A 58,849-nucleotide genomic window follows, 5' to 3' on the forward strand; every position below is an offset into this window, starting at 1 on the left:
CTTATAATACAGTGCTGCATGTCAATTATCTCTCAATAAAACTGGAAGAAATAAATTGCGACTTGGGAGACACAGATTTGGGTAAAATGAGTGTTTCAAGGACGGGAGTCAGGGGCTTATAAAGACAAAAAGCCAAGAGGCTGTCAAAAGTTGCCTGATGAGAATTGTGACTGACACTGACGTGAGCCAGTCAGGAAACACATGTCCTTAAGGAATCACAACTTATTTCAGGGTGGGGGCTTAGTAAGTAGCTGAAGTTTCTGGCAGGTGTTCCGGATGACTTCATTAGGGCAATAAATGCTCACAGGGCCGGGTTCTCTGTGGGCTGAGACATGCGTAAGTCTCACCTCCTTCATGAGCCCTCTCGAGCAATGCAGACTCCATTCTTGTTTTTCTTTCACAAAGGCAGTCTTCTGCTGCCGGGAGCAGTGACCCCAGGTCAGCCTGGAGGACATTCAGGTGAGCTTCAGCTCACTGGCTAGTGCTGTAGGAATAGCAGAGTTTGCCATCGACCTCTTCCCTGCAGGCGCGGCAGCGCCCACACCAGCTGAGAATGAGCACAGCCACCTGTGCTCAGGCTTGAGCTGGGGTGGGAGCGGGGGAGCGGTCCTCCACCCTTCTATACTCATCTGGCTGGTCTAAGAATTAACCTGACATGAGGCAGACTAACAGGAGAAAAATAAAAATTGAATAACACGTATAGTTCCTGTGTATACCCATGGGAGACAGCCAGGGTAAACTGAGTGAACTCACCAAGAAGGCTGCAGCCCTCACCTTCAACATCCTCTTCAGCTAAAGACTAAAGAGGAAGCTGCAGGCAGCGGTCAGTTACAGAGGTCAGCTACATGGGATGCCCGGAGGAATGAGAAGTTCAGTTAGACAAGGGCTGGAAAGGTGTCACTTTGGTTTAGACGTGGGAGTCATCAGTGACTCGCTGCGTGGGAATGGAGGAAGGGAAGACACACCAGAGTGGGTGGGGACAGACTGCTGGTGGGGAAGCAGGCAAATCCTTCAGGAAGTTTGTCGTCAGAAGTAAGACTGTCTGGTTCATCTGAGAGGGAAGAAACAGAGGGAGATGTTTACAGAGAGGGAAATTTGAAATCGTCACTGAGAAGGAAGAAGGTGCAAGTTAACTACATAAAAGTAGTAGGATCGCTGGGCAGTGCGTGACTTTCTTCAGCAGCACTTAGATGCCTGGGGGGATGTAAGGGGGAAGAGTGACAATCAGTCTGTTGTGCAGTTGGGAGTTTTGCCAAGTAAGCACACTGAAAAGACAGAAAAGGGGATAAAGGATCTAAGTAGGAGTTATTAAAAAATTTAGCTCCTGGAAATTGTTGAGAAGGAGAGTATTTCCTTTATCATCTTACATTCAGTGATTGGGAACCTGCAAATTAAATTGACTAAAGCTGATTACTGTGAGAAAAAAATTATGTATGAATACATGCAGGAGTTCACAAAGCAATGGGATTTGAAGAGGTAGCTAAAAGTGGGGGCTTATATGCAATTTAATAAGTGACAGGAAAAGGAGAAAGGCATTTTCTGAAAAACAAATGACTTCTTGGTGAGAGGGGAGAGAAAGGGCACTTATGGTAGAACAAGTGACATTTAGGGAAGATAAATAATGCCCTAGGAGAATGTATGGGAGAGATGGCATGTTTGTGACAATGTCCGTTTGAGTCTGGTGCTCAGAACTTGCCTCTAATTTTAAGACTGTTTCCAAAAATTAAATAAATAGAGAAAATGAAAAGCCTGAGGCAGATTTCGTTTCTCCATGAGGAAACATCTGTGAATCAGTGTTTAAGGTAACATATAGAAAGCTTGATGGCACTGTAACGATTGTTGTGATCCATCAGAACACTGCAACAGCCACAGCAGATCCAAGCCCTGTCCGTCTAAATCTTTAGGTCTATAGACATTGATTAACGCTGGAAAATTCAAAAAAGCTATCAATCAACACGGCTCAATATCGACAAGTTTGGTGGGTGGCTGGGTGCTGTTTAAACAGCTGGCATCTGGGCTCAGTTTGAGTATATAATACTCCAGAGTGCTGGGTTTTATTCCCAAAATCTGCTTAAAAGTCAAAGAGATGCAGAGAAACGTGATTTAAAATACTACATCAATTTTAATCATGCCCATAGAACGCAAGAGTATTTTCCCTTAATAAACAGGGTCAGTATCTTACATAATGGAAAGTAAATAAAATGTTAAGCAAACAGCCCAGCAGGTAAATGTTTACTATTTATCTTGCACATCATATAATTATTCTTCAAAATCTCCACATATTCTTCACGTGCTTTCGAAACCAGATCTGGACTTAGACTTGATTCGTCCATCAAGGCTGTGAGAGAGTCTCTAGGACTTAGATCCGAGTTCAGTAGTAGCTGGAAAGAAAATGAAAGAATTAGATTCTTTACTTAAAATACTTCATAGGTAACTAAATGTCAGTTTATTTTTTAAGAAAAGCTGAGACTCTTCTAAGTTTTAAGAAGAACGAAAAATACCTACAAACGATTACAACACAAAATACAAGATTACTACTCTAGACTTTGCCCAGGGCTGCATGTTGAATTAACTGCTCCTGTGGCTAAGGATCAGAGCCCCCGGTTTTCTCATTCTTCATTCATTTACTCGGCAACCATGTACTAAGTCACTGTGACAAGCACTGGAATCACAAGATGAAGATGACAGAGCCCACCCTGAAAAATCATGTACCGTAAACTGGAAAACTAGATAAACCGGCAATTTCGGTACAGAGACATAAATGCCATGACAGGTATAAAAGAGGGCACAGTTGGAACACTCAGAAGGGACGTCCAGCTTTGTGTCAATAGTGTCCCCTCTTTGGTGGCCATGACGTGTAAGCAGATACCCGAAGGAGGAGGAGAAAGTGTGGGAGGGAGAGGCAAGAAGCAAACACACAGAGCAGAGGCAGAAGGGGCGCCCACTGGGCCGGACGCAGTCTGACCAGCCGCTGGAGCACAGGGGCAGAGCAGGGGAGTAAAGAGATACGGCTGAAGCCTTTGGCAAGAGCCAGATCGATGTGGGTGTTTTTCTTCCAAGCTAAGGAATTTGGAATTTTTCCTGAGGGCAAAATGTTAACCCCTGACAAAGTGAATGACAGGAAATTAATTGTCATCCACCGGGGGACAGGTACATGAACTGTGATTGCTTGAGTCTGGGATTTTGGCCTCAGTCACTACCAAACTCGAGAAGCTGATGACCTCCATGCTTTCTGAGAACAGGTCCGTGTGCAGGTGACAGGCCCACGGGGACAGCGGGAGAGGAAGGGCACAGCCAGAAATAGAGAGAGAACACAGACTTCCTGAGATTTTTTTTAAAGCTATGGATCATGATGAATAAATGAGGAATAAGTACACTTATCATTATGAATGAAATTATGCTTTCACATTTTTCATTAGATATGTGTACGAAAAAAATTTAACATAGTATCTGTTATTCAAACAATAGAAAGAGGTGCCATTTACTGTTTACAGTGTATTTTGGAAACCAATGTCTAAATTTAATTCAGAAATGTTGGCAACATACCTCCTTTTAATTCTCTATCTGTATTATTCTCCAACTACTTCCGCATCTGAAATAAGTCAAATATTATTTTTAATGTGTAAGTTAAACAAGAAACACTATCATAGGAATGACAGCTAGCTTATGAAATGTGGCCTTTAAATAAATAATTTTAGGGACTTGACCTAACTTGAGGATTGCTTAAATAGAAAAAATAATCACAGGACTAAAATCAAATAAATTCCTACTTACTTTGATTTTAGATAATACAGAACATATATATGTAAGGCTATTTAGATTCCCCTGATGGAAGGTACAATAAACACTGCCCTGTCAGATACACAAAATCTCAGAGGGCGATGCCCGATCTCATTAGCACAAAGAGTTTAAACAATTCAAGTCATGTTCTACACTGAATGCATTACTCTGCAGTTCTCAGAAAAACTGCCCTTTATAAAAGTTTAGTTTTTTTTTTTTTAACGTTAATGGATTTTTCCTTAAAATGAGATTTCCATTCCTGCACTTTTAATTTTAAGGTCTGTTCTTGCTAATGTTTTTAGCACAGAATTGCAGATGCATAAAATGAAGAAAAGTGTTCTGTTATAATGTCAAGTGAAAATTCTACTGGCAAACAAGTTAAGCAAATATATTTTGCTCTCTGTATATGACTAAAATATTTATATCAAAAAATCTGCTTGAAGAAAAGAAAAGGAGAAACTAGCGAAAGTTTGAAAAGTTGGATTCTGATTCACAACTTCCTAGAGTTAGAAATACGGAAAACAATACGTAATTCTTTAAATGTAACTTTGTTTCCATTCTAGAAATTAGGGCCAACTTTTTGAAACTTGACTTAATTAGTTAAGTATTTAATTATGAAATGTGTGGGGACATTTCAAAATACAAATGTCCCCACCTAGAGTGTTCTTTTAAAAACCTTTCTTATAAAAGTCACCCGCTCACAAAACAGGGTCTAAACTAGTCCACCAGACATAATAAACACTGCGGTGGTAACAGCGACACGAGAGCCGAGGTCTTTGTAAATGTTAGGTGCAAAGACAAAATTTGGGGCTACTATTTGCCAGTATTTTCAGAGACTGTTTTCCGTAACACTGTCTGACAAGAGCATTCTACAGAGGCCTTCTGCCATCAACAACGTGACAACAGTGCCAGGTGGGTCCTGTGAAGTGAAAAACGCCTAACAGATGAAGGGAGAAGACTTTACTGAAATAAATTCAAATAACCGTTAATAAGCACTATGCAAAATGTAGATCACACTTTCACATGAGCTGAATGTAAGATTACTATCTTTTCCTCTGCAAAGCTATTTTCCTAAATAGGTATTTCTGGGACCTTTATGTTTATTTCTAGGTGAGGACACCCATGTCCAGATGGTGGAAGTGGTCTGAAGTCCAACATTAATAAGGAGAAGGCACCTGCAGTTTTCCTTAAACTTTTCCATTTAACAAAAACACAGAAAGGTGAGAAAATTATACACAGGAAGACAATGTATCAGCAAGTTTTAATTCTAATGGTTTTTAATTAGGAGCATTCTTTCCTAACTGGCAGTTTGCAGACTATGTCCCATAGAAATGGAAGGTCCCACTGGGGACACTGCAGGATTGAGGTCAAAACTGAGGTCACAGGCTGGAAGATAATGCTGCCCTCTCTTTCCGAGATCAATTTGATAAAAACACACTTGCCACACACGTATACACACACGTTCATTTCCAAAGTGAATATGTTCTCAGATTATTGATACTTTGCAGTTAAAATTTGGTACCATTCTTATTTTAAATGTTATAAACATAAGTACAATTCCAGAAATGAAATAAAATCAAGTCATTTAACTGCTTTGATTCATTATCCTGTTGTAAATAGGTTAATGTATGAAGGAAATGACACTTGTCAGTTTGTAACTATTAAATGCATGTATTTTGCTGCAGAGGAAGGAAATGAGAAAGTATTTGTTGATCAAGGAGCTAAAAAATTAAGTACAGAGAAAAAAGTGAATGAAAGAAAAAGAACTGGAAGAAGTTGAGTGATTGTCTTTCAAAAGATAGCACGCTTCCTCATTTGTCCATTCAGACAAAATGAAATGAGGGCAGGAGGGAGTCCACAGGGCAGAGAGCTGATAGCAGAAACAAGGTTACTGAACTCTGCCTCTGTCTTATGACAAGTGAGCTTAACTACTGTGATAGTTTGATTAGAATTAAAATTCACAGTGGATGTGCCCTGCCTTGGAAGCCTACTTTTGAAAGAAACGTGACCAGATTCTGCTGAGACGCAGTGCTGTGTCATGTCAAAAGTTAAAGTCTTAGGAATGTTAGTCGTTTTAGCTCTGGTGCACTGCTATAATCCCATTTAGAAAAAGGGCTGCTAAACTGAATGGACATTTGAGAAATTTAAGTTACATAAATAAATCATTAGAAAATATTTGAAAGTGTCAGTAATACACCAAAAGTCCAAAATCAATGAGTGTAAAATTTAGTCTTCCTATTTAAAATAGATCTGAAGGACATTTATTAACTATTGTGGCCATGCTTCACGTTAGGCATACCAATACTAAAACACTCTTGAACACAAAATAATCTTTAAAACAGAGAAATTTTGTCTGTTATAATACTGTCTGGAATCCATTTTTAAGTTTTCAGTTCTCAGAAAAAAAATTCTATGTGCAAGAAAATCTAACAGTGATGTATCTGCTCAGGATAATTTTAACTTTTTGTATTTTATAGTAATATAATTAAATAACACAATTGAGTAAAATTGTAAAATTGCTTCTGACATGTAGGACAAAACACCCCAGAAATAAACTAGAATGTGAAATCTGAGGGTAAAAATCGGCAAAACAGATACGGGGTCCATCTGTCACCGCTACAACGATGTCACGTGACAAGGCTATACTTCATTCAGTGGTAAGAGAGGCAATAAACCCAAGTGTTACGAACTGGAAAAAACTTGCTTCGACAACCAGCACGACTGAACTCACAGACTTAGAGCAACACTTCTGTCAAGTTAGAAAAAAAATGCTGAGTAAGCTGGAACTTCACAGTAGGAACAGTCCAAAATGTTAAAACCTTGCACATAAAGGAGAATGTTAAATTCAACCCCAATGCCATTTTTAACATTTTGCTTTCTAGAACCATAGCTGAAAAGCTGTGGAAGTCTGTTGTTTTGTTAAGCCCCATGCAAAAACCCATCCCTTCCTGTCATTTTAAACAGGATGTTCACACCTCTCATAGCATTACTTTATGTTTTCCCAGCAGAAATAATTACATCCCTAGCAATTCCACAAGTCACCTTCTTTCTCTAAGTCTGACTAAGAAATCTGTAAGCAGTAAATGTACAGTAAGTCCTGTGAGGCGCCCGGCAGTGCTGAGGGAGACGTTCCTCTGCACCCGGACAGAGCGGGGCTTGTTAACCTCCCTGCTAAACCTAGCATGATTCGGCCCCACGGCCCCACAGGAATACGTGTACCTCGGAACTACAACACTGAGGTTAAAATAAATCATTTTCCAATGTATCTAGAAGTACTAAAACATAGACACCTCTTTCCCCAAAAACATTAAAGGAGAAAACTGTCCTCAGGAGCTTTCTCTTGCATTGCTTTTGCACTCACACTCTTCCACCATCATCCTGCAAAGTGACACACTGTCGATTTTTTGGTGACAACTAATGAAAACATTTCGAGTTTGCATCATGCTTAGCCACTGGCGGAAGTGTTAGCCATGCATTTTTTTTTTTTAACACCACGCAGTCCGGTTTCATGACTCTGAAGCACTTAGACTCAATTTACCCACAACACTGTCTACGAAACTTGAGCTTTTTTCTTCTTTGATTTATTATGACACGAAGCCAAGTGAGAAGAAATGGGTTGAGACCTCACATAACAAGGGCCCGTGTTACCCTTCTCTGCATCAAGAAGATAATGAAAACTCCATCAAACCATAAACCAACGCGTACCGCTTTAAATGGCTATTTTAACAACGATACACAATGAAAACTGGTTGTAATTTAAAGACTCCCTATCGTTACCACCTCGGCATTCCTGCAGGTGAGGGCAAGACAGAGATATAAGTGAACTTCTTGTTAAAAATTGAAGTATTTGCTTTCCTTGACTACGTATTTAGAAATGTTCTACAACTGCTCAGTAAGACATTTTATAACAATTAAAATAACAATGCTAGAAGTAAAATACCAATTAAGGATGTACTCTTACAGAAGAAAATGATAAAAATTTTAAACTTAAAAACGGAACTTAATATTTTTAGTGTTACAAGTTTATTGAATTCATAAAAAGAATTTATCTTGGATTCCTTTAAATAAAAAGCATCCTCATGTGGTTAAGTAGCTCAATGCCAATCATTTACTTGTGTTTAGGGGTAGAAAAACTGGGCTGCAGCAAAACTTGAAAATTACTATCAACCAATGCCAAAACGAAATCAATCAGAAAATAAGCCAATCGATGGAAAGTGTATCTCTAGTTATTTGGCACTAATACTTAACTTCTAAAATAGAATTTAAAATGGAGCTTTTTAAGAAATTTAACATTTGTCAGTTTAGTTGCATCTATTGAATAAAGTTAATGACAGGTATCTCTTGAAAACTACAAGTCCAGGGACTTTAAAAAATTATAAAATTTGTCTCCTTTCTTTATTAGCACAATTAACTATGGCTTCTACTTAGTGTGCATAAGTCAAAGAAACAACTCAGAATTTCATCAAATTAAAAACAAGAATTGTATCAGAAATCTGAAACCCAAGGAAAAAAAGATAATATAACTAACCCGGAACAAGGGAACGCTCAAGTTAGTTGAAGGGTCGGAAAAAATCCTGAAGCGCCTTCTTCGAGTAGGACTCCTTTTGGCCTCCACGCTAGTACCAGCAGCAGAAGGCGGTGCGTCAACAGGCCTTGCAGGAACAAAGCCAGGGAAAGAGCTCTTGTGCTGTCTCTCCAGCAGAAGCTTAGTGCTCACCTCGGCCAGCCTCTCATTAACCCTGCGAGGATCGCAAAACACAGATTTCATTCATTTCATTTTCTTCCTAAGTGATGTGTATATTTACAGTTGCTATAATAGTAAACAGATTGTCCCATTAAACTGCGTTTTAACACCAAAAATACGTCAGCGAAGACCTACTGTAAACAATTACAGTTTAAAACTGTCCTAAAGAAGGACGTACGTGCCTGGGGGGGGGCGCTTAACTAACAAGTACTTCAAAGTGGGGACAGTCAGAGATGGAGACGCCCCCACAGAGGACCCCCACTGCCTTCTGCACCGGCTGCATCTAGACATACTCACCCTCAGTAAACCAGTTTAGAAATAAAAGATAAACCATTCCTCAAAGCCATTTTCAAGCATTTGCTTTCACCCCCCTTATATACACATTTCACTCATTACCTGGGAGAAAGGAAGCATGCGGCACTGAGCAACAGTTTAGAGCCACCACCTCTGGGGGGCACCAGGCGGCACAGTCGATGGTGGGAAAGAACTCCGACAGCGCCAGGGGCAATTTCAAGTGTCCCCCAATTTCCCAAATCTCACTTTGTTACTTCGCTTTTACCAGAAGCCTACATCAGCACCTGTTTTCCATAATCAAACAAACTCTCAAGCGGATTTTCACTTTTATGGGAAAAAAGCAAAAAGCCAGAATAGCGCTGGGTGTTTGTTTTAGCCCGACCCATCAGAGGGGCAACGAGCGCCCCGAGCAGCGAGAGGGGCCCCACCGAGCTCCTTCCGCAGAACCACACTCAGTGTCCCGGCATCACGCCGCCACGGCTTAGGACTGTGTCCGTGAGCGCCTGTGCTTTATGCATATTTATTTCATGCATCCACCAGCAAGATGTGTCCTAAGGTAACTGCCTCTTTGCTTTACATCGACAACTTTCATAGGAACGCTCTACTTTTGGATAGCGGGGAGACCTGTAGCTTGTAACACTGCTACTCAGGCACCGGAGGTGGGACCCGCCCTTTCTGTCTCCCACACACCCCCTCAGGCAGGCCACCACATTCTTCTTAGCCACTTTGTGAACCACTATGCTGCCCTTCACCCCTATGTGAAGTTCCCCCTATTCCCCAAGCATGCCTTTATGTAGCGGAGACAAACTTAGAAGGGTACAGTACTTCGTCTCAGGGTGCCCACGAGCGGTGACACCAAATATCACAATCAACAAAGTAAATTCACCAAACACCAGCATGGGGCCCCTTGGGTTTACATTGTGCTCTTCCAAAACACAGTCAATTTTAAACTCATTAACATTTCTATTTATGGGAATTCCAGCTAGAAATTTGTGATAATATGGCTGTCTAAATTACAAAGTTTGCAAAACCCCTAGCTTAAAGACTAGATCAGGTTAAATATATGCAAATATAAAAAATAAAGTCGTGTAAAAGCAACAAAAGGCAGGGAGATGCAAAGTGCCCTGGACTGACATTTTAAAGGGGAGTTCATTTGCTAACATCATTTCCCCAAATTACACTATCTAGTTAGTTTTCACTTGCTGCTCACCTCATGAACCTGGCTCAGTAAGAATTATGCCTTAGAGGCAAATTAATGACCTGAGTTATTTTCTATAATTCTACGTTTTGACTTACGAGGTAAGTTCACTTGCCAAAGACTTTCTATTTTCTAGCTCTTGCAGGTATAGTTGTTTGTATTTTTCCAATCTGTTTTCATTACAATCACTTTTAAGTTCAGGCTCCAGATCTTTAACTCTGGGTTCCGTTTGACTAACTGAAGCACGCTTATACTCTTTCAACACGTTTTCTTGAAATCCTGCTTGTGCCTAAAGCAAATTAAAAGGATACAACTTTAAAAATAATTATAACCTGAGTAATTACAGTCTATTTGTTCCCTTTAGTTTTGAGTCAATGACTCAGAGAGCAATTTTAAGTGTGAGAAAAAAGCTGAATGTTAAACTACTTATCATCAATGTCAAGTGAATTAAATCTGAATTACAAAATTAAAGTTGAATCACTCTTATATTAGTACTCATGTAATGTGATAGTTCAAAGAATAAAAGGATCAATTTAAAATTTTAAAAGTTGAACAATACAACTTAAGAGCAATCCCCGAGTGTGGCACAGTATTTACATCACAATATATTCTTCTCCTCCTAGTAGTCTTGACTTACACCAATTGGTCTTAAAAATGATTCTCTAGTGAGAATTGTTCTGAAAGATCCATTTAGTGATAGTGATGATGGAAACTGAATTATTTAAAGGGAGTAACAAATGCGGCCTTCCTTCCAGAAATCTACAAAACCAACTGCCATATGGGAAGTAGAGGAAACACATAAAATGTACACATCAGAACTGTCATTCTCAGCAAAGTGAGTTAGAGCACGTTACAGATCAGTGTCTCACCTGTAAAAACTGGCTGATTTCTTTTAGTTTCTCTACTACATCATGTCTTGCTTGTTCTTCAGTTTCCTGTCTGTGCTGCACAGCTCGCCTGAGTTCTTTCAGTGCTTCTACTGCATCCCGTCTTGCTTGCTCTCCAGGCTCCCGCTTGTAATGCTCCACTTGGCTGCGTTCCACTGGGTTCATTTCGAGGTGACGCCTCAGATTTACTGCTTCTTCCTCCAACTTCTTCTTCTCCTCCTCTAGTGCTTCACATTTCCTTTGCATCTCTTTCACAGGTAACAACTCCTTTAGAAGAAGCTGAGTTTCTGCACTCAGATGGAGAACTACTGAAGATGTAGACTCCTCTTTTGCTGGCAGATCAGCATTCTGCATGAAAAAGATAAAATTGTTTGGTAATGAGGTTAGCAGACTGAGAACAGCCTAACTCTAATCCAGCATCAAAGGTTGAAATAAATTCAGTTACAATAAAGTGGCATATCTACCTTGTGGAATGGAGAAACTCAAATTACTCAGAAAATCAAGAAAAAAATTCAAACCACCAAGAGTCACAAAAATATACTGTTTATTTTCATCATTTTGTTATACATTTGTACTTGATTTTACAATCTTATTTTCTGTAGTTGTTTCATGTCTTTCCTACATAAAATGACTACAAGTCACCTCTTAGTAGAAAGTCTCTTAGCCCTTCCTTCCCCAAGTCTCAACTCTTCATGATTTTTAAAGTTTAGGGAGATCATATTGAGTTACTTAGGGCTGAATTAATAAATGCCTCCCAAAACAAGACTTTGAAAAAAAAGACTGCAATTAATACATCTTACAAATATGGATTCTAAGGCCATAAGCCTTTCTCTGAACTACAAATATTTTATGCTAGTTTGAATTGCATGCCAAGGAGCAATGAATGATTCACAGAGTTAAGGAGAAATCCATCTCCTAGTGTAGTGGTTTAGTAAGATGACCGATACATTTTTCTAAACACACAAAAAAGCCTTAATTCTTGTAATCCTTTGTGGCTCTCCACAAAACAAGAGAACATACTTAACAAAAACAAACAAAAAAACTTGCTGGAATTTCAGTGACACTGACTTGGGAAGAACTGCTTTCCTTCAGAGAGAAGGATTATTTGCTGACACAAGGCAGGCGGACGTGGTGGTTGTAAAACATCTCTACAAATTCCTTGGCACTTCCCCTGCGAAATTCCCTCCCCTGAAGTATGTACTTGCCTCAGTTAACTGGTTTCCAGGGGACAGAATGCAGGGGCACCGCTGTGTGGTTTCTAAGGCTAAATGGCCTCTGACTTTCACTCCATAGGGATGCTCACCCTTAGAACCCAGCCACCACGTTGTGAAGCCCAGGCCACCTACTGAGTCTTTGTACACACAGCTGTCCCAGCTGATGACCCCAGGGAATGTCCTCAACCAAAGCCAGCTCCAACTTCCAGACATGTGCATGAACAAGCCTTTAGATTATTCTAGTGCCCGCTTCATGCCAAGTGGAGAAGAAATGAGCTGGCTCCACTGAGCCTTGTCTAAACACAGATTTGGGAACCAAGTAAGTGCTGTTTGGAGTCACCAGGTTTTGAGGCAGTTTATTATATAAATTATTAGCAATAAATCACTGGCACAGATATTGATATTAAAAATGGGGCACAACCATTAGAAAAGAACCCAAACTGTGGGGATGCCTTTGCACCTGGAGGTAGGTGAAACCTGAACAGATGTAGAGACGAGTAAGAGTGAAAGCCCAAAGTGTCCACGAGACTGTTAGTGGAAGCCTGAGGGCCCTTGAAGGGCTGAGAGTGAAGGCTTCTAGGCCAGGGAAGAAAATGACACTGAAACCGGAGGGAACGGGACTCTTGCTACCGAACAGCTGAAAGTAAAATTGATGAGAGGGATAAGCTAAAACAAGCAAAAAGATTATTAAATAGAAAGGAACCAGGACTCACTGGGTTCAAATAGCTGTATCCCATTTAAAGCATCTCCACACGCCCAATTGTCACATAATGGGTAAGCAGAGAAATGGCTTCCGGGCGAAGATCAGATCTAGGGTGCTGCCAGGGAAACAGTCTAAAGATGAAGCCAAGACTTTGTTGAGACCTTGGAAAGGTTTAACGTGCTGCCTCAAATTCCTTTAAAGATCTTAAAAGCGTAAGAATTTCAAAGGCACGGTCCCACAACAGCTTCACAGGAAGCCCAAGGTGAAGAGTTTATCTCAAAAAGACATGAGGATAGCTTTTCCAATGGCAGGAACCCCAATAAAATTCACAGGAAACTCAAAGTTTTAAAGAGTACTGTGGTAGCAAAACTACTGCTTGCTAGCTTGGACTGAAAGAGACAAGACAGTGCAAAACGGGAAGAGGCCTTTGGGTTTTTCTTAGAAGGTCTACGAGGAGGAAGCTGGCTTCAGAGAACCACTCAGCTGCAAACGCAGGTCACTGCTCATGAAAAGGACAGAACCAAGAGCTCAGAGAGGGCGGCGAAGGAGAACCCCTCCCAGGGTTAGGACTAAGTCCTAATCAAAGAGCCGGCAGCATCGGGCTGCACTTCAGAACTGCTACGGGCCAGTGTGCCTCCCACCTTCCAGCTGTGAGTGAGGGAGTCCTTAGCAGTTCAGCAGAATGTCGGGTGTGTGGCGGCGAATAACCCGTGTCTCCTTATCCTCAAGCCTCAGCACTGAGGGGAGTGTTCCCAAGGGCTGTACTCCAGAATCACCACGCCCAGGAACCTCAGCCCCACCTGGACCTTGGGAAGGTGGGAAAGTAAGGCCCTGCACTGGAGCCTGAGCCTAACACCACAGCGACCGAGACCTGCTTGGGGACTGAGTGGGGATAAGTGGATTTCTCGTGTGGAAGCAGTAAGAAAACGTTGTGGCTAGTGAGTAGATTATGCTGGTTTTTGAGTGTCTCCATAAATATTCAAAATTAAATTCCATAAAAAAGGTAGAATATGGGCCAACCTTAAGTGACTTGCTCCTAATGAACAGAAAACAGTGAAAGTCACACCGAGTGAACTGCAGGGCTTGGTTTGAAAAGGCAATTCAGCTTCTGCCTCGCTCTTAACCCTGGAACCCAGTCTCAGGTGGGCAAGCTCAGGCCACAGAGACAGCTTACGTGTTCCAGGGGAGGGGGTACACCTTCCCGCCCCAAATAAGCCACAGCCCACCGCCAACATCAACCATCAGACATCAATGGGTGAATCTTCACGTGATTCCAGCCCCCCGCCTTCGAGCTGCCCCACCTGAAGCTGAGAGGAATACAGGCCAGCTGTCTTGGCCACACTTTTCCTAAGTGCATGTTGTGAACAAAATAAATGCTTATTTAAGCCACTGAACTTTGAGGAGTTTGTTAGGCAAAAACAGATAAGCAGAAAAGTGGATGAAAAAAGACAGTAAGAAATGTAACTTAAATATAGTAGAAATTGGTCTTCTATAAACTGGAATGTAACAAACGTTGAGATTAACTTATTAATGACAAAGTGCTGATGAGAAGCAGCAGATAACTGAAAGAAAGACCTCAGAACTAGCGAGAGGGAAGATACTTTAGAGCTCCATCCCATTACAGCTCCTTACAAACAGGCATGTATTTCACAGTTTCCCCTCAACTTTGAGGTTAAGGAAGACTGGTGAGCAAGGAGACACAGGATTTGAAGTCTAATAATTGAAAAACAAATAGAAAGAGTCAGTTTACCAAAATCAGCCTTTTTACCTCATTTCAATTAACTGAAATTCTAAGAGACAGGCAGCTTTGAGAACATATTAATCTAGCACTCACTCATCATTTTCCTTTCCTCAGAGACAAAATAAAATATTATGGAACCATAAATGTAATGTCCTTTCACAGTATTTAAATTAAATACAATTTTTCCTTTACCTTACTTAAAAGCTTGTTGGTAAGGGAAGGTAAGATTGTCTCAGCTTCATGTTGTAGCACAATTCTTCTCCATATCAGAGATTGGCTTTGAACTTTTGAAATTCAAATTACTAATCTGTTATCTGTTTCTGATAAACTGATTGAATATTATCTAATTTTTAACAGCTGTACTCTTGGAAAATTTTCCTTGGATGGGATGAAATATTTATTTCATTAATTATGCATTAAGCTATAGAATACAGCTAGGTGCCTCTCCTTTTAAGTAAAAGGAGGTAGACACAGGGAGCTGAGGATGCAGGATGTACACCAAGAACAAGATCGGCACCAGTGTTACACACAAGAACCAAGCCAAAAGAGGACTTCATCGTGAACAGCAACATGATGGATTAGAGAGGTTTCCAAAGAGGAAGGTTGATTTAATCTTTTCCAGGCTTAACCTTTTGCCTTTAGATACTGAAATCTATGGATGAGTCTATGAATTATAATCAATGCAACATAAAGAAGTATATTGCAGACTGAGTCAGCAGATCCCGTGACCATGATTTGATGGAAACTGGAGTGAAGTGGGAGGCACTGGGTGAGAAACTAAAGGTCTGAATGGGGGGGAAGGGATGGACTTTACCTTTGCAAGCCTACTTTCTGTCATGTCACAGAGTCAGCAAGGCATAAGCTGGCCACAGGCCCCTTCACGAAGCAGCAAATCTCCACAGAAGTAGATTTACAGACATTCCGTGACACTGACTTTTTATTATTATGTAAAACAACTGGAAATATGCAAGAAGACTCGGAAAGAGTTCTCATAACATCTGAATTGGTACTGGCATAGGACAGACATAGATCAATGCATCACCACTGAGAATCTAAAAGAAACCCTCACATTTTCGGTCAATTGATTTTCAATACGAGTGTCAAATAACTGAATGAGACAATAATAGTCTTTTTAACAAATGGTACTGGGACAACTGGATATCCACATGCAAAAGAACAAAATTCGACCTCTACCTCATACAATATATAAAAAATTAACTCAAAATGAAAAAGCTAAAACTACAAAATTCTTAGAAGAAAACACAGGGGTGTGTCTTCATGACTGGATCTGGCACTTGTTTCTTAGGAAAGTAAAAGACAGAAATAGATTAACTGAACTTCATCAATATTAAAAACTTCTACTCTTCAAAAGACACCGTCAAGAAGGTAAGAAGGCAAGCTCCTGAACTGGAGGAAATACTTGAAAATCTTACATCTGATCAAAGACTTGCACTCAGGATACAAAAACAACTCTGACAATTCAATCATAAAAAGACAACCCAATTTGAAAATGGGCAAAAACCTAAACAGACAGGTCTTCAAAGAAGATACACAAATGGATAAGCACATGAAAAGATCCCCAACATTCTTAGTCATCAGAAAAATGCAAATCAAAGCCACAATGAGATGCCAGTTCACACCTGCCAGGAGAGCTGGTGGCCAGTGGTGACAGGAATGCATAGAAATTGGGAGAATTATACACTTTGGATAAAAATGTTAGATGGTGCAGCCACTTTGGAAAACAGCATGGCAGGTCCTCAAGAGGTTAAACAGACTTACCATATGACCCATATGACAGCATTTCCATCCTTAAGTCTGTTCCCCAAAGAAATGGAAACATGTTTTCACCCAAACTTGGACAGAAATGTTCACAGCAGCATTATTAGAAATAGCCAAAAAGCAGAGGCAACCCAAAGGTCCATCAACTGATGGATGGGTAAATGGTTTAGCCCCACAACCGAGTACTGTTCGACAATAAACAGAAATGGAAACACTGAAAAGCGCTGTAACATGGATGAACCTTGAAGACGTTTTGTCAAATGAAAAAAGCTAATCATGAAGGACCACACAGCATGTGATTCCATTCCTGGGAAACACCCAGAGCAGGCACATCTATAGAGACAGAAGTCAGACTGGTGATTGCCAGGGGATGGGGGGGCTGTGGTGCCGGGGGTGATAGACAAGGGATGCAGGATTTCTTTTTGGGGTGATGGGAATGTTCTAAAATTGATTGTGGTGACAGCTGCACATCTCTGAATATACTAGGAGATAATAACTATGCATCCTAAATGGGCGAATTATATGATACGTGAATTTTTTTCTTTTTTGGTGGAGGGAAGTAATTAAGTTTTACTTATTTATTTTTAGAGGAGGTACAGGGGATCGAACCCAGGACATTGTGTATGCTAAGTATGCACTCTACAACTTGAGTTATGCAATCCCCTTATAATATGTGAATTATATTTGAACAAAGTTAAAAAAAAAAAATCCAAAGGCAGGATCTAGACAATTTTCTTAATTCTCTATTTTGGGTGTACAGATGTGATCTGAATTTCTCCGTGCATTGACAACATGTCTAAAATGAAGAGAAAATGAAGGCAATGCCTAACTTCAACTGGTTTGTATAATGACCTTTCTGCACAAGGCATTCTGAAATCCATGAAATAAATACACACAGATTCGATATCCATTCACAAAAGTGAAGATGAGACATGACAATTTTCTGGAACATTCCATGAAACATTATCCTCTGATTTGATCTAGCTTGCCTCATTGTGGTGAGAGATCACTAAAAAATACTGTTTAATAGGGAAAAAAGTTCACTTCTGTGAGGAAAGAGGTATAAATCTCAACTTCTCTAAGGGTAAATATTATAAGAAAAAAATAAAGAATGGCAGAATGAAAGTCAAAGTTTAAGAAACAAGTGCATTATAAAGATAATAAAAGTGTAATTATAATGAAGATGCAAAAGAAAGCTGTCCCTGAAAAGCTAGTGTCCTGCAACACTCTGTGCTGCACACTCACGGCCGACGTGCTGAATTTCATACGTACTGGATTCGCAGTTTGATGTGACTTCCTCTCTCCATCCCGTCTCTTGTTTTCTGAATTAGTCTTATGATGTGCTGTCACCTCCAGGGACGCTTCCAACATGGACACTCTCTTTCGGGTGTCAGTCAGTTCTTGTTCAAGCTGTCTGATATGGGCCTAAAGAGATAACTCTGTTACTGAATTTTAAGTCACCTTATCATTAAGTTACATTAATAATATATAACTCCAACAAATGGACATTGAGAACTATCCCCACAGACATCAATTCGCCTTCTTTTCCTCATAGGCACACATTCCTGTTTACTGAGTTCCATTAAAGACACAGAAAGCATGACCCTCCTGCCTTACCGACAGTAAGTTAACTTAGACGATGGATGCAGCCCCACCAGCCATTCCCTGCCCCTCCCAGGAAGTGGCCAAGCTTTACCCCCACTGAAGTCTCAAACAGAAAGGGGTGTGTGGGTGGGATGAGTGGTGGTAAATTCCACACTGTGGAACATTCTCCCTCTTTCTCATTAGAGGCTTAAGTTCAGAGTTCTTCACATATTCAATCTGGTGTTTAAAGCTTTCCAATAGACTCCTATCTCACAATAAAAACGAGGTTATTCCAATGGCCTTTGGGGACCCGAGACAACCTGGCCTCCCCTGCCTCCTGGACTGCAGCTCCTACGGCTCCCCCCACCCCTCCCACTCACTCCCTTCCTGCCACTCAGGACTCTGGCTGCTCCTCCTCAGTCTGAAAATGGGACCCCAGTGCCAAACTCGAACATCACAGAGCGCTCCAGTTCCTCTGTACTGGACAAACTTAGATCCAAATGACAGTAACTCAGCCTTGCAATGAGAACTGTGAGCACATTATTTGAAAAAATGTTCAAAGTAAATTATAACTAGAACAGGGGAGACTAAGTCAAACACAATTTTGCTAAAATTTACATTTGTCCCAAATTATGACTGAATGAAAAGTAGATGTCTTTAAGGAGTGGAGAGGTCATAACAATACATGATTTGAGATGGAAGTATTTCTAAATTTAATTCCAATTGACATGAATAAAAATAAAGTTATATCAACGAACAATGTATGAAAAGGTACTGAAGGAAAAGTACTGCAAGATACACCATTTACACATCAGTTCATCTGGGAAATCTGGATTTAACTGTCAAGGTAATCCACACAATTGAATCTTTTCTCTCTTTCTCTCTCTCTCTCTCTCTCTCTTTTTTTTTTTTTTTTTGTTGTTGTTGTTTACTCATTTGTTCACACAACTGAATCTTAATTTCAAAATACTCATTTTAGTTCTGAGCATTTCATTTATCTGCTTCATGATACTAAAATGTGGTGACAGAAAGATTAAAATGATTTGGGCAGTATAAATTACTAAGACCTGCCTGTATCTGTCAACAACTTATAGCATAATCTCTTAGAATTTCAGGTGACACGGCATCTTTACTCAAAGTAAAGCACCTCTCAGGTCTAATTTTTGTTTGCTGGATACAAGAAATGCCTTTAGGCTGCTTTACAGTGTATATATTTATAGACCGCACATTTCTCATATTCAACTAGTTTCAACGTTCAGCTTTCATCAGATACTACTTTGAATTTTCTTTGAGGAAGTCTGAAAATTGGTTCCCTTTCTGGGTACTTACTTCCATTTCTGCTCTGTCTGTTTCATACTGACACAGTCTGTGCTTTAAACATCTGCATTCATCGATTAACTCCTTGTTTCCTTCCTCCAGCATCAGAACTCGTCTGCTCATGGCTTCAAGTTTTCCCATGTGATCCAGAAACAGCTGTGGGGCATTAAGTATTGTCTCTTCGCTTCTGCCTTCATTTTGAGCAACTTCCAGTTGCTGTCGAAGCAACGTGTTTTCACTTTGTAGTTTACATATTGTCTCCTTCAAGAACATCTGCTTTCCAATGTATTTGCTGAATTCCCCTTGTTTGCTCTGAGACAAGGGTTCAGTTTCCTTGTTTGAACGCTGGGCTTGGCCTCGGTCTCTATGCACGCATTCTAATAACAACGTCGTTGGTCTAAGAGCATCTTTCCTGGGATGGAGCTCAATTTCTGGGCCACGGAATTGACGTTCAGCTTCAGGAACTTGCTGAGGAAGCACCTCGCTGCTATCTTTTGGGTCAGACAGCTTAAAATCCATCGTGTCCTGTAAGTGAAACCCCTCATCTCTTACTCTTTGAACTGTACGCAATAAACTGACATATCATAGTTTCCTTTGAAGTGAAAGACTAATCTCTAAGTTTATACAACAAAAAGTTTGCAGTAACTGGGTATCCAACTGGAAAAACTTAAGGTGGATACAAATCTCAAACTTTAAACAACCAGAAATCCCCAAAGTTCAAAAATTTAATGAAAGACAGTGAATCCATGAAAGTAAAAAAGAAACCACAAAAGGATGTTTAAGAAGCTCAGAATCGGAAAGGCCTTTCTTTCTCTGAAATACAACAAACCCAAAAGGCTTAAAAAAAATGAATAAATCTGACTACACTTAAAAATTATATCTGACATCTTACCTTTACAGCTACCCCCAAAGTAAGAGCCTTAGCTCTGTATAAATTGGGACAGGTTAGATTTCCTAAAAATTTCTTTCCTGAGAATATTCCATAAATATTCTCCCTTTCTATCATTTTTAGAGCGAGTTATAAGAATTACATCTACGGATAAATGATAAATCTAAGCACTGTTCTAAGCACATCTACAAACATCAGTTAACTCATTTAACTGTGACAATTCTGGAATAAAGGGTTGAAAACACAAGCAAGCTGCAGGGTTTCCCCCAGGGCTTCTGACTCTCTGACACTTACACCAAACCAAAGCTACTTCTCTAGGATAAATACATAAACACAACAGAAGCCTTCTACTTCCCTAATGGTGAACACACTAAAGGTCAACAAGGTCAAATTTACAGAGCTCTTCGTAGAAAATCAGGAGACTATTTGCTTCTGCAATAATTTTGATTTCTTCTTCATGGTGTTTATAACAGTAATGGATGTGAAATAGCAGGGAAATACAGTGAACCGCTTTATTAAAAATAAAATACTGATCAATAAATTATCACTCAGTACAGAGTACGGCATATCTATCACTATACTCGAAATCTCCTTGTACTGAAATCGGATACCACATGGAGCAGAGCGTTCCTTTTCATCACACGTAGGAGAATGAAACCCAAACTACGGTTTCTGAACTGGCTGCGCTTTTCCCTCCTTACCATCAGTGGAAATGATAAACTTACCTCTCCATTCGTCTATCAAAGGAGTGAGATCACTGCCAGAAACTAGAATGCCTGCCGTTAGGAGCAACAGTTTTGAGATAATGGAAAGTTCATCGATTCCTATGGGCAATATTAACAGCCTCTCCTTGGATGAGGCCATTGTGAATGTCACTACGTCACTGTTGCCGGCAAGTGGACTTGAATTCAAAATATTGCTTTATCCAATGGACCGGAAATGAAACCTCCAGAAAATATATTTACATATATAGGCTTTTAAAACCCTCTATACTTTCTGTACCTACAGTATTGGTTTTTAAACTATGTAAGTATACAAATTCATACACACACGTTTGAAGATGACTAAAGAAAATACCTCAGCATTCATTTCCTTATTAGCCTTTTCTGCCTCCTTTTGTTGGGAAAGATGATGGGCCAGGATGTCATCTTGTATTACTCTGGCATTCTGCAGTCGAGAACGTTGTCTCTCAGCGTCATTTCGCTCTTCTAAAACCTGGAGACATATTACATTAGGTTTTGGGTTTTATACCATGAAAAAAAGTCAAAAAAAGCTTAGGAGGGGAATCTTTAAAAATTTTTTTAAACCTGTTAAAAAGAAGTAGCCTTTTTAAGCACAGGGACCTTTAATGCATATAAATAACTCAAATTCTAATATACATGACAGCTAAATTTATCACAGAGCAAAAACACAAGGGATGTAGTATCATGAAAGAAAAACTTTTTTAACACTTTTGAAATTGAGTTATAGTCATTTAACAATGTTGTGTCAAATTCCAGTGTAGAGCACAAGTTTTCAGTTGTACATGAACATATATATATTCATTGTGACAGTTTTTTGTTGTGAGCTACCACAAGATCTTGCATATATTTCCCTGTGCTATACAGTATAATCTGGCTCATCTATTCTGCATATGCCTGTCAGTATCTACAAATTTTGAAATCCCAGTGAAAGAAAATTTCTTTATAAGGCATTTAACCAGTTCCATCATAGTCTCAAGGCGATTTAACCTGGATTTTAACTTCAAAAAGCCAAAATTAACACATGGATTTGAATTAGACTTGTTATTTTGTTGAACGGACCAAAACTGTCAAACCTTATGTTAATGATTAAGCTCAATTTAACTTCCATTCCTTCATTCAGAAAAGACACAGAGCATCTGTTAGATGCCAAGAACACCAAGAAATTAGTAAATTAAGCTCTAAATGTCATAGTTCATATCTAGGATGAGATAACTTTTATTTGTTTTAAATGAAAATATAGATTCATTCAGAAGAATATTATAAATAATATTGATGAAACAGTGTTAGAGATATGAAACTTTCACGTTAAGATTAATTTACCTGATTTGGTTTATTCCTTACGCCCTTCGGTTTGCATTCTAGTGCTCGGGCAGTGCTTTCAATCTGTTGCTTCAGGAAAACTTGCTCATTGTCTTGTTTCTCTTTTCTTTTTAAATCATCCTCAGGTTTTTCATATAATGTATAAGCATTTTTCTTCTTCTTTGTTTCTTGTTCTAATGTGAATCTGCAGTGAAATATGCTTACCTTAAAATTTATTTTGTTAGAAAATAAAAAGTTCATTTTATGATCTGGTTTTTCACATGCTGATTTATTACCCTAATGGAATTTCTATGTTCTCAATTTTTTTTCATTTCTAAGTCTCACATTTTAAATTCCTCACTTCAATCTCTTCATAAAGATACACACACACACACACACACACACACACACACACACACACACACACACACACGTTTGAAAAGTAGCAATGAAAAGACAATGCTACTGAGTTTCAATCAAGAGTAACTCTGGTCAATAGTGTAGGAAAGAAATTTTGCAATTATTCACTAAGGTTTGAATTGAAAATTACCCTCTTTTCCCCCACATAGTCATAAGTTACTTCTTCATTGGGACAGAGAAATTAGTTACTAGTTAAAAGAGAATTTGCTATTTAGAAACAAGATTATAAGTTCATGAGAGATAAAATTTCAACTTCCTGAAGTATTACAGGGACTCCTACATGATCTCCAGGGGAAGATAACAACCACAGGTGCCTTTTCCAGAACACAGACCCGCTAATTAGCATAATCCAAGGCGAGGCTGGGGACTCTACTCCCTGATGCCCTACACTTTGTTTCTTCTTTCGCAACACTTTGAACTTACCTTGTTGAATATTATTTATTTAGTAAATCATTTTTAAATCCCTTATGGTACAAGGCAGGATCCATAGTAAGTAATTAAAAAATAAAGAGTAATCCACGCTTTCAGCATAGACCTTTGAACTAATCTTATCTCTGTATGAGAGCGATGCTGAATAAACTAACCAGTAATCACTTTCCACTTTACTCTTCAGTCCACCCATTCATATGTTAACAATCAAACAGCATAAATTTTTTGAAAGTTTCTGCCTTGAGAAAAATGATCATTTCATAATTCTGCAAGTGAGAATGTAAAGTAATATAAACTTTCTGGAGAACACTTGAGAGATAAAGATCAAAGAATTTTTTTAAAGAAATATAGAATGAGGAGATATATATATATATATTGCTGTGTTATTCCCAAGAGTCTCACATTCCACAATATTAATGAAATTTTCTCCCCTGTAAAATCCCAAAAGGGAAGTTAGCAATTATGACTTCTCCTACATACCTACAGTATTAAAGTAAATATAAAGAGTTCAAATATTTCTTTAAAACCAAGAAATTCAGTACCTCATGTGGCGGAGCTCTCGTTCCCACTCCATATTTTGAAGTTTTAACTGTGATTTTGCTTCTCTTGTTTTCAGCAGCTCTGTGTGTAGCCAGTTCACATTCTTTTCCATTTCTTTAAGTTTTCCTCTAAGTTGTGTGCAGTAAGATTCTTTAAGTTCTATTGATCGGAATGAATCAACTGGATCCTGAATTTTCAATAACCTATCAGAATCTGCATTAGGAAGAAAACAAAAATAGAAACAAAATATATGAATAATTTTTGTGTATAAAGGACTGTGCATTTTCACATTCATTCATCCATACATTGAACAAATGGATATTGAGCATCTATAACGTGGAAGACATTCTTCTAAGCTCTGCAGATGTTGAAAGAATCACAAAGTAATATTATGAACATTATGCAAATAAATTTGACAATTCAGATGAAGTGGGTAAAATTCCTTGAAAGAGAGGAATTACAAAAGCTCACTTAAGAAAGAACAAATAAGCTAAAAAGCCCTACATCTTAAAAACCAAAACAAAAGTCCTATTTAAAGACCTTACGTCAAAGAAAATTCCAGTCATAATGGTTACACTGGTGAATTCTTCCAAATATTTTAGGAAAATTTAATACCAATTCTACACAAATTCTCCTCAAAAAATGAAGAGAAAGAAATATGTCCTCATTCTATGAAACTCACATTACCCTGAATCCAAAACCAAAGATATTACAAGAAAGAAAACTAATGTCGTGAAAATGGAGGTAAAATTTCTGAACAAAACATTAGCGAATTAAATCCAACAATACAGGATAATTCATCGTGACCAAGTCGGGTGTATCCCAGGAATGCAGGGCTGTTTTAACACGTAAAAATCAATGTTATTCATCATATTAACAAACTAAAAAACAAACCATATGATCGTGTCAGTGGATAAAAAGAGGCACTTGCCAAACCTCAACATCTATTCCTGATAAAAACTTCCAGCAAACTGGGAACCAAGGGAACGTCTTCACTATGACAAAGACCCGTGCTAAGCCGACAGCTGGCACCATACGCAACGGTGAAAAACGGAATGCTTTTCCCAGAAGGTGAGGAACCGGACAGGAGTGGCTTCTCTTACTCCTTCTAATCAGCACTGTACTGGAGCCAGTGCAATCAGGCAAAATAAAGAACCAAAAGGCATCTGGATGGGAAATGAAGAGGTAAAACTATCTGCTAATCAGCGGGGAATATGACTACATGGTGCGAGTCAGCTAACTCCAACCTGTGGGCTGGGTTGCTTGCTTTGGTAAATAAACTTTTACTGAAATACAGCCACGTCCATTAACTTGTGTATTGTCTATGGCTACTCTTGTTGCAACGGTGACAGAGCTGATTAGCTGTGACAGAGAATGTATTTATTGGCTGCAAGTCTTAAATGTGAACTATCCTTAGTAACACAGTAGTTTAAAGAAGAAAAAGCTGGACCACCTCTGGTTATTTAGAAAATCGGAGAGAATCCATAAAAACACTACTAGAACTAACAAATGGGTTCAGCCAGGTTGGAGGGCAGAGAGTCACTATACAGATATCAACTGTATTTCTATCATCAGAAACTAAAATTTAAAATATATTATTTTAAAACAAATAAATAAAAATATACTACTTATAATCTCTCTGAAAAATAAGAAATACAGGTAAACTCATAAAAGATGGAAACACCCAGACACTAAAAACTCTAAAATATTGCTGAGAAAATCAAGGAAGACCTATATAAATGGAGAAATAAACTTTGTTCGGGATTAAAAATTTCATTTTGTTAAGAAGTCAATTCTCCCCAAATTAATCTACAGATTCAACATAATCTACATCTCATTTCCAGGACACTAGCAGACTTTTTTTTTTAGCATTGACAAGCTGATTCTAAAATTCACGTGGAAAGAAGGGTAATAAAAGGAAACAAGACGAAGCCAGAGGACGGTGGCCTTTAACCATGGAGCTACGAGTGGCAGGAGCTACGAGTGGCAGGAGCTGGATTTTAGGCAAGGAGGTAACAAAGACCTGAATTTTAAAAACTGTCTAGTAATCATGGTTGCGGTGTAGACCAAGGTCCCAGGAGGTGGAACGGCGGAGAAGAAAGTCCTGAGGTGATTTCAGCGTTCTAGGAGGGAAGTAGTGATAGCCTGACCTTGGGTGAAGGCGTAGGAGCAGCAGAGTCAACAGAAAGCACAGGGAGAGGGAACGGCCACAGCCCCTGGCTGGCAGCGCACAACACGTCTGCTTCTGCTTTAACACAGAGCAGGTTCCTGAGACGCAGCGGACTGTAACGGAGCCGCGCTCCCTGGGCGGCACTAGGTGTGCACACGTTGCCGCGAGACACTTAGAAAGGCTGTGTAGTCACACGGGGGTCCTACCTTTACTCTCCGGGCCAAGTCGCTCGATTAGCCTCAGGGTGTTCTTATAATTAGGGGAAAGCGACTCGCAATCCTCGGAAGCTGTCCCCGGGGACCGAGGTAAGTCATCGAGGCCATCCAGAGAATTCATCTGCTCTTTGACCTACAAATAAATAATGCTATTTCACAGTGTCTCCAACATTGTTATCAAATATGCTCAGTGTACAGAGGTGATCGATATCCATCTTTTTATGAGAGCAAAAACACAGACACTTCTCGAAAGAACTGATTTCTGTCAAAAGGCTAACTTTATCAGTAGTGTTTCTAAATGATTTTGAAGTAAACGTTTCTACAACAAAGGAGGATTTTCTGTTTTTCCACTCTACCTTTTATAATTTTGTTTACTACAGGAAAACAATATTCAGGAAGGTTTTTTGCCTCAATTCCAAGGATAAAATTTAACTATAAATTATTACAGATCCTAACAATACTTTAAGTTTTGGGACTAGATAAAATGCTATTAAAAACTAGATATTAAATAATTATTTATTGACTCTAAAAGTCTAGTTTGAAAGGCAATTTCTTTTGAACTGTGTTATCAAAGCACAAAAAACAGTATTAAACAAGAAATTTAAATTTACATTTTTACATACCTGTGAGTGGTTATTTTCACTTCCATCAAGTCTTTCTTGTTCTTCCTCAGATGTGCTTTCTAAGTCTAGGTCTGCTGAAAAATGAATATGCTTAGTTAAAATTCACTACTTAGAACAGCTAGATAAAAGGCATCATCTTTATAAAAACATAAAACACATTTCATCAATTGACAGTTTAAATTAAGCTTAATCTTTAGCTGGATATTTACTTCTTTAAGAAATACTTCTAATTATTTAAAATTTCAACAAACTATTTGGGAAATACTAGATGTTACCAGATTAAAGGCATACAAACATCTCAAAGTTTCACTCACAAATTGATTCACCAGACATGAACAAAACAAAGAAATAAAACAAAATTTAAAAATACAGTAGAAATATACAAAATCACCTTCTCTACCTCCTAACAGTACCTTTTTAACAACATACCAAGCTTCAAGAGCAATGTTATTCATGCTTTCCAAAATTACTGTTACTTTTTATGCATTTATCTTTCCTTTATCTGAACGTTTCCCTCTATTGTTCTGACAAGTGCCTTTTCCTCTTTGAAGACTCAGCCTGCTCTGTGAAGTCCTCCTTGATTGCAGCTCTCTTTCTGCAGAGACACAGGGATCTCTTTCCTTGGAGTTACCTTGGTACTTCACAGATTTTTCTAGTGTGTCTTCACCAGCTGAACTCTAAACTATTTCTTTACATGTCTATCCTCTTTGCTCCTCTGCTGCAGAGGACAAACTCTTAAAAGTATCTTTGTATAAACAGTATTTATTAGAAAAACTTTGAGTTTATAGCTTGTAGTCACTACTATAGGAGATAACTGAGAATCTTTTGTAAATACGACATTAATTCTACAGGTAAGGAAAGAAAAGATAAAACTATCAGGAGCAGAAAAAAATATTGTATGACTTATTACTACAGCTCTGATTATATCACTGGTTTCACATCCATGAACCCTGTTTAAAACAGCAGTTCTCACGTGCCATCCGAGAAGCCCTGAAGCCCCAAGTTCCCTCCATCTAGGAAGTCCAGGAGGTCAAAACTAATTTCACAATAATACTGAACGCTATTTTCATTCTCATTCTCCGTTAAGTGTGCAGTGGAGGTTTCCAGATACATGACATGTGATAACATTATAGCTCTAATGGCTAATGCAATGTTTCTCTGTGCTTGTTTTTTAAATCTTTCAGTTTCATTTTCTAATATACTAAACATCAATAGATACAACCCACTTAAAACTTCTTCAGAATTCTCAATAATTTTTCATAGTATAAAAAATATCCTAAACCCCAAAACTTTTAGGATTATTTTTGAAAAGATCATGTCTACCAAATACTAAGGTAGGACTAATAACTTCCATCATTTTTAATAATCAAAGACACCACACACACACACTCTTAATCAAAACATCCAGTTGGCTTAAGATCTTTGGGCTAGGGAAATAGCTCAGTGGTAGAGCACATGCTTAGCATGTACAAGGTTCTGGGTTCAATCCCTAGGACCTCCATTAATAAATAAGTACAGAAATAAATAAATATCAGCAATGTGATAGCACTCGATGAAATCATTAAAGTGAAATATGACTGACATGTTAGCAAGTGAAGCTTTACCCTACGTAAAGGTCAGAATTCAATTAAGCATTTTAAAACTGGAAAAATCTTAGAACCTAATAATCAATCTCTCAGAATCCCCGACAAGTATAGGGACTCCAAACTGAGCACTTTAGTGTCTCCCAACATCAATAGAAACATCCGAGTCAAAGCTGACATTTTAAAAACCTATTTCTTATGCTTATATATATTTTTCAAACATGGATACCGATCGTAACATCTGCCTTACTTATGTCATCTTTCAATTAAATTTGAAAAAGTAAAAGGAGTTAGGAAGAAGAAGACTGTACTTCATTTCAGAGTTAAATTTGTATTGCAAAATTTACCTGATTTGAATCTTTGTAAATTCTTCTTTGCTCCTGTTTTTTTAGGAACAGAATCTTTCACTCCAACTGCAGGCTGAATGGTTTTTGAAACAAATCGATTAATAATGTACATTTGATACAATTTGTAGTAGTAATTCAAGGGGGGAGGGTCTAGCTCAGTGGCAGTGTGCCTGTTTAGCAGTGCATGAGGTCCTAGGCTAAATTCCCAGTACCCGCATTAAAAAAAAATTCAAGATAAAAGTATAAAAGTTTTTACCTTCAGATGAGGATATTTTTCAGTAGCATCTAAAAGCCAAAAGGGACACATAATCAATTATAAGTAAATATGAAAGCCAACTATCCAGTCATGCAGTTAGTACTGAGCGCAATCCTCATGCTTGCTTTGGAAATGAACACGTTAGGTTTCGGTGTTTTAATTTTCAGGGGCAGTTAGGACAGCAACAAGGCAGAAATAGGAATCCATTATAGATACTGAATAAAGAGCAGGAATATAGGTTTAACAAAACATGCAGGTAAGAACTCAAAAGTACGATTATGTTTCAAATGACTCTATAAACTAGAAACGTGCACATGTACCAGTGTGAACATGCTGCCTGAGGAGGAGAAAAGCGATCTTTAATCAGAGGAACAAGTCACGGCTCCAAGAAGACAAATGTGAAAGCTGACAGTAAAACGCAACAGCACAGCTTTCATGCGACTGACACTATTAGACTACAAGTATTTACCACGCTCTTCAATTCGTCCTGTGATTTAGGAAGTCCACAGCTGTGATGGCAGTTCATTTGAATGTGCAATTCACTTCTCATCAGAGAAAGTGTTATGAATTGATCGGCTTGGATACACACTTGTAGAATAATCGTTCATAAAATTCATTTTTTTCCATACCCACATGGGCTACCGGTGTGCCTACATTTCTTGGATCCTCTAGCCGTCCAAGTTTCTTGATCCACTCATGCAAGAAAGAATGTATACTGAGTTTTCAATATTGAAATCTGGTGATCAAAAAAATTTCATTGCCACAGAATTATTAGACATTAAAAGTCTTTTATATTTCAAAACCTGTGTAGTATTCACTGAAAATAACAACTTTAGCATTTATGGAATGAATCCTATTAATTTCTTTTATTTCCAAAATTGGTTTCATAACTCAGGCTAATGTTTAAAAGGATTATTGTGAAACAAATATCTTATCAAAACATTAGGTATCATTAAAAACAACAACAACACAGCCAATGCTTCATATTCAAATTAATCTCACTTGAATAACAAATACCAATACAACATGTGTCTTTGAAGCCTGATAGGAGGAGTGGCTGTGGTTTACCCCAATTCTAGGCCCCCTCCTGATTCCAGTATTCTCTGGAGTGGCAGTGATCTAACCTGGCTTCAGTGCAAAGATACTGACGCCATCGAAAAGGAGTTCTCTCAAGTTTCCCCTCAATTCCAAAATCACCTACCTGTGGCCATTTTTCCCTCCTTCCTTCCTTTCACTTTCCTCTTCAAAGGTACCTCTAGATCTGCGGTCTTTATACTTCCCCTTCTCTATTCTTTGGATGGATGATGCCCACCATTTCTTTTCCCTCTCTGCTTAGCAGCAGTAGCTTACATCTCTAGTTTCTACTTCAACACTTTGCCTTGCTCTGGCTATGAACGTGCTCAGAAAGAAACACAAAATCATGCTTTTCCTTGATGCTGTTGTGTCTTTAAATCCCCAGTGGCTCTTTTCCCAGATTCCCCTAAACACAAGTCTACCCTCTGAGCGTGATCTGAAGACCAGCAACAAGGGCATCACCTGAGAGCTTGTTAGAAACGCAGACCCACTGCTCAGAATGTGCACTTTTCACTGGGTCCCCAGGTGACTGAGTGAAATGTGAGCAACTCCGGTCTATACCGAGTCTGCTTCTGCAGCACTCGGACTTAACTGATCCTTCTGAAATCCAGCCGCACGCGTCTCACTGTAACACTTCCCCGAAAGCTGCATCAGGAGTTGCAGACTTTCCAGTGGACTCTTTACCAGGCTCCAGCGCCCCTGAACTCCCCGGAACGCACCCTGCCCTCTTCCTCTTTCCCACTCTCTTCTGTTGGCCTATGAGACACCATCCTATAAGGCAGCAGCACGCTGCATGACACGAAGGTCCAGACATTGACAGCTGACCACACACGCCTGTGCTCACCCACGGCAGGCACACCCAGCTCTGCGTGATCAGGTACCGCAGTCCTCACCGCCTTCCTAATGATCGGGGGTCGGGGGAGTGGAACATTCTGCTGAGGTTCCCGGACAAGCTTTGGTGCTGGAAGCAGCTCACTTCATACCCACCTCATTTCAAACACTCCTCTTCCTTCTTCTAAAGAACTATCCTACATTCATTACCACCTCCTGCCAGGGACCCCCCCTCCTTTTCCTTCATTTTCTCCCCTCCTCTCTACCTCTCTCATTCTTCGCTCCCTCCTTCCCTCCTCCTGATTTCCTGACTGTCCTCAGGTCACAGAGCATCTTGAAAGAAAGCTAACAACTGAGCTCCTTAAACAGCATTCTAGTTTAATCTGTTGCTGACACCTGATAAGATATACAATTTACTTCCTTTCTTCCTCTTGTTTCTCACTATACGTTCAACAGGTGATTTTCTTTGGCTGAGAGAATAGATCCAAATCCATGTTTTAAATCAACATTCTGTCAAATGACTTTTTTTATAAAATACAGTGCTTACTTTCTATTTGTCCATTTAATGTATTTTTTTCTCCTAGACCTGCAGCTCCAGATAAATGACCAACATGGCTCCATAGTTGAATCTCGGAGGTACTCTGTTAAAATTAATATTAATAATGAGTTGCATAAAGATTCCCTTATCCCTTTCTAAGAAAATACCTGTGTTTCCTACCTTATTATTATTTTTAAATTTCCTACTTTAAAAGCAATTAGACTTAAAAACAAAATAAGCATATCCTGGAAACCCAAACATTTAAAGAGAAAATTTCATATAGACTCTCTAGATCAAGTCTATCTTTTATCTTCAGTTGGCTTCTGACTCTGTAAACTGAGCATGGAAAGCCAGAGCAAATATTTTCATAGACAAAATACTGACTTATGTGCAGATTTCAACAAAGAATTAACTTCAAAATACCTAATTCCATTCTGCATTCCTCGACAAAAGAAGAGGACATTTTAAAAAATACACATTTTTATATGTATAACTGAATTGCTTTGCAGTACACTTGAAACTAAAATTATAAACTGACTACACTTCAATAAAAAATAAAATTTAAAATATACATATTTAAACATATTCTTTAATACGTATACGTGCTGTAAAGTTAAAATGTTTCTTAGGACAGATATTGCTCTTAATATTAAAATAACATACTTGGCATGAAAAGAAGCCTTGGAGTGTGTCATGTTGAGTATCAACACAACACTGTGGAAACTGCTACATTTCAGGAAACAAAGGCTTAGCAGAATCTAACGATTATTTGATAAAACTTTTATTCATAAGAAAAATAGTTGAATAAATTACCAAAGTAGAAAGAAAAACATTTATGTTTAAATTAACAGCAGAGAAATTTTAAATGTAGCTATGCAGCTCTTCAAAAAGGTACCATAAGCTTTACATTACTAAGGGAAGAATAAGAACACTGTTTAGTGACCACCCGCATGTGCCAGGCCCTTATGATGCACATTCTCTTCTCTACACACAACAATAATAAAAGTGATCCTAAGGACGGTTACACACTTGCTGCTTCCTGGCCACTCCAAGATGCTGGAGCACCGTGATGAGCAGATGGGACCCGCTCTTCCCTCTGTCCAGAACATCCCTCCCCGGGACCTTCGTGTGACTGGCTCCTTCCTGTCCGTCACCTGGCAGCTTTGGTCACACTCAGCTCTTTTCTGACTACCTAAATTCCACCCTTACTCCACCCCCGGCCTAACTACAAACTCCCCCACTGTTGTCTGCCCTAACGCTCTCCACGTTCCTTAAGTGAAGGACTTACTGTCCCTGATAAAGGGTTCCTGTTTACTTGTTCTTCTTTTCCTGCTACTACAGCCTAACCCCTCAACTGCTACATTCAGTGTCTAGCTGCCTGGTGCTAGTCGGTGTTCAGGAACAGGAGTTTATTTAAGGTCAAAACATCTAAAGTCTCCAGAAGGCGTCAAGTACCAAAGCACTACATACCTATCGGAGATGTCTGGTACTAGTTTGCTGACACTTAACGTACCCCAAATGAGAAGTCCCCGTGCCCGCTCTAACGTTCCCATTTTATTGTCCTTCAGATTTTAGAAAAGTGTCCTCAACATTTCAGTAGGTCCCTAGTGGCCACTGTGATCATTCTGTCTTATATTTCTATAGCACCCTTTACAGTTGACAATGTGTTTTCACATTTGTTACCACAGTTTTGTTCACGACACATAACCTGAGAGGTAGGTATCAGTACCATGTTTTTGAACGAGGTCACTGACATTCAAACAAGTCAGACAAGTGTTTCCAAGATCCCATAGTGGGTCAGAACCAGGATGCCACGTCTGCTGACTTCAAGTACAGTGCTGTGCCACCAGGCAGGAGCTGCCGGGATCCAAGGGCTCAGGCTCTTACCTCTTTCCACGGCTGTCACCTTGGAATAGGTCACCACTACCCTGCACTTAGCTGCCTTCAAGTCCGGTCGCCATAAAGGTACTCAGTGCACGCTATTTTCCCTACCCGAAATGGGCTGTCCTCAGTAAAACATCACTAACCCAAACTGCTGGTATTTTAACCCCACATACTTATTACTATTCCCCATGCTTTTGCTTCTCCTGAAATGTTCTTTGCAGCTCTAACTGACAATCCAAATATATTAATACTTTGAAGTCACAAGCACTGTCTTTTCAAGGTCAAAGTGGTTAAACAAACAAACAAAAACACCCTTTTTTTGTGGGTTTGTTTTTTTTTTACTACAACCTGTTTCTCTCTGAGTCTCATTAAGAGTTTTACACATTCATTTATAACAAAGAAACAGCTGGTCACAGGCTGACAAAGAATTATTTTCTTTAGTTTTTAGAAAATGTAACTTCAGAACCCAAGCCGATTCCCTATGACTTCTAAGCCTTGGTTTTTGCACTACATACACCAGTTTCATTAGGTGAGTCTGGAAAATTAACAGACGTGCAGTCTGCAGTGGTATGACACGTGGCACAGAATGACTTTATTAAGTGTGGTATAAAATGAGGAAAAAATTTTGCTGGGCAGATGTAAAAGTGAGAAAGTGAAGTCAAAACATCCCTCCATTTATGTTTTAACATGACTAGTCAAGTACAAACTTAAGGCAAGAAAAAAAGGAAAATGTAAGTATAACAAGGCATGTGGAGATATACATGTATTTCAGCATTTATATATAATAGATCGGTGATGTATCAATATTGTCAGGGATATACTATGAATGAAAGCCTCTGTTTAACCTTTTTATTATATATATAAAAATATATAAATTACATATGCAAGTATATATATTATTCTTCAGCAAATTTTATAAAAATATCAAAATATATGATATATAAAACAAAGGCCTTTGTTCATAATATATCCCCAATAATACTGACTTGTACTAATCTACAACCGTTTGTTTGTAAATACTACTATAAGTAAGACTTAAATTTTGTCACTAGAAGTCGCTCAATTGAACACGGTCATCTCTCACTACCTGAGCACTGTGAATTATTACTAGAGAGAGAGAAAAATAGATTTTAGAAACTTCCTAACACATCAACTTTCCACTTAGAGGAAGAACAGGTAATCAGGATTCTAAGGATAATATATAGCTTGAAAAGATACATTGAATGGAACATGAGAGGGGGCTAAAAAGAAGGTTAAAAAGTTTTCATCTCAAATTCTAAGCTCACAATTGGTAGATACTGGAAAACAGACTGTAACTTATTCCTATTCATCATATGCTTCTTATCTATTTCCTTGGCATTTATGACAGATTTCCTGTCATAACAACTGAACTTTTACAACCTAAACAAAGGGAATAGAAATTTAAGTCATATTTTTAGAATTCAAATAGATTTCATTATGACGTAGTACGTGTACTATATTACCTGTACAATCAAATAGATTTCATTATGATAGAGTATGTGTGTTATATAACCTGCAGCGTGGTGCAGAAGTCCATGTCTCCTCATGCACTCACATTCAAAAAATACTAAAATGTTTCTTACATTTAAGACCTTATTCTAGGTGCTCCAGGAAATGCACAATTACGTTCCCTAATCTCTAGCGGTGTATACTGATGCAGGGGTTATAAAATGAATATGTAAATCACTATACTACAAAGTATCTGAAACTTGAAATTTTAGAATGGGACACGAGGACTGGACATACTTTTTTAAACTATAATACAAAAGAATTCTGAAGTAGGTTTTATCATATGGTTGTTATTAACAGTCTACTTTGAGAGCTGGTTGTTATTTCAGGGAAAACATGTATTCTTCAATTAGATGAGGAGTTTTGAATATACTCTTAATGGGATAATTTAGAAAACACAGAGGAATCTATAATATGGATTTTGAGAAACAGAATTTTAATTTCTAAATTTCTATAATTTCAATTATTATTTTAGTCTTAATGCAGAACCAGAGATAGAAATAAAGTAAAACAAACAAACAAACAAATAAAACAATAACCTCTTTCCTCACAACTCTCTGATACCAAAAGAAAAAGTGTCCAAGGGGAAAAAAACAGACACATGCTATGCAGTTTTGGAACTGAAAGGCCCCAGGAAGAGGCCATGATTATCACAGTAAGTAGCTGTGTGCACTGAAGATGTCCCTGAAGCACGAGTATTATACAAGTGCCGTCAGTGTGGATTAAAAGTCAAAGAACCCTTATCCTTGGCCAAGCTTCACACTTCCTCTATGGTGGGAAACCTTTTCACAGTACAGTTTTCCTGTCACTATATATGTTCTAGTCCATTTTGCTTCAGCCTTATCTTCAGTATTTACCAAAGTAAAAAAAAGAAAAGAAAAAGAAAAAAATCAACCTGTCATATTTTTATAAAATGGTTTACTCTGACCAAATTTCTAACACAAACATAAAACAATGATAGGCAGAGCACTGCTAAATTTTAAGAGTAAATACTACACAAAACTAAATTCAGAGCAGAAAAATGAATTTCACAAGAGAACACTTTACCTTGGGAGTAAGAGCTAAGTCATCATCCGATGGAGGCCTTGAATCATCAATATCATCTTTGGGTGAAACGCTTTGGAGCAAAAATACACAACAAAAATGAGTGAGTTCATTTCTTTAAACAAACTAGTCACAAAAGTCTATGCTGAGGGATAAGAAAGCAGATCTGGGAGCCAGGCTGCCTGATGGTCAAGTCACAGCTCAACTACTTGCTAACCATGGAATCATGGGTCAACCAGTCAACCTCCTTAAGCTACACTTGCTTAGTTAACTAACAGTAAGCTGTATCAGCACAGCTACTCTGCAAAGCTGTTGTGGTGACTGTACGAGGTAACAAATGTCAAGTACATAACACGGTGTCTAACCCAGAGTAGGACACTCAACAAGCCTTGTTTCTTTTCTCTGTGTTCCCTTAGTCAACATGTAATTTTCAAAAATCCATAAAATCCTACCTGATGACAGAGATATCTTCATTCCTCGGTGAAACCTCAACCATTAAATCCGCTATTAAGGAAAAAAGTAAAATAGACTTCATATCAGCAATAGAAAAACACAGAATATTTAAAGTGTAAGACCAATGTTCTGTTAACAAGCTTTCCTTTGGGACCACACCTGGAGACTACACACTTGAGTGAATACTGAGTATACTCCTGGTAGGTAATTAATGCATAAAAGCCACTACCCCTCCTTTATATTTACCAAAAAGAAAAAGGGTGTTTATCCAAGTTTGGTATCTTGAAGTGAATTGTTGTTTACAAGGACCAAAATCCCAACCAAACTTTACAAGACTCACAAAAGAATGATAATCATTACTACAATCAGCATCATAAACTGACAACATCACGCTCACACAGCGTGGTGTTTCTGGACGACACCCATGGGACTAACCCACCCTGCCATTTAGCTTTGTCAGCCTCGTGTTATCTGGGCACGGTCATCCCTTTTCGTTCACATACGGTCTAGGGCTGCCTTCACACTGCAATGGCAGACATGAGTACATGTGACAGACACCACATGGCCTAAAATATTGACTCTCTGGCCCTTTGTAGAAAAAGCTTGTGCATCCCTGCCTTATGTCACAACCAGGAAACCCTAAGACTCACGTCGAATCTTCTTACTCTTCTGCTCAACATTCTTCAGTGGATCCATGCGGCTGCCATTGCTGGTTCCCAACTCGACAACCATTTCTTCTTTGTCGTCCTTGCCAGACAATTGCAACTTTTCTTTGATGTTTTCTGCCCCAGTACGCGAAGAAGGTAATCTCTTCCTAGCTGCAAAAAGAGAAATGATTATTCTGCGGTCATCACAGTAACTACATCTCCTTCCCCCGTGGCTGGTTTAGGCATGAGCATGCGATGTAGCCCAGCCAGTAAGATGCCAGGGGAAGTCTACCGGAAGCGTCTGTTTTCTTCCTCGTTAACAGGAAACATGCAGAGGGAAGCAGCCCTCCTCGCCTGCGGATACTGTCAGGTGAGAAGACGACGCTTGGAGCTGCTGCCAATCAGCAGACCAGGAAAGGCGACATCAAACACCAGCAGCCTCACAGCTGAAGGAGGGACAGCGTCTGGGATCCTGACGACATCACCGAACCTTCTAACCAATCCTGACTCCTGTTGCTGTAGCCACTGTTACTTAGGGCTCCTATTATTATTTGTGGCTAAAAGCATTCTGACACATTTCCCAAGGTCTACAGCAGACCTCCTCCTTTCTATAGTACTAGAAAGGCTTTCAGAAGCGTGCCTGAGCTAGGTAGTCACCTCGTTCCCAACCATTCCTACAGCATCCTTCCTGCACCAACAAAACGAAACTCATAGATCCTGCAAAGTTCACTGGCACATCTTAGCCTCTGCACTGCTGTCCTTTCTGCCAAATGTAATCTTCAAAGATGTTCCGCCCACCAAACACTGCCCTTCTGCCTCCTTCCCTGGCAAACTTCTACTCGCTCTGCATGGCTTACCTGACATCCTACCCACTTTTCAAAAACTTCTTTCCTCACCATGGACTTAAAGTATTTGGCACGTATTAAATACCAATAAAAATATATATAAAGACAGTTACAAAGTCCTCGTGGGCTCTGGGACACAGTAAGCAGAGAATAAAGTAAAGCAAATCTTAAAAATGGTGATGACAGTAACGAGCTCCCGGAGGCCAGGAACTGTGCTTTTGACCTGTTCGCATTCTGTAAAGTTAGAGTGGCGATTAGTACCTAAAAGACACTTGAGAGTCATCTGTTAAGTGGATGAATTAACAGATAAGAATGTTTTCTTTGAAAATCCTGTTTAAAAAAAATACACACATTAACCAGGGACAACTCTGTTGTGTTATGAGCACCTTGAAGACCAAAACTCTGTCTATTCCATCTTTGTATTTCCTGAAACAGAAGTTCTTTGCTTGATCCAGGCCTACCAAGTTAAAGGTGCCCTCATACAGTTCAGACCGAACAGCACCCTAGGGGTCACATCTAGGCAACATAGTCTTCTTTTTTTCATATGAAGCACTTCTGTGCTTTTATTACAATTTGTTGAGTCCTGAGTTGTGCTATTTGAGTATTTATTATGACAATCCTTTAACTAATGGCAATAGAAAATCTTGTTCCAACAAAATATAGTTTCATGACAAGAATCCCCCAAAAACAAGAAAACATCTGACTCTCATGAAGGCAACATATCTCATTCTGTTTGCACTTCTGAGGAATGCAATCGGTAAGAAAGAGACCTTGTTGGTGTAATGATGTGAAAAGTAACCAGTGCTTCTCAACAAGACACTGCTTTCCTGACTTCTGCACTATCACTAGGTATCTTTAAAAAACAATCTCTTATTAGTATGCTACACACTGGCCCAGCTGTGCAGTTCTAATTGTTGGCCATTTGTTTACAGCACCAGGAAGGTATTCCTGAGCTCCCAGTGTTAAAGACAATAACTTTTTAGTGAGACTACTCATTATGCAATAACTAGCATTCATTTACTGGAAGTAATCCGTTTGCTGTAAAAATTAAAGATCCAGTTCTGTAACAAGGCCAACTTGTTATAATGTTAGAGGAAATGTACAACAAAGTGAAAACCCTGTTTTTCTTATTTACACAAAGATGTAATATGGCATTTCAGGAGCCATGATTAAATAAATGAATTTGTTTTCAGACAATATTGTCTCACATTTTAAATTACCTACAATTAACTTCTTAAATAATTCTGAATACTAGACCATTAAGAAAAAATTAATGAAAAAAATAAAAACATACATGAAATTTACACACTGGCTTTTTTCACTGCTCTTCCATTATCAAAATTTCCTCAATCTTACTTCCTTATCTATGGTAGGCCCAACAAGAGTAACTTATTACCAGAACTCTGTCCTAGGTCGGTAGTTTGAGGGGGAGTAGTTGGTATATTTCCATCCGTGTAGTCGACAATCAGCTGGTAAAGGCTGTGTATTAAAAAATGGGATAAATAAATATTACTACTTGAATACTAATATCAAAAACAATTACCAAGTATATTAAATTCTTAGATTATTTCAGACAATATCAGAGGTAATATCAAAACTTCAACTGTCCCATATACTTCAAACTTGTACAATCTACACTTTTAAATTTAGGATGTATAATTAAAAAAGAAAAAAAAGGAAGGTGGAGTAGTCATGAACTGAGGGCAGTACAGCTCAGTAAGTTAACTAGAGCGAGCCTGACATAAGGAAAGTGTCTCGAAGTCAGAAGTCCCCGCTCTATAACCAACAACTATTTGTTCCTGGAAAAGGGGCTTCTCTTCAGCTCAAAGTCTTCCTTTATAAAACTGGGATCTTACTGTCTTGTTAGGCAATTAGTTATTAATACTCATAAGACTATTACAAAGATTTAATCAGATAATGTATTCCTCAGATGCTGAGAGAAATAGGGGAAGAATGGAATAATCTGTTCTTGAACTTTAATGCTGGAACTATTTGAGAATCCCAAATAAAACCCAATGTGTGTTTTTTTTTATAGGTGTAACATTTAGATGTGGCAGTTTTCAGAAAATGTTACAAATTATGGTGATTAGCTGTTCTTCGTGGTTTATAATTCAGGACACCTCAGCTACTATATAACTTGGAGCTAAACTCATTTATAAATATATGACCTCATACAAGCATATGTATGAGAACTAAACAAGCTGTCACGCCGAAGTTTACGTGTCGATCGCCACGAAGACCGCGGAAACTGGATCAGCACAGGCATCCCGGGAGCAGAGGTCAGTCATGACCCGACTGCACGACCAGTTTCTTTTTCCTTTTCTTCTTTTAAAATTTTATTAAAGGTCTTTAGAGAGCAACATCCAGACCCAGACTCAGCTGCCAAGGAGATCCTGTTAAAACTAGTTTTAGTACCAACGCTGCAGCAACAGAATCAAGGGAAACAAGAGAACGATTAGCATGCCCTCGCCCTGCCCCAATGCCTTTGGGAGAGGATTGTCACTGTGGCCTTAGGGAATCCCTTAGGTTCTCGAAAAATTCAAGAGGAAGATTATAGAAGAAAGCCCCCAAAGGAAAATACAGGATTTTCTGCTCTGCTAAACATTTCAAGACCCAAATGACTAGTTAGAAAAATCAGATATGTGACATTACTTGGACCGCAAGCATAGGGGTTACACTGGAATGAAATGGAGACCAGTAGGACCCTAAGGATAAAGGTCTTACAAACCCTGAGATAAAGAACCCCGTGCCCACTGCTCCATCTCACTAGTCTGGCCTTTTGCTGGTTTCCAGCTGGTGATGGGGAGGGTCTCACTGCCATCCCCAAAGTGCCTGCTCCCAACTAGGAACTCTCACCTGTCATGTAACAAGGAACAGTTAGGTCATTTTCAACCTCAATTTACAGATAACTGCCATTTTAATGTAAACACTTACTGTTTAAAACCATTACGACAAGCATATCTTTCAGCAGACATTCCGTGTAAATCTCGAGAACTGGCATTAACGTGCTTCTGAAGCAGCAGCTTGACTGTGTCCGGTGAGTCATGAAACACAGCAAGCATGAGCGCTGATCTAAAATAAAAGAGACAACTTCACCCTTAGGAACTTAGTTAGCGTAACTCAAGCAGTTAATTTGGTCTAGTTTACCAAGTTAATATCTAGCCCACCCCTGGAGAACTGACCATTTACATGCTCAAGTGCTCATCTTTGCAAATCCCCTCCAAGGCCAAAATGGAGGGACAAAAAGAAGCCTCCTGTCCTACTAGGGTAGCACATAGTAGAAGCTGCTAACTTAAAGTCCTCTGATGGACAAGAAAGGATACTGAGGTCACTTATCTGAAGTAGGTAAAGGTTTAAATAAAGGATTCCCCATTTCTTCTCTAGTCTGAAATATAATACTTTAAAATCAGCTAGAGGTCAGGTAAGGAGAAGCTGTTTGCAGGCTGAAAACAGTAACATGAATAAAAATGGCAACAAAAATAGTCACGGCTGCAGTTAACCACGCTGAGAAGCATGTGCCCGGCACTAACCTGAACAGTCTACGCATGGTCTTTCTTAGGCACAACCACCCTTGAAGGATGTACGACGACCCTCCTTTACGTGACAGGAAACGTACTGGTTGGTGATAAATCATGTCCCCCAGGTAACACACCTGACCAGCAGGAGAGCTGGGAATTCAACCTCGTCTGACTCTAAAGCCCAGCTCCTTCCTCTCTATCATCCACCAATGACCTGTCTTCTTTAAAGGGAGTGCTTATTGAATAATTCGAGCTATTTTTCTTCCTTCTACCATTATCAATTGAAAATAAAAACATCAAACTGTACTAGAAATGAAAAAGGATAAAAACTGATGAGCCCACAGTATCTGGTCATAGTTACTCTCTTAGTGATACTCACTTAGTGATAACCTAAACACATCACTATCCTTCAAAGAAAGTAATTTAAAGCATCCAAAAGGCAAAACAAACTCCTCTCTGTTTAATATGCATCTTTTAAGAAAAAAATATACACCAAGTAGAGGTTAAAAAAATTATAAAATGAAGAAATTCAACACTGTCTCATAAGGTAAATTAAAATTAGAGTCCATACTAATAAAACTAAAATGAAATCCCTGAACTATGGTAAGATCACATGACCAAAAAAATCAGGTTGCAAATGACAGCAGTCACTACCATAAAGGAAGATGAATCCTGCTGCATACCGTTCTTCGTGACACCAGGCAGAATAATTGCTTTTCTACCTGACTGAGGATGTGTTGATTCCAAGTTAATCCTCTTCTTATTAAGTTAATCTTTCTGATTGGCTGTTACTACTCTAGAACAACATTAAGATTAAACAAAAAAAAAAAGAGGGAGAGAGAACAAACTATTGTACCTTTGCATCTTGTCGACTGCATGTACATTTGCCCCGTTCTCAATCAAAAATTTGACCATCTCTTCTTTGTTCTCCCTGACGGCGACTAAAAATGGTGTGAAGTTAGACTGTAAAATAGTAAAAACATTTGATAATGTACAAAATTACATATACATTTCAAAACTGAATTTAAAAACTTAAGCCTCTGAACTTAAAACATATACTATAAAAAAGTAAATAACAAGTAGCCCCTTCCTCCTCGCCCCTCTGTGCCCCTTCTCTTAAAAAGGTTCCTCCTTGGCCTCCTGGAAAGTTTCCCTGTGAAGTCATTCTCTGAAACCCACTTCAGACATTTGCTGGTTCCAAGAACCTTCGCTTCTATCGCAGCGTGTGTCAGGCATTCTCTAGTTACCTTACTGCTCAACTACTACTCCTGACACTCTAAACACTGCTCCAGAGAGAGCCATTTAGCTACTGAATCAACTACATTTTTAAGGAGCCACGCTGAGGAGAAAGATACCATACTGTCTGCAACATGCATAACCTATCCAGTTACAACTACGACTAATCTCATAAAGCTTGCACACATTCCAATGGGAATATGACTACTTGCATGTAAAGAAAAGGTTTTTCTTAAACCAACTTATAAATTCTAATTTGAAAACTTCCATCCCACTCTTAAGGGATTATTATAAAATATGAAGTAGACTATAAATTAATATAGGCTGTCTTTAAAATATTGAAATACTTATCAAAATATACAACAGGAATTGTAAATTCAAATGCTTACAGAGGCAACATAGGTGGCCCGAGTAAGTGAAGGTCCCAGGTGAGGACAGCACACCGGAGAACACACGCCCCACCGAGAAGGGGCCACCTCTGCAGGGCAGACCGTACAGGAGCCTGGGCTCAAGGGGGACCAGATTTGATTCTTGAGGAGAAGTTCTGAAGTGCAGATTTCTGCACAAGTCTCCTAAATTTTAAATGTTGACTCAATGTGTGGAGACAAACTGAACATACCCAGGGCCATGTTTAGTCTATAGCCCACTTGTGTTTTTATGTTTGCTGTGTTTCCAAACAGTTGGGTGTAAATCAAGTATTTGTATGTAAAACCTTGCCTTCCTGTAGAATCATATGTCTTACACACGAAAACACTGGACCCCAACATGAAATAAAAATTGTGATTAAGACTCATAATACCCACTTCAAGAATTTTTCCAATGCCTGCTAAAACTACAATCTACCTGTATCTTATTCTCCCTGATTGTTAATCAAATGGATCATCAGTTCATAAGACGGCTGAAACTAAATTATTATAACAATTCCAATTTGTTACTAATGTCATGGGTCTTGATGTTTAAAACTGCCATCTTGCATGGTACACTTATATACAATGGAATACGACTCAGCCATAAAAAAGAATGAAATAATGCCACTTGCAGCAACATCGAAGGACCTAGAGAGTCTCATACTGAGTGAGGTAAGTCAGAAAGTGAAAGACAAATCCCATAGGCTATCACTTAATATGTGGACTCTAAAATATGATACAAATGAACTTATTTACAAAGCAGAAACAGACTCACAGACATAGAAAACAAACTGGTGGTTACCAAAGGGGAAAGGGGTGGGAGAAGAATAAATTAGCAGTTTTGGACTAGCAGATAGAAACTACTATATATAAAATAGATGAACAACAAGGTCCTACTGTATATACTACAGGGAACTATACTCAATATCCTGTAATACACCATAACGGAAAAGAATATGAATATATATATGTACATACATATAACAGAAAAAGAATATATATAGCTGAATAAGAATATATATATAATTGAATAAGAATATATATAACTGAATAAGAATTTTATATTTAACTGAATAAGAATATATATATATAACTGAATAAGAATATATATATATAAAATAGAACCACTTTGCTGTACACCAGAAACTATCACAACACTGTAACTAGACTTTAATTTTAAAAAGCTGTCATCTTGATTATGTTAGGGCTCAGTGAATCTAACAGATAGATTGCAAGAGTCTGTCACACAGCTTTAACCAAAAGAAGGCTCATGATTTCCTATTACTGCAATCAGAAAAACCCTGTTGACCTAATGACCTGGATGGGAACAAATGGTGCAATATCTTTAAAGGGTCTGACTCTACTTACTGAATCACTCACCACAACCAAGTTTCTAAGACTGTCTGAGAGCCACTGAATGATCAGTGGTTAGAAGGGAAAAGGAGCTACTCTTCAAGGCAATAGATACTGCCAGTAATATTGCCAGGAAGAGACGGATAGAAGTCAGGCTAACATGGCTGGAAACGAGAGCACTGAAAGAAGCAGCATCTATCAAACCCCCGCTCTTCCAGAGACGTCTTCTTTTTGAGATCTGTGAATTTACATGTATTATATATATCCATTCAATAGTCCTTAACCAAGGGTTGTATCAGAATCTCAGGGAAGTATTTCCAAATACCTGTGTCCAGACCTGAGTAGGCTTATTCAATCCAAATCTTCAGGGGAGAGCCAGGAGGAAAAGCAGGAGGACCACCTGCGCCATCACTTGCTCCCCACCTACGGCCACAGCCCCGCAGGGGAGCTGCACCCGGCTGAGCATGGAAGAACCCAAGGTGAAGGTGTACGTGGAGGGCCATGTGGCCACCAGCACAGGTGAATGCCCCTGCTGGCTGTCAAACATGACCTGACCTCACTTGCCCAGATTCTAGAACCTGGGATCCTGGGGTGCTCAGGGCCTGTGGTTTGCTGCCTCCCCTGCCCAGGTGCAGTCACCCAGCTCCCCTTGCTGGGTACTGGGTTCCTTCCTCCTCCCACCCACCCCCAGGCAGGCACCCAGCCCTTGCCATCACTTCACTCCCCGCAAGCCTTCATCTTCTCTAGGCTCTGAGCCTACCACCCACTCCCAGGCACTTCCTAATGGGAAGTTGCTCCTTCTGGGGTACAAGTGCGGCTGGGAGACAGAGCTCTGCCCTTTCTGTGGGCACTACCTCTAACCCCTGGCCTTGGCTTTGGAGTTGTTTCCATGGTAACAGGGCCTGGTGTATTCAGTATACATTCTACTATAAATAAAACACCTGTAGCTAGAAAAATCCCTGTATTTCAAATATCTTGTAAATAGTCAGCTGAGCTATACCTGGTTTATCGCCTCGATGTTTGCCTTATAGTGGAGCAGCTCTGCTGCAATTGATGTATCTTCAGCCAAGACGGCGTAATGCAGAGCAGTGTTCTGACAGTTGTCCGCAAGATTTGGGTCAGCACCCTGTTTCAGCAGGATAGTGACACACACTTCTTTCTGGCATTGTACAGCCTGTTGGTATCACACCAAGAAACAGACTGTAAGTACTAGGCATTCCAAGTTAACATTCCTCAAGTCCCAGCAGCTCGTTATATTTAAAACAGATACATTCATTTTTATTCTAAGTAAGTAAATCGAATCCATCTCACGTGGACACGGTTGGCTGCTACACACCTTGATGAGAGCTGTCTTGCTTTCCTCATCACGAGCATCCAGGTCACACTTCCACTGGATAAGGAGAGCCACCACTGATGACTGGCCGCTGGCGCAGGCTAAGTGTAGTGCAGTCCTGAGAACATGAGAGGACTTTTTAGGAAATTAGAGCGTACTAGTTCAAAGGTACAGTTACTCGTGTAATTGTAAACATTCAACAGCATGCTATTCCTACCCCTTTAAAACTAACATTTAGTCTTCTTATCTTCGTTCTTTCTATGGGGAAAGAACAATATTTATTAGCTCTTATTACTCACCACATTAATGGAAGAACTACCTGTTTCAATAGAAAGGGCATGCCGTTGAGATTCAGCTCACCTTGGGTCTGACTTCTACTTTAACTCTGTCCCTTATTAGCTCTCACTTAGCCTGACTGTGCCTCAATTTCCTCATCAACAAAATGGGCATGAAGTAGTAGTTATCTTACAGGACGCCGCCATGATGCTTAAATGAAAAGCTATGCAAAGTGTCTGGCAGTTGAACAGCTCAATAATTGTTAGATAATATTATAATTGTTACCTTTACTGTTTTACCAAGACAACATTTCAATTAAGTAAAATGATAGTGTATCTACTTTGCTGCTGCAAGGATGAGAACACTGTACTTCAATGATTCTAACATGCTCATTGTCTCACACTTGAACATCTCTGACATGGGAAGGCAATTTAAAATCCATGTCTTACAACCACAGTTGGCAGCTCCTCCTAGGCCCGCCCCACCCCGCACCACCTCTGTTACCTGTTCTTCCTGTCTCTGCTGTCTACATTTTTCTTATGTGACAGCAGCTCCTGCACTGTACGCGTGTCACCTAAATATGCGGCTTTGTGGAACTCCTTTAGCTCACACCTATGGACATGATACCCAGGCACAGGCTTCTCATGACTCCTGCGCTCTCTCTGATGGATGCTGAAGTCCACCCAGTTCACGAACTCAACGAGTCTCTTCTTCATCTGGCTTATCGCCTTCCGACACCGCTCACTTCCCTCCTGGTCTCTTGCCACCTCCCAATCTCAGCGCTGGCGCTGCAGAAGAGCCACAGAGGTCTCGCTGCCACACCTTGGCTGTGAAGCTCAGCGGCTTGGAATGTTTGGTCCGGAACACTCGTAGCCTAGCAACAGCACTGACCCTCAACTGTCCCTCAACTGTCCCTCCAGAGCCAGTGTCCCTGTGAGTGTGCACAGAGGCCCAGAGGCCCAGGGTGCCCGGTGCGCACGTGGGAGCCTAAGTCATTTCAAATCTCTGCAATTGCTTGTGGGCCATTTTGGATTCCTTTGAAATGTTGGTGCTAGGTGGCTGAGTGTTTTGGGACATTTCCAGAAGTGAGGCTTGACCCTGAGAAAGCCATGTTTGTATGCAACTGCGGTTAGAGTGGGGTGGAACCACAGGATGCTGAAGGCCTAGTCCCCCAGAGAGCTCCCCACCAAAAACCTCTGTATCTCCTTATCCCCCAGTGTATTCCTTTCCCCATCCCTCTGGGCCCCAGCCAGTCTCCAGGGAATTTAGCAGATGCAAACAGCAGAAAGCTGTTTTCATGGTTTCAGAGATTGTGGCAATATGTATCATTAAGTACAAACTTGAGAAGCCAACACTCGCTCTCCAGATGAAATGAAAATGTGTTTCCTCATGTCTGCTGACCCTGCTCTGTGGCTCTGCCTTATGTTTACACGCTTTCATCACTGTATTTTTTTTTTTTTTTTGCTTTTATTTCCACCAATTAAATCTTCAATCAATCTGAGATTTATTCGGGAGCATGGTATAACATTTGAGAACTTTTTAACCACATAACTATGAAAAGACCACGTCAGTTACTCAGTGAGTCCACGCTGCTGGCTGACCACTTGCAGGAGGGGGGGAAGGCAGGGCAGGCCTCTTCTTCCTGCCTAACTCCATCCTTCCTCAGCTGGCTAATTATGGCTTCTGGCCCTGCCAGGATCAAAACTGCAGGGGGCGGTAAAGTTCCTATGTGGCTGACACTCCTGGGAGCTGGTCTTGAGTGGACTGGACCTGGCAAGTGTTTTGAAGCTGACTCTCTCAGGGGCATTTCTGTGCCCCCACCTGCAATTCCCCTGACCTAAGGGAATGTGGTGTTACTAACTTCCCCATTTAAACTATCTTTTCTATTAGCATACACTGTTATTACCCTCATTTTATAAAAACAGATGTGTTCACCCTCCAGCTGTGGCCCCATTTCTCTGCTCTCCAGCACACACGCCTCCTGCCCCTGCAAAGGAGCTGTTCCCATTCACTTCCTCTGATTCCTCTCATTTTCCACCCAAGCAAGTGTGTCCACTCGATGTAACTGCTCACGACAGGGTCAACCACCACCCACCACCCACCACCCACCAGGTGCTGACTCCAAGGGGAGCTCTCAGTCCTCTCCTCGCACGGTCCGGCAGCCACACTTCCCACCGCTGCTCTCCCCGAATTCCTCAAGCCCTTTCTTCACGGGGCTTCCCGGGTCTCAGGCTGCTCTGGTTTCCTCCCACAGCCCTGGCTGTCTTCTCAGTCCCAGCCCCTGAATGCTGGCACACAGCACCCCTGAGGCTCAGTCTTCTGGCCTCTACTACTGTCTGCTGCCGCCCACATCAGCCTTAGGGCTTTATGTATTATCTACAAGTTGGTAAGTTCCAAACTGCTATTTCCAATCCAGACCTCCCTCCTGTATTCCAGACTCAAATACCCATTGCCTCTGAACGTCATCTCTTGGAAGTCTAATAGGACCACTCCCGGGCTGGCCCTCACCTCTCATGCTCCCTTCTGTGCCTGCACACTCCTGGGCCTGCCCTCTCATTTTCCTGCCCCCACTTCAGCCTGCCCTCTCCTGGGCCTGCACACTCCTGGGCCTGCCCTCTCATGTTCCTGCCCTACTCTTGGTATACATTTGCTCACTACTCTCAAAACCCTCAACACTTTCTCTTTAAATTATGGATCATTTTCCTTGTACTTTGACCACTTTCTTGATAGTGACCCTGTAACATCTAACATTTTAAAAGGTTTTTCACACTTCTTAGCTTTTCCATGCTGTTTAATAACACTGCAGCACATCCCAGTCTTTTGAAAATTATATGTATTTTGCCCTCCTATTCTTCTGTACATTGTGCTGATACTCCAGTCTTGTAGGTAGATTCCCCTTCATTTACTGTTAAAGGAGTAGGTCCTTGTGTTGTCACTACAGCTCTGACAACTGAAATGAGTCAGCTTATGTACATGCTGTGCTGTGCATCATGCTTTAGTGAAGATATCTATTCATGGGCCATTTATGCTACTCCCAAGTCTTTCCAGGTGATCTGCATTCATCTGATCACTGAAATAGGTTCCTGCCTCCCTATTTCTTCCATGCTCCGGTACTCTGGCTCACCGGAAACGTGTTAAGCCAAATTGTGTATACGATTTTCTTTACGTTACCAAGCTTGGTGTTCTCACTTGGCCCTTGATTTATATTTCTTCAAGCTTTGGCTCACACCCAGATCCAGGCAAGCCAGTCTTCTTGCACAGACTTGGTTCCAAAGGCCAATCAAGTAAGGCATTTTTGATATTGACTGAACACCAGAAAAGTGCTATTTATCTATCCTAAGTGAAGGCCACAAAATATGTACACTTGCTTTACTATTTACGAATACGAGGCCCTTAAAGGAGTTCTGTAATATGTCTGATAAGGAGTCAGTTGCTAATCTCGTGGTTTGCTGCACAGAATGAATTGTTTTGCTCGTTGCTTTTAAGATTTTCTCCTTGTCTTTTCAACTGTCTGTGCTGTCTAGTTGTGAATCTCTTATGTTTGTTCTCTGTAATGTTTGTTGAACTTAGGTGTGCAGATTAATGTTTTCTTTGAATTTAAAAAGTTTTCAGGCATTATGCCTTCTAAATTTTTTTGTATTTTTCTCTCTTCTGGTCTGCCAGTTTTGTGCGTGTTGCCACGCTTACTGGTGTACCACAGTTCTACGAGAAACTATCTTAATTTTTCACTGTCTGTCAGATTGGATAATCTCTTTTGCCCTGTTTTCAACTTTACTAATTGTTCCTTCTGCCACCTCTAATGTGTTGTTGAGCCCCAACAGTGAGTTTTTAATTTTAGTTATTGAATGTTTCAATTTTAAAATCTTCATTTCTTTTCTTAATGTAATTTTTATCTCTTGCTGTTATCATTGATTTCTTGAATCAGTGTCATCATACTTTCCTTTAAATCTTAAACATGGTTTTCTTTGAATATATTTATAATACCTTGTAATATACTAGTACTATAGTACTTGTATTCTGAGAACATATTTATAACAGAAGCTTTGATTTTCTTCTAAATCCAATAGCTGAGCTCCCTCAAGACAGCTTCTCAAAAACAAATGTTTACTAAAAGTGATTATTAAAAAAAGAGATGACTAAATGAGCATAAAGTCATCAATGTGAAGGATTGAGATACAGAAGTAGTGTGTTTGTGGAAAACTTTCTTTTTGATACCAGTTTAGTAATTTTCTCAGCACATTTTGTGTATTCAGTCTTGTGTGTGTGTGTACCATTAAAAGAAAGAATTAGTGGAAATAGAAAATCATCTCCTGTAATCTTCAATCTTCTTCACAAAACTGTTCCTATGACATCCTCTAATCTTTTGCTAATAATGCTATGTTCAGATATGATACTAATTTATATATATCCACAGTTTCAGATACCTTAGTTTGGATCAAGCAGATAAGAAAAAAAGATACGAACTGAAAATAAGATACAAACTGGAAAAGTATAAAATGTATAATGTGTAGATATATGAAATCTTTATCTATTACAAATAACTAAGCATAAGCATGTTTTTTTTTAATTTACTTTATGTGACACCATCTGCATAATTCAGGAAGTCAACTCTTTTCCACAGCGCTTTATTATATGTTGATGAGAAGCTTTGCATTGTGTCCTCTAGCCCAATGTATACCTTCAAGCACAAAACTTACAAAGTCTATTCTTAGAATCATCTCTCCCCACCAAGGCCAAAGCTTTCATTTGTACCTCAGTTCATCTATTCTTTAGGATAAGTACTCTTCTATGAATTTATTCATCAATTAACTTCTGATGGGTTAGCCCTATAATTTTTTCCCACTGAATCCAAGCAATAAACACATTCAAATTAAAACATTCTACCACTTAAGTCTTACTATATTTTAATATTTAACAATGTTTCTTTAACCTCAATTTATAGGTTAATACTATTACGGTGTATTACCTGAATTTAAAACTGTGAACATTTTTGATGTAGACTTTACTGATATCTGTAAACTGAGCTACAAGTGTAGGGAGGATGGGATAAGTTTATGAGCACTGTAGAACTCAATGGCTATAATGAGTATTTACTATGTTTGTATGTTATATTTAATTTGAAAAACAACCTTAATTCTGTTAACATTCTGCATAATTCTTTCCAAGATTTATTTTCATCAACGTGTATGTGTGTGTGTATGTATACATATATGTGTATGTGTATGTGTGCTTATGCTTATAGACAGATTTATACTCATGTAACTAAGAATAAGCAGGCTTATATATAGGCCTGTACTTCTGAATTTCATGACTTGTGTCGTTAACATTTCACTGACCACTAACTATTAACCAAAATTTGATTCTTAGTATGTGTTTCATATACGCAACACTTAAGTCAAACATTTCTGTATTATTGACTATTAGTTTTTTTCCTCCAGAATCTTCATTCTCATAAATAACACTCCGAAGAACATCTCTGAAAACAAACCTGAGCTTGCATGTCTTGATTATTTCTAGCATTACTTCTAGGGAAAAGCCTTGACTGGGTGGTTAAAATGAATTGTTTGTGAGCTAAATAAAGGTTTAAGCTAGAATTATTAAAAATAAATTCTAATACATAATTCAAATTTGGTCAGGTAATATTTTATACTACCAGAAGAATATTATGTAAGGATTTTTATCCTCTCCTGATTTTCCAAGATGTTTGGTTTTTACATAGTAAAGTATAAATAACTAAAACAATGTATTTTTCAGATAAAAATAAAACAGTACAACTCTACACTTGTATTAACTCTCGCTTTCTCAAATTAATTCTGTATTTTCAATAAAAGTATGATCATAAGAGATTACAAGTAAAAAATTAAATCTCAGATTATTAATATTGCTTTTCAAAAAGGCATTTAAAAGTGTCTGATGTTTGCATTTATATTAGGAAACATCCTTTTTAAACGTCAGTGAGCATACTCTCCAAATGCATTTACTTAAGCATTCTTATTAATAGTCCTGGTATTATTTTAATAAGAAATATCTAATCAAGATATTTTATATTTAATCCAAATATTGTAGGTAAATCAGAATATATTAATCATTTACATGCAATCAGAACGTTAGAATTTTTAAAGCTACGTAACTGTTGATTTATTGAGATACGTCAGCCACCAAAAGTAGCAAGTAATGAGAACAAACAATTTATGCTGCGTAAATTCTAATCCTATTTCTTTAAAAAATTGTGTAGGAAAATGAACATGTACAACTATGATGAACTAATCCCTTCAACTAGAACAGTCCTGGATGTACTTAAAATATTGAGATTTCATTTAAAATAATATTTATAATCTTTCTTCCAAAAAATACATTTTAACTATTTTGGTCTCATTGCCAAGGGGATCGAAAAGGAACTCATAAAATGAGATTATTGTAATTATTTTATTTTCCTATTAAAATGGCAACACACAGATTGAGTTTAACAGATACCATGAGAGAGTATATTCTTTTTGACTATAAAAAATATTTTCGAGGTCTTTTTTCTTGGTAGTAGGATGTCACTTTGCAGGAGAAATATTTAATTACAGATGTATATAGACACAGATACAAATACAGATATACATATGTATATTATATTTGCAGAGAATTATTTATCATTAAAAGGTATTCATAATAATATCTCTACCACTTATGAAATGAAAAAGTGATTTAAAAACAGCAAAGTCGACTGAAGGGAAATTATCTTGCAATTTATGACAGCATCTAATTTAAATCCCTACTTTCTGACTTAAATCAACATTGTGACTTTTAATTAAATTGACACTAAATAATAAATTCTTCAGCATAGTGAGATAAGTGGATTCAAACTTTATTTCCTAGAAAGTATACGTTATTCACGAATATATCTGTGAAAAAAAGTGTAATGCGATTATTTGGAAACAAAACCAAAATGAGTATGACTCATCAAAACATGTCAATTTTTAAAATCGTAATTACCACATGAAATGGTTAAGGGTAGAATTTAAATACATGGATTCTATTTTTCTCACTTTTAAAACATTCTCTGATTTAGAAGGTGGGGTAAAAGGACAAAGAATTTTGTGAAAAAAAAATTACAGTGCATACACGTATTGAAAGGTAGTATGTATAATGAAGCTGCGATATATCTTTTTCTTCAACGGGAACACGAGAGGAAAGGAGAAAGGAGACGGGGATCGGGTACAAGACGACGCGGCGGCGGCGGCGGAGCGAGCTCCGGAGGCAAGGGGCGGGGAGGTGGGGGGCGTGTGCGGGGGCGAACCGAGGAGTGACCGGGACTTCGGGCTAAAACTCGGTGGTTCCCGTCGCCCGTTCCCGCGGCCGAGCCATGAGAGCCACGGTGAGCTCGGGCTTCTCCGAAGCCGCCGCCCCTACCGTCTCTCCAGGCCCCGGCCCCTCCCGCGGCTTCCCGGAGCGGCCGACCGGCCCCACCCCCTCCCCGCGGCCCTGCGGCAGCCGCCCGCCCAGCCGCCCCCTCCCCACGGCTTCCCGGAGCGGTCGGCCGTCACAGCCCCCTCCCCGCGGGAGCCGCCCGGCCTCGCTCCCTCCCCGCTGTCCTGCGGGAGCCGCCCGGGCTCGCCCCCTCCCCGCGGTCCTGCTGCAGCCGCCCGTCCCCTCGGCTCTGCGGGAGCCGCCCGGCCCCGCCCCCTCCCGCGGCTCCCCGGAGCGACCGCCTAGGCGAGCCGGTGGAAGGCATCCTCCAGGTGGGCAACCATCTGAGTGACCTCTCAGCCTGCTGACCCCAGGGTGGGCAGGGCAAGTATCTCTTCCAAAGGCTCATCCTCGAGCAGGACTGGAGCCTCGGGAGCTCCGGGGCGCTTGAGGGGCGCCTCTGCGTTTCCCGGGTGTCAGGGCTTCTGCTTGAGCCTTTCTGCTTGCAGCCACCAGGCAGCTTTTAACCACCCTGGAGCCCCGCCCGAGCCGCGGCCCAAATGGAAACAATTAAGCTTCTGCAGCAAAGTTAAAGAAAGCAAAATAAACAAAAAGGCTTTAGAAAGGGCCTGTTTATCTTTCAAAAAAACGTTTTATTCTCCCCTAGAATTCCCGCATCCCCCCATTCCCTTCCCCTATTAAGGTTGTATATAAGCTCTCAAATCTCACCCCTTTTGGGGAGGTACTTTTCTTTTTTTCCTGTGAAATTCCTTGTGTATGCAATATTAAAAATAATAAAGTTGTGAATCTATTCTCCTGTTAATTTGCTTTGTGGCTTATTTCATAGAGTCAGCTTTTGAACTGAAGTGTAGCAGAGTGTGCCACTCCCAGATGTATGATTTGGGCATAAGAACACTGAGCTGAGGATAAAAGAAAAGCTCCCACCTTCCCTTATTTGCTTAAAAGTAGGACATACATTTTCACAGCCATTCCTTCTCCCATTTCTACCAAAAAGGACAAAAGTTAATCACACCATTAGACACCCCATTTTCCCATAAGGGGAAAAAGAGTTTTCCTCCATCCTCCTGGGCTCTACAGGGGAGGACACATAATTTTCTTTCTATCCTTCTGAGTTTTGGAACCAGAGGAATCTGCATAAGAAACTTTACTAAACAACCTTTATTTCAACCCCTGGAGGCCTGAACCTTCTTTCTGCTGTCCTGTCATTTCTCCACAAATTTATTCTTTGTTGAAGACGCTATATAAGCTGCGATTCTAAGTTGTCTCTTTGAATTACTCATTTTTCCTTGGGTATCTCCCATATATACATGAGGTGTACATGTTAATAAACTTCTGCTTGTTTTTCTCTTGGAAACCTGTCTTTATTACAGTGGTCTCAGCCAAAAACTGACTTGTGACATTTGGCAGGCATGCCTTGTTATAGTATTCTATAGTATTCCTATCTGGGTTTCTTGAAATCCTGCTGTTGTCTGCTTTCAAAACATAAAAAGACAGCTAAAATAATGCTTCCTAAGCAAAATCTTTCAAAGACTTATGTGTGATAGTTTTATGAATACTCAGGCAAGAGACATCTCTTGTGAAATGAAATTAGGAAAACAATTCCATACAATAGTATCAAAAGGAATAGTACTTAGGAATAAATTTAACAAAGTGAGTGCAAAACGTATACCCTAAAATTAGATTCTGATAAATTTTAGAAAGAAATTAAAGATCTAAAAAAGTGGAAAGCATGTTGAGAAAATTCAACATTGTTAAGATGGCAATATTTACTTTAAACTCTGTCAAAATCTGAAAGGCCTTTTTTGAAGAAATGAATAACTGACCCCCAAATTTGTCTGGAATTTAAAAGGACACAGAAGAACCAAAGCAGATTTGGAAGAAGAACAAAGTAAGAAGATTCATATTCCTCATTTTCTGAACTTCCTACAGAGCAACAGTAATCAAGACAGTGTGGGGCTGGCATAAAGATAGATACGTAGATCACTGAAATAGAAGTAAACCCATGCATCTAAGGTTAACTGATTTTGAGAAGATTACAAGACAATTCAGTCAGAGGAGGGTCTATTCAAAAATGGCACTGGGACAGGTGGGTGGCCACATGCAAAACGATGAGGTTAGATCCTTAGCTAACATCGTATGCAAAGTTAATATGAAATAGATCCAAAATCTAAATGTAAGTGTTAAAAGTATAGAACTATTAGAAGAAAACATAGGGATGTACCTTCACGACGTTGGACTTGACAGTTGATTCTTAGATATGACACCAAACACACAAGCAACAAGAGCAAATAATAAGTAAATTGAACTCCATCAAAATTCAGACTTTTTTGTGTGCCACAGAATGTAGTTAATAAAGCGAAAAGAGAAATCCCAGAATGGGATAAAATATTAGCAGATCGAGTATGTCATAACGGACTTTTATCTAGAATGTGTAATGAAATCTTATAACTCAAAAAAGACAAATAACCCAATTAAAATGATATTCCATTTATTCAAAGAAGATATACAACTGACCAATAAGTACAAGAAAAGGTACTTGGCATACTTATATAACAGGAAACACAAATTAAAACCATAATAAGATACTATTTCACACCTATTATGATAATTATAATCCAAAAGTCAGGTCACAAGTGTTGACAAGCATATGGAGAAATTGGAACCCTCTTATACTGCTGCTGAGAATGTAGAATGCTGCAGCCACTTTGGAAAACTCTTTGGCAGTTTATAAAGTTGTTGAACATACAGCTACCATATGACCCAGCAATTCCACTAGACACATATGCAAGAGAGATGAAAACATATGTCCACACAAAAATTTGTACATGAATGTTTATAGCAGCATAATAGCCAAAATTTGGAAACACCCCAAATGTCCATCAACTGATAAATGGATTTTAAAATGAGGTATATTCATATAATGGAATACTATACAGCAATAAACAGGAGTGAAATATGAAGTTTGACACATTACAACACAGATGAACCTCGAAATCACTCTGCTAAGTGAAAGATAGTCACAGTACATCACATATGATGGGATTCTATTGTACATGAAATGTCCAAAATAGGCAAATTGATAGAGACAAAAAGTAGATTAGCCATTGTTTAGTGCTGGGCTGGATGGAGTGATAGGGAATGATAGTAAATAGGTACACTTTTTGAGGTAATGAAAATCTTCTAAAATTGTATTGATCATTGTACATATCTGTAAATATACTTAAAATCGTTGAATTACACATTTTAAATGGGTTAATTATGTTATATGAATTATATCTCAATAAAACTTTTAAAAATGAGCCTATTCAAGTGTGAATTTTTAAATTAAGGCATAGTGTACCTCTAAAACAAAATCAGACGTGTTTGATAGTATTCAGGGTTTAAAATAGTACAAAATCCGTAAGAAAAGAGTTATAGCTAAGAGTAAGGCCCATGAAGTCTGCCTAGATTTCTATTCTAGTTTGACCCATTATTACTATATGATTCAGGCAAGTTATTTAATCTGAAAGTTATTTAATCTGAGAAATGGGTGTAATAAAAGTACCCATGTCATAGGTTTATTAAAGAGATTAAGTGAGATCTGAAGTAAGTTCATGTTAGATTTCATACTTTCATAATTCTTATTGTTATTCGCTGACAACCCAGTGTTACCAACCTACTACAAGTTCATTTCTCGTATGCACTGCTCCTGAAACAGATGTGGTACAAACAGGTCCCAGATTCAAAGAACTGCTGAATTTCGTGGTGCAGAACACAAGCACATGAGAGTAGGTGAGGAAAGACAACAAGAGCTGGAATAAATAAGAAAGGTTGTCTAATGCATGTGAGAAGACCCAAGCTGGAGGAGGAGAAAGTGAATCTCAGGACAGAATGGCAAACTGAGAGGTAGGGATGGAAAGGAAGATATCACTAGTGGAATAGTGAAGAGATTGGGCAGGATGAAGATGCTGGAAAGAACAGCTTTGAACAGGTAGGACTGAGCTCTGCTACACATGATAGGCTAAGATGTTTAGATACGTGGGGTATTAGTGGAATTTTTATCTTAACTTTGTAAATTGTGGTTTTCTTACAGAAATAGGATTAGTTGCATATTGCCACCATTGGGTAACGGTTCTTATATTTGAGAGTTGTGTCAAATAGCCACTTAGCCAAGTAGTGGTAATGTTTAGCTCTGTCTCCAGTGGGCTTTTAACCAAGAAGCAAAATCCCTATCTTAGAAAGAAGGGTCAAAGGAAAACTGCACCAGATGAACGGCTAAGGAAGACCTGACTCAGGACTTTTGCAATAGAGATTGAAGCTATTGCAACAGAAGAGAGAACCTGAATTCCGCTCTTCCAGAACAAACGGTGAGAGGGTTTTTAAGTGCTGTGGTGAACTAGCGGGAAAGCGCTGAGGGCTGATGGTGGGGAGCTGGCCTGGGTGATCAGGCTGCTGCGGTTACTAAGTCCCTCTTGCTGCTGTTAGGCCCCAGCTCTCCCAGAGACCAGGGGCTCCCTTCCTTGATGGTTACACGTCAGAGGGCCAGCTCCCAGGGCCCCAAGAAAGACACTCCAGGATTACAGAAGATCTGCATCTCAAAGGAGCAGAGAAACAATGTGCAATTCCAAGTTTCCTGAAGTATATGCTCTAAGAAATAAGAGGTCAAGGGCCTGGAGTCAGGAGAAATCTTTCTAAAGGTTAGTCCAGCTGAGGGGAACATTAAGGCTCATCTTGGTCAAAGGATGCATATTTTAGAAATTCTGTCATGTGGACGGAATGCTGGTAACGCTTTGGAAATATATATGCATTTATGCAATGAATTATTTTTAAACCAAAAATGTTCTGGATACAATTATATGCATTATAAACCAAAGGGAGATCTTTCCTTCATTTTGTTTTCCTTTGGATCTCAAGGCCTTATTACTATTTTTTCCCTGTCAGAAAAGAACTATGCCTTGAGGCTTTCCTTCTTCAGGCAATATTTTAATGCAGAATTGCGCTTTATGAGCTGTGACAAGTCCCATTTAATTTCCATCTTCACTTCAGAAACTAAGTGGACTTTGAGGCTGCCTTTGTGCTGGTAATTAGGGCAAGTGAATATGAATCTCAGTGTGTTTAAGTGGTAGCACATGTATTACTTTCTCTCTCAAATTCACCTTTATTCAAATGCAATATCCCACAACAGAGCATACTGAAAATTCAGAGCCTTGTGGATGACCCACACAATCATAGCATTAGTAGCTAAACTTTGCATTTCTATGGTGCTCTGTAATTTTTAATCACTTCCTCGTACATAATCTTATTTTGTCTTCCCAGTAACCACTGTGGTGGGGTTTACTACAGGCTTTTATAGTTGTCATCCTGGAAATGGCAAGACTTGACTTTGAGGCTTTGGGCTCCTAGCTTAATATCTAGTTAGAAACTGAATACTTTTTTCAGATCTTGGTAATTAACTAGCATGAATTTCAAAATCATTATGCTCTTCTCTTTTTAAGTGATTAAATTAAGATATAGCTTAGTATTTAATAAATTTCTATTTCTGATACAACTTTAAGAAGGCTTCAGAATAACTGAAGCCCATTAAATCAGTTGGGGCCTTTGACTATAGGCAAAAAAATAAAGATTATAATAAAACAAGATTAACAAAAGTACTCTTACCCTTCTTCTGAGACTGAAACTCAAGAATAGCCTACGGCATTGACAATGAGAAGAAATGTTTGAGAAAAAGCT

The 58,849-nt window shown here is 39.2% G+C and overlaps 2 protein-coding genes across 4 annotated transcripts; both read right to left on the bottom strand.

Moving 5' to 3' along the window:
- Nucleotides 1–2,139: 2,139 nt before the first annotated feature.
- LOC116151592 (ankyrin repeat domain-containing protein 26-like) lies at nucleotides 2,140–45,746 on the bottom strand. Of its 3 annotated transcripts, XM_064490564.1 has the most exons (19): nucleotides 45,452–45,746; nucleotides 45,116–45,289; nucleotides 41,976–42,082; nucleotides 39,822–40,673; nucleotides 38,998–39,080; nucleotides 36,760–36,927; nucleotides 36,109–36,160; nucleotides 35,660–35,729; nucleotides 31,208–31,301; nucleotides 23,564–23,774; nucleotides 22,194–22,377; nucleotides 21,208–21,345; nucleotides 19,254–19,766; nucleotides 17,613–17,765; nucleotides 10,886–11,251; nucleotides 10,115–10,305; nucleotides 8,309–8,519; nucleotides 3,547–3,592; nucleotides 2,140–2,381 (listed from the first exon to the last, which is right to left on the bottom strand). In XM_064490564.1, the coding sequence occupies exons 4-18, from the start codon at nucleotides 39,887–39,889 to the stop codon at nucleotides 3,581–3,583; spliced, it is 2,514 nt and encodes an 837-aa protein (XP_064346634.1). In that variant the 5' UTR covers nucleotides 39,890–40,673; nucleotides 41,976–42,082; nucleotides 45,116–45,289; nucleotides 45,452–45,746; the 3' UTR covers nucleotides 2,140–2,381; nucleotides 3,547–3,580. The 3 variants fall into 3 exon arrangements, with proteins under 3 accessions (XP_064346634.1, XP_064346638.1, XP_064346637.1); XM_064490568.1 differs by lacking the exons at nucleotides 2,140–2,381; nucleotides 3,547–3,592; nucleotides 31,208–31,301; ... (6 more) ...; nucleotides 45,116–45,289; nucleotides 45,452–45,746 and adding exons at nucleotides 25,938–26,079; nucleotides 26,570–26,640; nucleotides 28,500–28,572; nucleotides 28,756–28,784; nucleotides 29,225–29,422 and having other exon boundaries at nucleotides 8,228–8,519; XM_064490567.1 differs by lacking the exons at nucleotides 2,140–2,381; nucleotides 3,547–3,592; nucleotides 31,208–31,301; ... (6 more) ...; nucleotides 45,116–45,289; nucleotides 45,452–45,746 and adding exons at nucleotides 25,938–26,079; nucleotides 26,570–26,643; nucleotides 28,500–28,572; nucleotides 28,756–28,784; nucleotides 29,225–29,422 and having other exon boundaries at nucleotides 8,228–8,519.
- On the bottom strand, nucleotides 40,532–46,440 carry LOC135319013 (ankyrin repeat domain-containing protein 7-like). Its single transcript, XM_064478084.1, has 5 exons — nucleotides 46,229–46,440; nucleotides 45,452–45,566; nucleotides 45,116–45,289; nucleotides 41,976–42,082; nucleotides 40,532–40,673 (listed from the first exon to the last, which is right to left on the bottom strand). The coding sequence occupies exons 1-5, from the start codon at nucleotides 46,438–46,440 to the stop codon at nucleotides 40,532–40,534; spliced, it is 750 nt and encodes a 249-aa protein (XP_064334154.1).
- Nucleotides 46,441–58,849: the final 12,409 nt, after the last annotated feature.

Source organism: Camelus dromedarius, chromosome 2, assembly GCF_036321535.1.
Source record: "Camelus dromedarius isolate mCamDro1 chromosome 2, mCamDro1.pat, whole genome shotgun sequence".
NCBI classification, from domain to species: Eukaryota; Metazoa; Chordata; class Mammalia; order Artiodactyla; family Camelidae; genus Camelus; species Camelus dromedarius.

What these genes read in the sequence shown, in the direction of transcription:
- LOC135319013 (XM_064478084.1), bottom strand. Translation starts at nt 46,440, where the DNA reads ATGAAGAAGAGACTCGTTGAGTTCGTGAACTGGGTGGACTTCAGCATC. An exon ending in GCAAGACAGCTCTCATCAAG is followed by an intron (nt 45,290 to 45,451) that starts GTGTGTAGCAGC and finishes TGATACCAACAG; the next exon opens with GCTGTACAATGCCAGAAAGA. An exon ending in GCAGTCGACAAGATGCAAAG is followed by an intron (nt 40,674 to 41,975) that starts GTACAATAGTTT and finishes CTTTTATTTTAG; the next exon opens with ATCAGCGCTCATGCTTGCTG.
- LOC116151592 (XM_064490564.1), bottom strand. Translation starts at nt 39,889, where the DNA reads ATGACTGACCTCTGCTCCCGGGATGCCTGTGCTGATCCAGTTTCCGCG. An exon ending in GTCTTCGTGGCGATCGACAC is followed by an intron (nt 39,081 to 39,821) that starts GTAAACTTCGGC and finishes TTTAATACACAG; the next exon opens with CCTTTACCAGCTGATTGTCG. An exon ending in ATTAAATGGACAAATAGAAA is followed by an intron (nt 23,775 to 31,207) that starts GTAAGCACTGTA and finishes TTCCTAATGCAG; the next exon opens with ATTCTGATAGGTTATTGAAA.